The 72,089-nt window shown below is 44.7% G+C and overlaps 2 protein-coding genes across 2 annotated transcripts in view; both read right to left on the reverse strand.

The window, feature by feature from the left end:
- Positions 1 to 36,945: 36,945 nt before the first annotated feature.
- On the reverse strand, positions 36,946 to 58,085 carry LOC106577818 (N-acetylaspartate synthetase). The gene is made up of 3 exons (XM_014156174.2): positions 57,607 to 58,085; positions 56,132 to 56,296; positions 36,946 to 38,929 (listed from the first exon to the last, which is right to left on the reverse strand). The coding sequence occupies exons 1-3, from the start codon at positions 57,920 to 57,922 to the stop codon at positions 38,562 to 38,564; spliced, it is 849 nt and encodes a 282-aa protein (XP_014011649.1). The 5' UTR covers positions 57,923 to 58,085; the 3' UTR covers positions 36,946 to 38,561.
- Positions 58,086 to 68,703: 10,618 nt separating this feature from the next.
- LOC106577819 (neuropeptide-like protein C4orf48 homolog) overlaps positions 68,704 to 72,089 on the reverse strand; it is a 5,562-nt gene continuing 2,176 nt past the window's right edge. The window contains exons 2-4 of the mRNA XM_014156178.2: positions 71,684 to 71,824; positions 71,266 to 71,354; positions 68,704 to 69,804 (exon numbers count right to left, since the gene is read on the reverse strand). Of these exons, the coding sequence (XP_014011653.1) occupies positions 69,733 to 69,804; positions 71,266 to 71,354; positions 71,684 to 71,810 (288 nt within the window). The 5' untranslated portion in view covers positions 71,811 to 71,824 and the 3' untranslated portion in view covers positions 68,704 to 69,732. The remainder of the gene's footprint in view (positions 69,805 to 71,265; positions 71,355 to 71,683; positions 71,825 to 72,089) is intronic.

Here is a 72,089-nt window from a genome sequence, read left to right on the forward strand (position 1 = left end):
GTATTATTTTTGTGTGGTGTGTGTTTGTGTCTAGGGGTATTATTTTTGTGTGGTGTGTGTTTGTGTCTAGGGGTATTATTTTTGTGTGGTGTGTGTTTGTGTCTAGGGGTATTATTTTTGGAGTAGTCATTTTTGCATAGCAAAGATCGCAGCTAGCACATTTGGTTTCTTGGAAGTTGTAAGAACGCACGTTTTTGGTTTCCAATTGGTTCTGGGAATGAAGCCATATGTTTCCTGACTGGTAAAACTGAACGTTTTTTTAAACATTCTGAGAACAGAAGTGAACATTTCGTCTGTTCAGGGAATGTACATTTTTAGGTTGCAGGGAGGTTCTGAGAACATTTTAAAATGGTTCACTTTATGTTTTCCTGGGAGGTTTTATTAACACTGAACAGAAATTATAGGTTATTTGAAGGTTTTTGAATAACTTCCTTAAAACTTTCACTGAATGTTTCAATAAGGCTTTAAATAACACTGCTAGCTTAGGTGTTTAGAACTCCAGGCACATGGAAATGTATTTGTTTAAGCATTAGTCATGCAAATATGTTTATTTTGTAATGTGACATGGCATCAGTGAGATTTGAACCTATGATGTCCTGTTCTATATCTGTGGAATTAGTCCACAGTGCCACCAGGATGGAGCTAGCATGCCATCGTTTTTAACTCATACAAAGCTGTTCATTTTAGTCTATTCAAACAGACCCCATTTCATAGAAAACAAGTACTCATTAAGATCAGGTGTGGCCAAAACACCTGAACACATTTAACAAGATGGAGGATAGAGAGTTTTGTTGACGCTGAGAACGGAATGTATGTTTTTAAATAACATTCTTAGAATGTTCTTTGCGTGTTACTAATGTTTTCTTGTGTTTTTTTTAATGGAGATTTCTCTTAATGTTCTGGGGAACGGAATTAATATGTTTTTAAAGAAAAATGTAAGAACGTTCTCTGCAGTTTTTTGAAATTCCCACAGAAGAATGTTGTTTCTTAATATTCTCTGAACGTTCTGAGAACATGACTTTATATAGAACCATGAGGAAACCTGTAGAAAACATTATGCATAAGTTCTGAAATTCCCACAGAGGAATGTTGTTTTTTAACGTTCTCTGAACGATCTGAGAACATTACTTTAAATAGAAACCTGTAGGAAACCTGTAGGAAACATTATGCTGAAGTACCGAAATTCCCACCTAAGAAACATATGCTTCTCAGAACGTTATGTGCTAGCTGGGATAAGGCAAGTCAAGAGTACCACAGACAGACAGACAGGTAGACATATTAGAAGAGCAGAAAGTAGATTTGAACTGATGAACAGTAGGTATTTCTATACTTGTAGGTCTATAGGCCCACCGTGGTCCAAAGGAATGCACTATATAGGAAATAGAGTGCCCGTGTCATGCAGTGCCTCCAGGCAGTAGTATAGGATAGGGAGACATTGAGAGGTTGTGATGGCTGGCAGTGCTCTGGCTATGTGTGTGTGCGTGTGTGTGTGTGTGTGTGTGTGTGTCTTTTCACAGATGAGTGCATTCATTGACAAAGGGACTTGATGATGGAGTATTCTTTGGTCTTTTTGACATGTGGCATTATGTCTCAGTGGAGTGACTAAAGCTTCCCATTAACCACACACGCACGCACACACACACACACACACACACACACACACACACACACACACACACACACACACACACACACACACACACACACACACACACACACACACACACACACACACACACACACACACACTCTGATATACACTCTCTATCGTCAGCAAACCCCCACCCCCTGTAATCACTGCTTGTGCCAGTAACACAGTATGTGAGGAACCTTTAAAATGATGTGCAGGCCTTTCCCTGTGTTGGTGTGCGTGTAGTAGAGAGGGAAGGATGCCTCATAGATAATTTTGATATGTTTCTAATAGCGTATGATATGATACTTTGTGTATCTGTCATCAAATTAAAATAAATGTGAGGAGAGGAGAGGAGAGGGGAGGGGAGAGAAAGTAGAATCTGAGGAAGGAGGAGAAGGACAGAGCGGGGAAAGGTGAAGGAGGTGGAAGAAATGTGGGGGAGAGAAGAGAGAAGAGAGAAGAGATGGATGTGGAGGAGAGAAGAGAGAGAGCAGAGGGTTGTGGAGGAGAGAAGAGAGAGAACAGAGGGATGTGGAGGAGGGAAGAGAGAGGAGAGAAGAGAGAAGAGAGGGATGTGGAGGAGAGAAGAGAGAGAACAGAGGGATGTGGAGGAGGGAAGAGAGAGGAGAGAAGAGAAGAGAGAGAACAGAGGGTTGTGGAGGAGAGAAGAAAGAGGAGAGAAGAGAGAAGAGAGGGATGTGGAGGAGAGAAGAGAGAGAACAGAGGGTTGTGGAGGAGAGAACAGAGAGAACAGAGGGTTGTGGAGGAGAGAAGAGAGAGAACAGAGGGATGTGGAGGAGAGAAGAGAGAGGAGAGAAGAGAGAGAACAGAGGGTTGTGGAGGAGAGAAGAGAGAGAACAGAGGGTTGTGGAGGAGAGAAGAGAGAGAACAGAGGGATGTGGAGGAGGGAAGAGAGAGGAGAGAAGAGAGAGAACAGAGGGTTGTGGAGGAGAGAAGAAAGAGGAGAGAAGAGAGAAGAGAGGGATGTGGAGGAGAGAAGAGAGAGAACAGAGGGTTGTGGAGGAGAGAACAGAGAGAACAGAGGGTTGTGGAGGAGAGAAGAGAGAGAACAGAGGGTTGTGGAGGAGAGAACAGAGAGAACAGAGGGTTGTGGAGGAGGGAAGAGAGAGAACAGAGGGTTGTGGAGGAGAGAAGAGAGAGGAGAGAAGAGAGAAGAGAGGGATGTGGAGGAGAGAAGAGAGAGAACAGAGGGTTGTGGAGGAGGGAAGAGAGAGAACAGAGGGTTGTGGAGGAGAGAGGAGAGAAGAGAGAAGAGAGGGATGTGGAGGAGAGAAGAGAGAGAACAGAGGGTTGTGGAGGAGGGAAGAGAGAGGAGAGAAGAGAGAGAACAGAGGGTTGTGGAGGAGAGAAGAGAGAGAACAGAGGGATGTGGAGGAGAGAAGAGAGAGGAGAGAAGAGAGAGAACAGAGGGTTGTGGAGGAGAGAAGAGAGAGGAGAGAAGAGAGAACAGAGGGATGTGGAGGAGGGAAGAGAGAGAGAGAGAGAGAACAGAGGGATGTGGAGGAGGGAAGAGAGAGAACAGAGGAGGAGGAGAGAAGAGAGAGAACAGAGGGTTGTGGAGGAGAGAAGAGAGAGAACAGAGGGATGTGGAGGAGGGAAGAGAGAGGAGAGAAGAGAGAAGAGAGGGATGTGGAGGAGGGAAGAGAGAGAACAGAGGGATGTGGAGGAGGGAAGAGAGAGAACAGAGGGTTGTGGAGGAGACAAGAGAGAGAACAGAGGGATGTGGAGGAGGGAAGAGAGAGGAGAGAAGAGAAGAGAGAGAACAGAGGGTTGTGGAGGAGACAAGGGAGAGAACAGAGGGTTGTGGAGGAGACAAGAGAGAGAAGAGAGGGTTGTGGAGGAGAGAAGAGAGAGGAGAGAGGGATGTGGAGGAGAGAAGAGAGAGGAGAGAGGGTTGTGGAGGAGAGAAGAGAGAGAACAGAGGGTTGTGGAGGAGAGAAGAGAGAGAACAGAGGGTTGTGGAGGAGAGAAGAGAGAGAACAGAGGGTTGTGGAGGAGAGAAGAAAGAGGAGAGAAGAGAGAAGAGAGGGATGTGGAGGAGAGAAGAGAAGAGAGAGAACAGAGGTTTGTGGAGGAGAGAAGAAAGAGGAGAGAAGAGAGAAGAGATGGATGTGGAGGAGAGAAGAGAGAGAGCAGAGGGTTGTGGAGGAGAGAAGAGAGAGAACAGAGGGATGTGGAGGAGACAAGAGAGAGGAGAGAAGAGAGAAGAGAGGGATGTGGAGGAGAGAAGAGAGAGGAGAGAAGAGAGAAGAGATGGATGTGGAGGAGAGAAGAGAGAGAGCAGAGGGTTGTGGAGGAGAGAAGAGAGAGAACAGAGGGTTGTGGAGGAGAGAAGAGAGAGAACAGAGGGTTGTGGAGGAGAGAAGAGAGAGGAGAGAAGAGAGAGAGCAGAGGGTTGTGGAGGAGAGAAGAGAGAGAACAGAGGGTTGTGGAGGAGAGAAGAGAGAGGAGAGAAGAGAGAAGAGAGGAGAGAGAGAAGAGAGAAGAGAGAGGAGAGAAGAGAGAAGAGATGGATGTGGAGGAGAGGCAGCAGTATGAGGCTGGAGGGTCACTGGGGTTTCACAAAAAGGTGAAAATGTAATTCCAAATGTGAAACGCCAGCTCAATGTGAAAACAGCTGTTTCACTTTGTGTTTTGCATGGGATTACCATGAGGGCCTTCCTCTGTGTCCCTGTCACTGTGTCAATGACTTCCATCAAGCCCTTGCCTATGCACACTCTTGAGCGTGCACACACACACACACACACACACACACACACACACACACACACACACACACACACACACACACACACACACACACACACACGCACACGCACACGCACACACACAACAGATACTGATACTCACTGACACAGAGACTCTCACACACAGACCAACTCTGTGTCTCTCCAAAACACACACACAGAGATAACAAACATTCACACTCTCTATCCCTGCATGTTCACTCTCTATCCCTGCATGTTCACTCTCTATCCCTGCATGTTCACTCTCTATCCCTGCATGTTCACTCTCTATCCCTGCATGTTCACTCTCTATCCCTGCGTGGTACACACACACACACACACACACACACACACACACACACACACACACACACACACACACACACACACACACACACACACACACACACACACACACACACACACACACACAGAAAGCTCATGTTCACACACACTCTCCCTGCATCTCCCCATGTGTGTGTGTGTGTGTTCACAGGGTCAGATCTTTTTTGCGTATTTGTGTTCATAGACTGTGTGTGTATGTGTTCTGTGGCGCTGTGTGTGCATTCTATAGGGTGTGTTAACACGCTGCTGGTAATGTAGGGTGTGTTAACGCGCTGCTGGTAATGTAGGGTGTGTTAACACGCTGCTGGTGATGTAGGGTGCGTTAACACACTGCTGGTGATGTAGGGTGTGTTAACACACTGCTGGTGATGTAGGGTGCGTTAACACACTGCTGGTGATGTAGGGTGCGTTAACACACTGCTGGTGATGTAGGGTGCGTTAACGCGCTGCTGGTGATGTAGGGTGCGTTAACACACTGCTGGTGATGTAGGGTGTGTTAACGCGCTGCTGGTGATGTAGGGTGCGTTAACGCTCTGCCGGTGATGTAGGGTGTGTTAACACACTGCTGGTGATGTAGGGTGTGTTAACACACTGCTGGTGATGTAGGGTGTGTTAACACACTGCTGGTGATGTAGGGTGTGTTAACACACTGCTGGTAATGTAGGGTGTGTTAACGCTCTGCCGGTGATGTAGGTTGCGTTAACGCGCTGTCGGTGATGTAGGGTGTGTCAACACACTGCTGGTGATGTAGGGTGTGTTAACACACTGCTGGTGATGTAGGGTGTGTTAACACACTGCTGGTGATGTAGGGTGTGTTAACACACTGCTGGTGATGTAGGGTGCGTTAACACACTGCTGGTGATGTAGGGTGTGTTAACACACTGCTGGTGATGTAGGGTGCGTTAACACACTGCTGGTGATGTAGGTGGGGCGTAAACACTGCTGGTGATGTAGGGTGTGTTAACACACTGCTGGTGATGTAGGGTGTGTTAACACACTGCTGGTGATGTAGGGTGTGTTAACACACTGCTGGTGATGTAGGGTGTGTTAACACACTGCTGGTGATGTAGGGTGTGTTAACACACTGCTGGTGATGTAGACGCCGGTGATGTAGGGTGTGTTAACACACTGCTGGTGATGTAGGGTGTGTTAACACACTGCTGGTGATGTAGGGTGTGTTAACACACTGCTGGTGATGTAGGGTGTGTTAACACACTGCTGGTGATGTAGGGTGTGTTAACACACTGCTGGTGATGTAGGGTGTGTTAACACACTGCTGGTGATGTAGGGTGTGTTAACACACTGCTGGTAATGTAGGGCGTGTTAACACACTGCTGGTGATGTAGGGTGTGTCAACACACTGCTGGTGATGTAGGGTGTGTTAACACACTGCTGGTGATGTAGGGTGTGTTAACACACTGCTGGTGATGTAGGGTGTGTTAACACACTGCTGGTGATGTAGGGTGTGTCAACACACTGCTGGTGATGTAGGGTGTGTTAACACACTGCTGGTGATGAGTAATGCTGTGCCAGACAGAGGGAGCACCAGCGAGGGGTGCAGCAGTGACAAGCGCTAAGCCCCAAATCTGTGCTAGTCTGGGGCCCCTGGGTGGACGTGTCATGCCCCCTGTGCCCTCTTCACACACACAAACGCATGCACGCACGCACGCACACACACACACACACACACTGTGAACACATAGAGCCACAGGCCCCTAGCCTGGAATCTCCATTGGACCAGAGTTAGGGTGGAATGGCCTGGTAGTGACCTCTGCACTAACATCATGGATATGGCTAGCAGTCAGGGTAGCAGAGTTAGGGTGGAATGGCCTGGTAGTGACCTCTGCACTAACATCATGGATATGGCTAGCAGTCAGGGTAGCAGAGTTAGGGTGGAATGGCCCGGTAGTGACCTCTGCACTAACATCATGGATATGGCTAGCAGTCAGGGTAGCAGAGTTAGGGTGGAATGGCCCGGTAGTGACCTCTGCACTAACATCATGGATATGGCTAGCAGTCAGGGTAGCAGAGTTAGGGGTGGAATGGCCCGGTAGTGACCTCTGCACTAACATCATGGATATGGCTAGCAGTCAGGGTAGCAGAGTTAGGGTGGAATGGCCCGGTAGTGACCTCTGCACTAACATCATGGATATGGCTAGCAGTCAGGGTAGCAGAGTTAGGGTGGAATGGCCCGGTAGTGACCTCTGCACTAACATCATGGATATGGCTAGCAGTCAGGGTAGCAGAGTTAGGGTGGAATGGCCCGGTAGTGACCTCTGCACTAACATCATGGATATGGCTAGCAGTCAGGGTCAGTGGCATTACTTTTCCACTAAAACCACAAGAAAACATCAATAACATTCAAAGAACATCCTAAGAATGTTATTTAAAAACATACATTCCGTTCTCAGCGTAAACAAAACTCTCTATCCTCCATCTTGTTAAATGTGTTCAGGTGTTTTGGCCACACCTGATCTTAATGAGTACTTGTTTTCTATGAAATGGGGTCTGTTTGAATAGACTAAAATGAACAGCTTTGTATGAGTTAAAAACGATGGCATGCTAGCTCCATCCTGGTGGCACTGTGGACTAATTCCACAGATATAGAACAGGACATCATAGGTTCAAATCTCACTGATGCCATGTCACAATGAAAAATACATGTATGTGCATGATTAATGCCTCAGCAAATGAGTTTTCCCTGTGCTTGTCCAAACTAAGCTAGCAGTGTTATTAAGAGTCTTACTGAAACATGTTCTCAGAATGTTATTTATTTACCTTCATTAAATAGTGATGCGTGTGTGTGTGTGTGTGTGTGTGTGTGTGTGTGTGTGTGTGTGTGTGTGTGTGTGTGTGTGTGTGTGTGTGTGTGTGTGTGCGTGCGTGCGTGCGTGGTTGAGGAAAAAGATGTGCTTGCATTGGCAGGACTAAGACAAACTGCCATGGTCGATACCTGGAGGAGAGCTGGGGTTGGAGAAAGAAGGTGGGGGGTGGGTGATGGTTCAAACAGGACACTCGATATGTCCTCAGACTGTAGCACTGCAGCTTAGAGCCAACACACACACACACACACACACACACACACACACACACACACCACACACACACACACACACACACACACACACACAACACACACACACAACACACACACACACACACACAACACACAACACAACAACACACAAAAACGCAGGGGGACAAAAATAAATCTAATAAGTAATGCAATTAATTAAATTAAGCACGGGGACTAACAAAACCCCACAACAAAGCACAACACAGACACACACACACACACACACACACACACACACACACACACACACACACACACACACACACACACACACACACACACACACACACACACACACACACACACACACACACACACACACACCCTGGCCTCTGCACTTTAAGTCCACTTTCAATCACGCTGAATACATTTCCTCCAGTCAATAGGCCGGTCAAAGTCTTTCAACACTAAAAGCACCTGTTGCAGCTCTAAACACTGATATGGTTGGTTGAGTGTGACACATTTATTTCAAGAATGATTCAGGAATACTTGTTTCTGCATCATTGAGATTGTCCCTAAACACATTTTCAATGTTTTCCTGAACACATCCCTGTTTTATATAATGATGTTTTTTACTATAGGGACATTGGAATATTCAGTAACATTTTTTGATAATATTCAGTTAAAACATGCGTTGGAAGTTTAAACTTCTAGAAAGAGTATAGCAGATAAGATCTCTGTCATAGTGGCATAACAGCCATAGAGCCCCACAGTAGATGTGTCATAATACCCAGAAAACCTAGCGGTTAAACAGGGAAATGGTTAGAATAATTTTTCCACCATTCATTTTTCCCATAGGCGATTTTAGAAACACGTGTAAGCTTACCCTGGTGTGACGTTTTGATAGCCATGTATATCTCTCTCAGACAAGGTGACTTTTATCAACATATTTGGCTCTATTTACTCTCAGATTCTAAAATGCTAACTGGCATCAAAGTAGACATCATGCAAAACTATAAATCTCTAGCTGACACCTTTGCTAACAGGTATTGTGTCAATTTAAAACTTGCAGAAAACAGTTCACAGAATTGTCCATTTAAATAAATGTAGCCAACTTATTCATTACTACATTTAGCTAACATTAGATAGCTAATCCAGAGATTCTTACCTTTGCCTCGATTCAACAGTCTCTTCCAGACCATCCTGGCATTTGTAGTTCTTTATGATAGCCTCATTAGCAGCTAATTAGCATTTCATTTGGGGGGGGGAAATGTAGGTGAATACATTGATAAAAGTCACCTTGTACTAGAGAGATTTACACAGTTAATAATGCGTCACACCACGGTAAGCCTACACAAAACACAGCCCTTATTTTAAGTGTTTTTAAAATTCCCTATGGGAAAAATGAATGGTGGAAAATGATTGGAACAATTTCTTTGTTTGACCATTAGGTTTTATGGTATTATGACTCATAATGTGGTACTTTATTGACCCAACATGCATCGACAAGCACTCTGTCACCCATGGCAACCAATCACAGTTTTTACACCCTCTCCATGTCTGTCTCTAAATGAGCCAAGAGCACCGGAATGGTCGTCTTTAGTTGCCCCAGTCATAAACCCTGCCTATTTCTACAATTTATCTTCTTAAAATTGTATTTTAAACCTTAACCACACTGCTAACCTTATGCCTAACCCTAACCTACCAAAAAACACATTTTTGTTTTCATACATTTTTACGATAGAGACAATTTTGACTTTGTGCTTGTGCTATCTATTGGAAACCAAATGGAATGCTCGTGAGATGCCACACAGGTTGCCACAGAAACGTTGGAATTGAACATGCTCACTGGGAAGGACCGGAGTGATGTCATCAGGAACGGACAGGTTTAATTTCACTCATCGCCATGGCGACACACCCAGGAGTTATTAGCCTCACCTGTCAGGCTAGAGTATCTCTCTCTCTCTCTCTCTCTCGCTCTCTCTCGCTCTCTCTCTGTGTTCCTCTCTCCTCTCTCTTTCCCTCCCTTTTTCTCTCCCTCTCTCACTCCTTCTCTATCTCCCTCTCTCCCTCTTTCTCTCTCTTTCTCCCTCTATTTCTCTCTCTCTTTAACGCTCTCTCTGTCTTTCTCCTTCGCTCTCTCTTTCTCCCCACCTCTCTCGCTCCCTCTCTCTCTCTCTCTCGTTATCTCTCTCACAGCCCAACAGAGATTTAAGTTGATCAATTAACATTAATTAACTTTCAATCTGATATAGCTAGGGCCAAGAGACCACAGGTTATGTGTGTGTGTGTGTGTGTGTGTGTGTGTGTGTGTGTGTGTGTGTGTGTGTGTGTGTGTGTGTGTGTGTGTGTGTGTGTGTGTGTGTGTGTGTGTGTGTGTGTGTGTGTGTGTGTGTGTGTGTGTGTGTGTGTGTGTGTGTGTGTGTGTTTACGTAGCCATTTGTTTTGACTGGATAGATGGCTGTGCATGCCTCTCTCTCTCTCATCAGAACAGAATGTGGAGATTCATACTTTGATATTTAAATGAGTTGCGGGCCCCATTTCTGACTGGAATATCTGCTCTATTCTCCATGTACTACTTTAACCATCACACACACACACACACACACACACACACACACACACACACACACACACACACACACACACACACACACACACACACACACACACACACACCATCACGTATGCCATACCTACACTTCTAAAGACATGATGGGGGAGGAGGAGGAGGTGGAAGGGAGCTTCATATACACAACAACAACAGGGGAAATGAAAAGAGGGAAACAGAGAGAGAAGGAGAGGCGGTGGGGAGAGAGGACACAGTGAAAAGGGGGATTTACAGCTGCATCGTCATTTGACAAACACTGAGGTGTACTGAACAGTAAACACATACACACAATGATATGAAATGGGCTCTAAAGAATCTTGCAGACAGTAATTTGATAAATAAATAACTAACTACAAACACTGATAGTCTAACTAATATATACCAATATACATGTATAAACACACACATGGGATGGAGTTTGTGCCTGCCTGGAGACATCACCAGGTGGTAAATTAGTTAACACACCAATAAGAAAGTTCAAAACCTCTCTGCCAATAACAAATAGTTTTCAGACCACTCACAGACAGTCCTAACAATACTCTTGTTTGAGAAAAGGCTCTTAGCTAAGAAGCAATTTTTTTCTTCTTCTTTTTGACCATTTTAATTGAAAACAATCACAGTAAGGTACGTAACTGTTACTCCAAAATGATTTGATATTAACATAAAAAATGAAACGGTTTCATTAGACCTTCAACAGTCAACGATGATGAATTAACGAAATGTGACATCTCCTGACCACAGGAGGTTGGTGGCACCGTAATTGGGGAGGACGGCTCGTGGTAACGGCTAGAGTGGAATTAGTGGAAGGGCATCAAATACATCAAACAAATGGTTTTCATGTGGTTGGTGCCATTCCATTTGCTCTGCTCCGGCCGTTATAATGAGCCGTCCTCCCCTGCTGTGCTCCTGCTGTGCTCCTGCTGTGCTCCTGACATACCTTACGCACATGCCTGCCTGACATACACGGCTCCATACACCAACACAGTCAAACATAAACATTCACACCTGTGCACATTCCTATGCATGACCATCACACTAGCCATCCGTGGCTCTATGAATGAATGCTGACAACCAGTTAACCTTTTACATGCGTGTCATTGTACCTTAGAGCCACACGTCACATTCCTGTAGACCAGGTCACACGAGTGTTAGCCCCCGCTGCGTGGGGTGCAAGAACACAACACAACACACACGCTGCGAACACATGCATTAGAAGCACACAGACAAACACACACTGTGAACACACACATACACACACACTGTGAACACACACATACACACACGTTACCGGGACGGTTATAGGGACGGGGTAATTCTGTGTGTAATGTACAGTATGTCTGTGGATTACCTCACTTTGGTCCAGAGGGATTTGCCTGTAAAGCCTGATCTCTTTGTCTAACACTGGAATGCACTGGGACAGAGATGCCTGACCGGGCCACGTGTGTGTGGATGGGTGTGTGGGTGAGTGAGTGAGTGAGTGAGTAGTTGGGTGGGTTGGTGTTTGGTAAGTGTGAATGTCAGGGATGGGAAGTTTGAGTGTGGGTGTGTCAATGCGTGTGTGCAACTTATTCGTTTACAATGAGGGGACAGGGGACTGGAGTTAAATAAATGTCATCTGTTTTATTCCTACAATACCAAACACATCATCCTTCCTCATATCCTTCAACTGCAAATAAATAACATACCCCACCTACTGTACTTGGTCGTGTTATTGTCTAGGTTACATGGTGTCTATTATGGGCTGCCGGTGGCCTCTTCCTCACATCCACTCTGCAGACTGGGGCGTCCGCATGCAGGCCGAGAGACAGGCCATCAACTTTGCGGTCCAAGGTAGTGTGGAGGGGAGGGGTGTGTGTGTGTACATGTGAGCTTGAGAGTGAGTGTGTGTGTGTTAATAACCTCTCTCCTGTCTATCTCCTTTCTCTTGCTGCCATGATCCGTGTCTTCTCGCAAGTTTCATCCTCCAGCTCTCTCTCTGCCAGGTTAGACCAAGAATGCATCCCATATGGCACCATATTCACTATATAGGGCAGTACTTTTGACCAGGAACCATAGGGTTCTCATCAAAAGTAGTGTACTATGTGGGTAATAGTGTGTCATTTGGGGCGTAGCCCAACTTCTCCTCTCCTCTTCCTCCTCACTCAGCCGTCTCTTCCTCCTCCTATTCTCCCTAAAATAATGGGCAGTTTTCATTTCGGAATTGAATTTCAATGTATCTTCTGAGTTCAAATTGAATCTACCAACCCTGCTGCCAAGATTCTCTCTCCTTCCTTCCCTCTCTCTCTCTCTCTCTCCCTCCCTTCCTCCCTCTCTTCCTCTACCTCCCTCTCTCCATCTCTTTCCCTCACTCAAAGCACTCTCCCTCCCTCCCTCCCTCCCTCCCTCCCTCCTAATCATACCTCAAGGTCATCCAGCCATCCTGCATCATCCACATCATTCACGTACCTACTCTCCGTAGAGTTATCACAACAAAAACCACTAATCTCTCTTTTTACCCTTAGCGCTTTCTCTGACACAATCAACTCTGTCTTCCCTAACCTCTCTCTCTCTCTCTCTCTCTCTCTCTCTCTCTCTCTCTCTCTCTCTCTCTCTCTCTCTCTCTCTCTCTCTCTCTCTCCCCATTTATCATCTCTCTGTTTTTAATTTTCTCAATTGCTAGTCTTCTTCTCTTCCATTGTCTGTCTCTCTCTTTCTCTTACAAACACTTTTTCTTGTCGCCTTTCTTTATGTCTCTCTCTCACTAAATTAAATCAAAGTTTACTGGTTGGGTGCACAGTGTAGCAGATGTTGTAGCGGGTGCAGCGGTACTGTCTATCCTTCCACAGAGTGTACAAAACATTATGAACACCTGCTCTCTCCGTGACATCGACTGACCAGGTGAATCCAGGTGAAAGCTATGATCCCTTATTGATGTCACCTGTTACATCCACTTCAATCAGTGTAGATCAGGTATTCCCAAACCGGGGAGCAATGCCGTCAGGGGTACGCCAAATAAAAATGTGATTTTAAAAAGTAAAACATTTTAAAAAGTAGAACATCTCACATTTTCAAACAGTCCATTTATATTTTCCAACGGGGCTATACGCTTGGGTGAGGTTTTTTCCTTGCCTGAGTAGCCTCGTTTTTGTACTGTACTGATTGCGCAAAAGCCATGACAGGGAGACATAGTGGAGTGGTAATGCGCTTGCAAGCAGTTGTTCCCGACGCCACTTGGGTACACTGCAGCATCCACCGAGAGGCTCTTGCTGTCAAGGGAATGCCTGACTGCTTGAAAGACATTTTGGACACTACAGTGAAAATGGTTAACTTTGTTAAAGCAAGGCCCCTGAACTCTCGTGTATTTTCTGCACTATGCAATGATATGGGCAGAGACCATGCAACGCTTTTACAACATACAGAAGTGCGCTGGTTATCAAGGGGCAAAGTATTGACACATTTTTTTTTTATTGAGAGAAGAGCTTAAAGTTCTCTTTACTGACCATAATTTTCCCTTGTCTGACTGCTTGCATGATGACGAGTTTCTCACACAACTGGCCTATCTGGGTGATGTTTTTTCCTAGCCTGAATGATCTGAATCTAGGATTACAGGGACTCTCCGCAACTATATTCAATGTGCGGAACAAAAATTGAGGCTATGATTAAGAAGTTGGAGCTCTTCTCTGTCTGCATTAACAAGGACAAGTCTTTCCATCATTGTATGATTTTTTTGTTTGCAGATGAACTCAAGCTTACGGACAATGTCAAATGTTATATAGCGAAGCACCTGAGTGAGTTGGGTGCACAATTACGCAGGTACTTTCCCGAAACAGATGACATAAACAACTGGATTCATCATCCCTTTCATGCCCTGCCTCCAGTCCACTTACTGATATCTGAACAAGAGAGCCTCATTGAAATTGCAACAAGCGGTTCTGTGAAAATGGAATTTAATCAGAAGCCACTGCCAGATTTCTGGATTGGGCTGCACTCAGAGTATCCTGCCTTGAAAATCACGCTGTTAAGACACTGATTCCCTTTGCAACCACGTACCTATGTGAGAGTGGATTCTCAGCCCTCACTAGCATGAAAACTAAATGCAGGCACAGACTGTGTGTGGAAAATGATTTAAGACTGAGACTCTCTCCAATACAACCCAACATTGCAGAGTTATATGCATCCTTTCATGCACACCCTTCTCATTAACCTGTGGTGAGTTATTTAAAAAAATGTATGACAAATAAGGTTTTATATTGAAGATGGTTAAATAAAGAAATTATTGATTATTATTATGTTATTATTTGTGCCCTGGTCCTGTAAGAGCTCTTTGTCACTCCTATAAGCCGGGTTGTGACAAAAACTCACACTCATTCTTATGTTTAATAAATGTATCATATAGTGTGTGTGTGGCAGGCTTACAATGATGGCAAAAAACAACATTTGAGAGTGCGCTGACCCTGGTGCTAGAGGGGGTATGCAGCTGGAGGTTGAATGTTTGAAGGGGTATGGGACTATAAAAACTTTGGGAACCGCTGGTGTAGATGAAGGGGAGGAGACAGGTTAAAAAAAGATTTTTAAGCCTTGAGACAATTAAGACATGGATTGTGTATGTGTGCCATTCAGAGGGTGAATGGGCAAGACAAAACATTGAAGTCGGTGCCAGGCGTTTTAGTCGGTGCCAGGCGCATTGGTTTGAGTGTGTCAAGAACTGCAATGCTGGTGGGGTTTTCACCCTCAACAGTTTCCCATGTGTATGAAGGACATCCAGCCAACTTGACACAACTGTAGGATGCATTGGAATCAACATGGGTAAGCATCCCTGTGGAATGCTTTCGATACCTTGAAGAGTTCAAGCCCCCGACGAATTGAGGCTGTTCTGAGAGGGGGGGGGGGTTCTTTATTTTACTATTTTCTACATTGTAGAACAAAGAACAGCTCAAATAAGCAAAGAGAAATGACAGTTCATCATTACTTTAAGACATGAAGGTCAGTCAATCCGGAAAATGTCAAGAACTTTGAACGTTTCTTCAAGTGCAGTCGCAAAAACCATCAAACACTATGATGAAGCTGGCTCTCATGAGGATCACCACAGGAAAGGAAGACCCAGAGTTACCTCTGCTGCAGAGGATAAGTTCATTAGAGTTACCAGCCTCAGAATTTACAGCCCAAATAAATGTTACACAGAGTTCAAGTAACATACACATCTCAACATCCAAACTTTTGACTGGTACTGTATACACACTGTATAAAGGTTCTCTCCAGGCAGATAGCTCAGCTCCGTGATGACAGGTGAGACACACAACCCCCAATCCCTCTTCTCATCCCACACTCCCCTCCTCATCCGACAATCCCCTCCTCATCCCACAATCCCTCTCCTCATCCCAAAATCCCCCTCCTTATCCCACAATCCCTCTCCTCATCCCACAATCCCCCTCTCCCCTCCAGATCATGCACATTAGCTATATAATCATCAGGCTTTATCCTACTCCAACTCATCAGAGATATTCATATGTTATGTTATATGTTATGTTTTGAGTGTGTTTCTGTCTCTTTGTGACACAGTGTTGGTCAAGAACACTATGGAGACGCCTGCAACATATCGATTGTCTGGGAGTTCACCTCAAAGAAAGTGAATAGAGAACTAAATACTGAAGTAAAAAGTAAAAAGGTGTTTTTTTATTTGTATTTTCTTGTCTTTTTTGTCATTTGTATTTGTAGCAGTTGTGCTTATTTATTTAGCTGAAGACTGGTTAGCTTTGCCTAGCTTTGTTCAGCATTATGTGCTTTATTCATATGAAAGTAGCTAGTTTAGAGGCCTCATATTTGTTATATTGTCTTCAGTACCTAACATGAAGACTGTTTAGCGAAGCTTAGCTTAGTTCAGCATAGGCTATGTGTTTTATTGATAAGGTAGTAGCTCCAGTCACTAGCAGGAAGACTGGTTAGTTTAGTTCAGCATAGGCTGTGTGTTTTATTAGAAAGTAGTAGCTCCAGTCGGTAGCAGGAAGACTGGTTAGCTTAGCGTAGGCTTACAATGTGATTTATTAATATGGTAGCAGCTCCAGTTGCTAGCTGCTCGCTGTCCTGCTGTGTGAAAGCAGGAGGCCAGGTGAGTGGTGATGAGACCCTGAGAGAATGTAGGTCAGACTGGTACTACGCACACGCTTATGTCACACACACACACACACACACACACACACACACACACACACACACACACACACACACACACACACACACACACACACACACACACACACACACACACACTTCTTCTCCCACACCCCTGCCAATGCTGATGTTTCACACACACTTACCCCCACCCTGTGGGTTTTACTCAGGTCCCCATGAAGGTGGCGTTCTCAAGTGGCAAGTCCCGGGGCTCCATGTCTGAACTACACCTCCCCCAAACATCTCTGTCCCCCTCTTCCTAGGTCACTCTCTTCTCTACCTCACTTTCGCCCTTTCTCTATGGCTCTCAATCCCTCTTCTCTGCATCGTTGTACTGCATCCTCATCACTATGGAAACCAGGCATCTGCAGCTCCTCCAAGCTCCTAATTCTCTCTCACTCTTCCCTCTCTCTTTACCATCCGTATCCGGGGGCAACTGCAGGAGCCTCTGACTTGAACATATTAGTTTATCTTTTTTGTCACCCACTCTCCATTTTGTGGAATTGTAGTCCTCCTCTCTTCACATTCTTCTGTTCTCGACCCTTTAGTTTAGAACCTTGCCTTGGTTTATTTGTTTCGTTGCCATGGCAATGCCCCACTATGAGACATTTGTATAGCTATTTCTAAAGAAGTGCTTTTCACCAAACATACCTCATTTGTAATGGGTGCGTGCTGGTGGCATGGAAGTCAGGCGCAGGAGAACAAACTTGGTATAAATGGAGTCGTTTAATAAGTGCTCACAAAACTCCAAAAAAACAAAATAATAAAAGTGGGTAGAAAACCCGTCGCGCACCATAACATAACTTGCACATCACATACAAACAAAAAAATCACCGACAAGGACATGAGGGGAAACAGAGGGTTTAATAAAACAGCATGTAATTGATGAGATTGGAACCAGGTGTGATGTAAAACAAGACAAAACCAATGGAAAATGAAAAATGGATCAGCGATGGCTAGAAGGTCGGTGACGTCGAACGCCGAACACCGCCCGAACAAGGAGAGGGACTGCACTTTGGTCTGCTCCTTTCGACAGCCGTGACAATATTTCTCTAATACAGGTATTCCCAAACTGGGGTAAATTGTAACACCAGGGGTACGCGCAATGCCGTCGGGGGTACGCCAAATACAAATGTGATTCACTTTTTTTTCTCACATTTTCAAACAGTGCATTTATATTTTCCAACGGGGCTATATACATTTGGGTGAGGGCTTTTTCTCGCCTGAGTAGCCTTGTTTCACAGCCAAAAATAACAACACAATGTCAAATACAGGTAGCCTAGTCAAATAATTAACATCCAATCCTATAAACCGTTACTCTCTCACGGGAATTCCACTAACGGTCCGTTTATAGCCAAACGTAGCTGCTGCTCATTCCGTTTCACAGAACAAGTGGTTGTGTGAAAATGTAATTTAATCAGAAGCCACTGCCAGATTTCTGGATTGGGCTGCGCTCAGAGTATCCTGCCTTGACAAATCCTGCCTTGACAAAAGACACTGATGCCCTTTGCAACCACGTACCTATGTGAGAGTGGATTGTCGGCCCTCACTAGCATGAAAACTAAATACAGGCACAGACTGTGTGTGGAAAATGATTTAAGACTGAGACTCTTTCCAATACAACCCAACATTGAGTTATGTGCATCTTTTCATGCACACCCTTCTCATTAACCTGTGGTGAGTTATTTACCATTTTTGATGAACAAATAAGGTTTTATATATAATATGGTTAAATAAAGAGCAAAATTATTGACTGTTATTATATTATTATTTGTGCCCTGGTCCTATAAGAGCTCTTTGTCACTTCCCATGAGCCGGGTTGTGACAAAAACTCACACTCATTCTTATGTTTAATAAATGTATCGTATAGTGTGTGTGTGACAGGCTTACAATGATGGCAAAAAACTACATTTGAGAGTGCGCTGACCCTGGTGCTAGAGGGGTACGCAGCTGGAGGTTGAACGTTTGAATGGGTACGGGACTATAAAAAGTTTGGGAACCACTGCTCTAATAGATTGAAGCTGATCTTGTCAATATATTTCTGCAATAAAGTACAGCTATTCTTCTCTACGTATTTCTTTAATCAACTTATATTTCTTTAAACCTCTTAGATGTGTCCTACACCTTTGTGGTTCTGGTACCGGTTCCGACACCATAGATCGAAATGGCTTGAATTGAGCGATAGCCCTAGTTCCCACAGTCACAGTAGTATTTTTTCTGAGCCTGTATTTAAGGGATCCCGAGTGGCGCAGTGGTCTAAGGCACTACATCTCAAGAGGCATCACTCAAGAAGCATCACTAAAGTCCCTGGTTCAAATCCAGGCTGTACATCTGGCCATGACTGAGAGTCCGATAGGGCAGCGCACAATTGGCCCAGCGTTGTCTGGGTTAGGCCATCATTTTGAAGCAAAATCAAATCAGCTTTCATTGGTCAAAAAAATGCTTGTGCTTCTAGTTCCGACAGTGCAGTAATATCTAACAAGTAGTCTAACAATTCCCCAACAACTACCTAATACACACAAATCTAAAGGGGTGAATGAGAATATGTACATATAAATATATGGATGAGTGATGGCTGAGCGGCATAGGCAAGGTGCAATAGATGGTATAAAATACAGTATATGCATATTATATGAGTAATGTAAGATATGTAAACATTATTAAAGTGGCATTGTTTAAAGTGACTAGTGATCCATTTATTAAAGTGGCCAGTGATTTGGTCTCAATGTAGGCAGCAGCCTCTCTGAGTTAGTGATTGCTGTTTAGCAGTCTGATGGCCTTGAGATACAAGCTGTTTTTCAGTGTCTCGGTCCCAGCTTTGATACACCTGTACTGACCTCGCCTTCTGGATGGTAGCGGTGTGAATAGGCAGTGGCTCGGGTGGTTGTTGTCCTTGATGATCTTTATGGCGTAAATAAGAATTTGTTCTTAACTGACTTGCCTAGTTAAATCAAGGTAAAATAAAAAATGTAGGGTGTGTAATCTGAAACCACTTGTAGCTGGGATGCCCTTACTACCATTCCATCCGTCTGTCCATGAGCTCCTGGCTGAACCCTATATAGACCCCTTTCTTTGTTTACAAACATTGCCACACGAGGGCGATGCGCACAAGTTGGTGGCAGAACAAGGGGGAGTTCTTATAGAACGCCTGCAAATAAAGCCTCTATTTACATTACATTACATTTAAGTCATTTAGCAGACGCTCTTATCCAGAGCGACTTACAAATTGGTGCATTCACCTTATGATATCCAGTGGAACAACCACTTTACAATAGTGCATCTAAATCTTTTAAGGGGGGGGGTTAGAAGGATTACTTTATCCTATCCCAGGTATTCCTTAAAGAGGTGGGGTTTCAGGTGTCTCCGGAAGGTGGTGATTGACTCCGCTGTCCTGGCGTCGTGAGGGAGCTTGTTCCACCATTGGGGTGCCAGAGCAGCGAACAGTTTGGACTGGGCTGAGCGGGAACCGTGCTTCCTCAGAGGTAGGGGGGCCAGCAGGCCAGAGGTGGATGAACGCAGTGCCCTTGTTTGGGTGTAGTGCCTGATCAGAGCCTGAAGGTACGGAGGTGCCGTTCCCCTCACAGCTCCGTAGGCAAGCACCATGGTCTTGTAGCGGATGCGAGCTTCAACTGGAAGCCAGTGGAGAGAGCGGAGGAGCGGGGTGACGTGAGAGAACTTGGGAAGGTTGAACACCAGACGGGCTGCGGCGTTCTGGATGAGTTGTAGGGGTTTAATGGCACAGGCAGGGAGCCCAGCCAACAGCGAGTTGCAGTAATCCAGACGGGAGATGACAAGTGCCTGGATTAGGACCTGCGCCGCTTCCTGTGTGAGGCAGGGTCGTACTCTGCGAATGTTGTAGAGCATGAACCTACAGGATCGGGTCACCGCCTTGATGTTAGTGGAGAACGACAGGGTGTTGTCCAGGATCACGCCAAGGTTCTTAGCACTCTGGGAGGAGGACACAAGGGAGTTGTCAACCGTGATGGCAAGATCATGGAACGGGCAGTCCTTCCCGGGAGGAAGAGCAGCTCCGTCTTGCCGAGGTTCAGCTTGAGGTGGTGATCCGTCATCCACACTGATATGTCTGCCAGACATGCAGAGATGCGATTCGCCGCCTGGTTATCAGAAGGGGGAAAGGAGAAGATTAATTGTGTGTCGTCTGCATAGCAATGATAGGAGAGACCATGTGAGGATATGACAGAGCCAAGTGACTTGGTGTATAGCGAGAATAGGAGAGGGCCTAGAACAGAGCCCTGGGGGACACCAGTGGTGAGAGCGCGTGGTGCGGAGACAGATTCTTGCCACGCCACCTGGTAGGAGCGACCTGTCAGGTAGGACGCAATCCAAGCGTGGGCCGCGCCGGAGATGCCCAACTCGGAGAGGGTGGAGAGGAGGATCTGATGGTTCACAGTATCAAAGGCAGCAGATAGGTCTAGAAGGATGAGAGCAGAGGAGAAAGAGTTAGCTTTAGCAGTGCGGAGAGCCTCCGTGACACAGAGAAGAGCAGTCTCAGTTGAATGCCCAGTCTTGAAACCTGACTGATTAGGATCAAGAAGGTAATTCTGAGAGAGATAGCAGGAGAGCTGGCCAAGGACGGCACGTTCAAGAGTTTTGGAGAGAAAAGAAAGAAGGGATACTGGTCTGTAGTTGTTGACATGGGAGGGATTGAGTGTAGGTTTTTTCAGAAGGGGTGCAACTCTCGCTCTCTTGAAGACGGAAGGGACGTAGCCAGCAGTCAAGGATGAGTTGATGAGCTAGGTGAGGTAGGGGAGAAGGTCTCCGGAAATGGACTGGAGAAGAGAGGAGGGGATAGGGTCAAGTGGGCAGGTTGTTGGGCGGCCGGCCGTCACAAGACGCGAGATTTCATCTGGAGAGAGAGGGGAGAGAGGTCAAAGCACAGGGTAGGGCAGTGTGAACAAGACCAGCGGTGTCGTTTGACTTAGCAAACGAGGATCGGATATCGTCAACCTTCTTTTCAAAATGGTTGACGAAGTCATCCGCCGAGAGGGAGGAGGGGGGGGAGGGGGAGGAGGATTCAGGAGGGAGGAGAAGGTAGCAAAGAGCTTCCTAGGGTTAGAGGCAGATGCTTGGAATTTAGAGTGGTAGAAAGTGGCTTTAGCAGCAGAGACAGAAGAGGAGAATGTAGAGAGGAGGGAGTGAAAGGATGCCAGGTCCGCAGCGAGGCGAGTTTTCCTCCATTTCCGCTCGGCTGCCCGGAGCCCTGTTCTGTGAGCTCGCAGTGAGTCGTCGAGCCATGGAGCAGGCGGGGAGGACCGAGCCGGCCTGGAGGATAGGGGACAGAGAAAATCAAAGGATGCAGAAAGGGAGGAGAGGAGGGTTGAGGAGGCAGAATCAGGAGATAGGTTGGAGAAGGTTTGAGCAGAGGGAAGAGATGATAGGATGGAAGAGGAGAGAGTAGCGGGAGAGAGAGAGCGAAGGTTGGGACGGCGCAATACCATCCGAGTAGGGGCAGAGTGAGAAGTGTTGGATGAGAGCGAGAGGGAAAAGGATACAAGGTAGTGGTCGGAGATTTGGAGGGGAGTTGCAATGAGATTAGTGGAAGAACAGCATCTAGTAAAGATGAGGTCAAGCGTATTGCCTGCCTTGTGAGTAGGGGGGGAAGGTGAGAGGGTGAGGTCAAAAGAGGAGAGGAGTGGAAAGAAGGAGGCAGAGAGGAATGAGTCAAAGGTAGACGTGGGGAGGTTAAAGTCACCCAGAACTGTGAGAGGTGAGCCATCCTCAGGAAAGGAACTTATCAAGGCGTCAAGCTCATTGATGAACTCTCCAAGGGAACCTGGAGGGCGATAAATGATAAGGATGTTAAGCTTGAAAGGGCTGGTAACTGTGACAGCATGGAATTCAAATGAGGAGATAGACAGATGGGTCAGGGGAGAAAGAGAGAATGTCCACTTGGGAGAGATGAGGATTCCAGTGCCACCACCCCGCTGGCTCGATGCTCTAGGGGTATGCGAGAACACGTGGGCAGACGAGGAGAGAGCAGTAGGAGTAGCAGTGTTATCTGTGGTAATCCATGTTTCCGTCAGCGCCAGGAAGTCTAGGGACTGGAGGGTAGCATAGGCTGAGATGAACTCAGCCTTGTTGGCCGCAGACCGGCAGTTCCAGAGGCTGCCGGAGACCTGGAACTCCACGTGGGTCGTGCGCGCTGGGACCACCAGGTTAGAGTGGCAGCGGCCACGCGGTGTGAAGCGTTTGTATGGCCTGTGCAGAGGGGAGAGAACATACTTTTTTCGGAATTCCAATCACTGAGCAGCAGCAGCTGAAAAATGAGCTCCTACAAATATTGAAATTTACATGGTTTTTAGAGTGAAGTACATCGGAAAAAATCAAAAGAAAACTGCAAGACTGAATAGGAGAAAAAACAAGCAACAAACAAAGAAGATAGGCTTTTGAAAAAAGTTACTATTTTTCATAAAATTGTAGTTATCTTAGCTAGCTGAATTGTTTACCAGTTGCTAAGCAGTTGCTAGGGACTCGTTTGGAAGAAGCTAGCTAGCTAACGAAGAATAACAAAGAATATCTAGTTAACAGAAGAAAAGAAAGAGAAAATCAGGACAGAAGAAAAAGGATATCAAAGTGAAACAGTTCTCTAAAGACACAAGAGACAATAATACAAGAAACAACACTTCTGTAGCTTGTCAACTATGTGTCTGTCTATCCCTGTTCCATTTACATTTAAGTCATTTGTGCTCTTGTCAGAAGCGACTTACAAATTAGTGCATTCACCTTATGATATCAGTGGAACAACCACTTTACAATAGTGCATCCCTAAAATCTTTTAAGGGGGGGACTTTATCCTATCCCAGGTATTCCTTAAAGAGGGTGGGGTTTCAGGTGTCTCCGGAAGGTGGTGATTGACTCCGCTGTCACAGGCGTGAGGGAAGCTCCATGTTTCTGGGATAGGATAAAGTCCCCCCTTAAAGATTTAGATGCACTTATTGTAAAGTGGTTGTTCCACTGGATATCATAATTGGAATACTTAATTTTGTAAGTCGCTCTTGGAAAGCGTCGCTAAATAACCCAAATGTAAATGTAACAGGGATAGACAGACACATAGTTGACAAGCTACAGAAGTGTTGTTTCTTGTATTATTGTCTCTTGTGTCTTTAGAGAACTGTTTCACTTTGATATCCTTTTTCTTCTTTTACGTTTTTTACGTTGCTTATGAGTGCATTTCACACTACTTTAGGATTATAATTGGATTTTAAGGCTCGTATGAATAACCTGCTTAATATAATGTTTGTGTTATTATCTCAAATCAACTGCAGTATACTTAAAAACACTTCAACTTCAACCAGTAAAATGGCTCTTTGGTTAGCTTTTGCTACAGCCTATGTCAATGAGCGTTAGCATTCTAGCTCACAACTGCCACAAACAAATATAATCTTAGCAACTGTTCAAGCAACAATCAAAACATCATTATAAGCGTATTAGAACCAGGACCAGGAGAGAGGGGTTTCATCACGGTAGCACATTCAGAGATCAATTTATAGCCATTAATCTAAAATTATTTATAGATTTGAGTCAAAAAACACTTTCTGTTTGTTATAGACGGACAATATTAATATGAGAGGAAAGGCAAGTTCCTAACGAATTCAGGAAGCCAAGCTAGAGTTCTGTGAGAGGTTCACAGTGATGGGGGCAGATGTTTTGGCACCCCAATGGTGGAACAAGCTCCCTCACGACGCCAGGACAGCGGAGTCAATCACCACCTTCCGGAGACACCTGAAACCCCACCTCTTTAAGGAATACCTGGGATAGGATAAAGTAATCCTTCTAACCCCCCCCCCCCCCCTTAAACGATTTAGATGCACTATTGTAAAGTGGTTGTTCCACTGGATATTATAAGGTGAATGCACCAATTTGTAAGTCGCTCTGGATAAGAGCGTCTGCTAAATGACTTAAATGTAAATGTAAATGTAATGTTTTGATCAAGAGAGACTTTTAGAAAATATGCACATTTTGTCTCACACTAAACATACAAATATGTATTTTACAGTTATAAGGAAGGGGAAATCTTATAGTTAGTCGTTTTATTATTTGATTATACTATATTTAGAAAGCATAAAAGTCATTTCAAGCCTTATTCATACAGTTTTGTTGACTAGCAAAAATATTTGTATTGTGACCTTGAGCTTGTGTCCTCAAAAGTGACTAGACTTCAGGAATTTATTTTTAAAAATACCAGAAAGGGGAGATTTTTATCTTTCTTTGGGTATACAACATTACTAGTCATTGTTTATGGCCCTCTCATGATACATAATTACTTTTGGGGATTACGTAGATGACATTTTCGATGACATTTAGTTCCATATAACTGGTTTTAATACACCTCTTAACTTATTTCCCATTGGATTGACTCTAATTTCAAACTGAAGTTCTAATTCCACTCCCCTGAGCGTCAGTCAGTTCCAATTCAACGTCTATTCCACGTTGGTTCAACTTCATTTCATTGAAATGACGTGGAAACTAACATTGATTCAACCAGTGTGTTCCCAGTGGGTCACTTTGATGTCTCTCTGTCGCGCTCACACAGTGGCTCAGTTTCCTGGTCACTGGCAGAAATGGTGAGATCTTTCACCTAGAGCTGGGACGATAAACTGAAAATTATCAACACCGATCACTCATCGCAGGCATCTGTCTGATATTATTCTATTACGATAAGTAGCCCATAACAGAGAAGTGTGAAGAGTGAAATAAGTTGATAATATGGGTGATTGTTAATGGGACAGTTGATGGCTACAACCATCACACTAGTAGTAGTAGTTTAAAGGATCATTTAAAACCTGTGGTGCACATGAATGTTCTAAAGTTAAATCGATCTATTCAGGCAATTTATCACAATCTGTTTTTTGTCCATATCGCCTAGCTCTACTTTCACCCCCCTAACACACACACACACACACACACACACACACACACACACACACACACACACACACACACACACACACACACACACACACACACACACACACAGAGTCTTCTAACTAAAACCGCTGATAAAAGAGGTCTGAAAGGACTGTGCAGCCTGTGACATTTCAGATGGCAATGCCTGAAAGCCATTAACTGTCTGATATCTGATAAATGTCACAATATCCCCGAGTGCTAATTTTAAGTGCTAGGTGCTGTTTAGAACAACAAACTTGTTCTCAAACTTGTCCTGCAATGTCTTCAGCCAGCCATTCAGAATGCATGTCCATATTAGTGCAAGATTAAATAGAATAAGAATAAATGTCCAGTATTGCGCTGTAGGCCTATGGTACACTCCAAAGGGTTCTCCGGACGACTCCATAGGATAAATATTTTGGGTTCCAAGGAGAACCCTTTTGTGTTCCAGGGAGAACCATTTTTGGTTCCATGTAGAATTTTCTGTGGAAAGTGTAAAGTGGTCAATCAAAGGTGACCAAAACAATGCAATTGCCATGGAAACGTTTGGGGGATAAGGCTTTGAGGGAAAGGTCCCATTTCCTCATTGCCCCACAGCAAAATTAGCCAACATTTAGGCTATTGTTTATATATGTGTATTTCACACTATCTTGAGGAGTAAAATGCTTGTATGGATGTAAACCCCAACACATGATCATATCATCGTTACCAATCAACTGCATTACAGTTAAAAATGACTTTGACTACCACCACCGATTTCTATATGTTAGTTATGCTAACCAGCGTATATGTCAGGCGTGTGCGTACTTGTGGTGAAGTCAGGTGCAGGAGAGCAGAGAATTGTGAACAGGCGCACACTTTATTTCGGCAGGAGAAAGTTTACAGACGGACGCAGCTGCGTCAAAAACCTCCAGCCAACAAGGCAAAGTGTAAAGCGCGCAAAAACAGTCACAAAACATCAATGTTTAACAATTCAAACGTGCTTCGTGAAAATAACACGGAAATAATGACCGCCAGCCTGGCGCGTTATAAAACACGTAACACACAAACAATATCACACAAAGACATGAGGGGGAACAGAGGAATAAATACATGCAGTGTGGTTGGGAAATGTAAACCAGGTGTATAAAACCAAAAATACAAATGTATGAATGAAAAATGGAGCGGCGATGGCTAGAAAGCCGGTTACGTCGGCCGCCCGAACAAGGAGAGGAGCCGACTCCTGCGGAAGTCATGACAGTATAGAAATGGGAGTTAGCATTTAGCAGTCACTTCTGAGGGGCGGCTTGGTAGCCTGGCGGGCTGGATCGAATCCCCGAGCTGACAGGGTAAAAATCTGTTGTTCGTCCCCCGGGCGCTGAAGACGTGGATGTCGATTAAGGCAGCCCTCCGCACCTCTCTGATTCAGAGGGGTTGGGTTAAATGCGGAAGACACATTTCAGTTGAATGCATTCAGTTGTACAACTGACTAGGTATCCCCTTTCCCACTTCTTAACCTGAAAAGGGATGACTTCTACATGTTATGCAGCAAAAACAGCCAAAAATATTCAAATCAGACTTAAATACCAAATTGTGGGCCTGTTACAATACATAAATCATGACGGATTTGTTTGATCAGATTTGTTGAATGTGTTGAAATCTGGCTAATGGAACGTCTGCGTTCCATTGACTACTTTACCACATTTATGGTACCAAAAAGGTTGTACCTGAACCAAAAGGGTTCTACCTGGAAGCAAAAAAGGTTCTTCAAAGTGTTCTATGGAATCAGCCGGAAGACCCTTTTAGGTTCTAGATAGCATATTTTTTTCTAACAGTTTATATAGGTATGGTGTCTTTATGGCAATGGTCTTTGGACGGTATCGGTGAGGTTACAGCGATTTCATCTAAGTGGCCAGTGGTCTGGTCACTATTATAGCAGCTAAGTTCCCTCCTCCCCCCTCCTCCCTTCCCCTTTCATTGTTCCACAGCTCAAGAGAGCACAGACTCCCCCTTTTCAGGGGAGAGAGGAGGGAGGGGGAGGAGAGGAGAGGAGGGAACATGGCTGCAATTTTTGGAGGGCACTTTTCAGTACTCATTTCAGGGGTAGGGATGGAGGACAGTGGAGGAGAGCCTGAGTTTGTCAGTGACTCATTCTACTACACAGGTTGATAATGGCCAGTTCCACTCTGTGTGTATGGAAATACACTGTTCTACTGTATATGTGTCATATACTTACCGTTATGTTAACGTATGTGGTGTATGACTGACTGCTATTTGTGTTCATAATAATTAACTATATAGATGGTCATTTTACATGAAGTAAAATTGAGGGACTTGCATTACCTGTTTTAAAATGATTTTTGTGGTAGATGAAGAAGTTAAAGTTTTACTTAAACAAAGCTGTAAAATATAGTAAAAGTTAAATGTATTAAAATTAATTGGTCTGATTATTTTGATATACTACTATATCAACCTTATTACTTTGGATTGTGGGGCAGTTAGATCACACATTTCAGCAAAAATAACTACACTCAGACTACTACACTTTTATACACTCTCCTACTAGAATACCACACTATATGACAACTGTAATAATGCAGTACAGAAGACAGTGAGGCACTGTTGAAGTTTTAAGTAAATAACACACTTAACTTTTTACAACGTGTTTGGACTACAGGGGGATGTTCATGAAGTCTTCTCTAGGCTGGAGGGGGATCAGCGGATAGAGGGACCCACCCACTGGCCGGAAAGGGTGAACCCCTTCCCTCTGAGAACCTCTGCCCCCAAGGGACACACAAGTTAACTGAGCATAACATAGGGCCCCCAAAAAAATCTGTTTTATTTTTGCCTTTTTATTTCTTTTTCCCAAATTCTGTTTTCTCCATTTTGTTTTCCAGGTTTCTTTTTTCCCCTCATTTTTTTCTTCTGTTTTTGCACTCAAAATAAAAACATTTTAAATAGAAAAACAACAAAATTGGATAAGTCCACAACAATGCTTAAACCAAATCCGGAGACCACTTTTGAGGTCTGGGAAAAAAATAAAAATAAATTCATTTTTGGCTGGACAGATCTTCGTTGAAGTCGTACCCAAATGTCTACTATATGTAAATAGTTGATTAGTGAATGCCATGATGTAGTTTTGTTAGATACTTCTCCCTATTAGCTAAGATCATATTTTTTCAAAGCCATTTTAGCGGTCCGAACAGATTCACAAATCATGGGAAGTTGGTAGCTATGAAAAGTCTCCCTCCTAGGCAAGTGTTGCTAGGCAACCCCCCTGCAGTTGTTTGGGCAGTCCTTTTTTATTATTGTTTCATTCACCTCTCTTTTTGACATGCACTGTTGGAGCTCAGAGTTTAAGAATGTCACTGTACCCCGCAATTACATCTGTGACCCTGTGCATGTGGCTAATAAACAAATCTAATCTATCTAATCCTGCTCCCTCCGTGGCTAAAGCCAGTGTAAGAAACGGGCTAACAAACATTTGTGCTATGAAACTAAATAAATACTGCACTCTGACCCACAAAACTTCTTTGCAAGATTCATGTTATTAGACAAATCAAGGAAAGGGAACTTCAAAACGTGATGTAGTTTTATTAGAAATTGCAGCTGTTGAGTCTGCAAGCTTCGGACATTACTTTCTGCATCTTTAATGAAAGTAGTTGATGGGTTTCTAAAACAGCTCTACCTGTCACGCCTACTCCCCCTCTCTAGCGCTCGAGAGCGCCAGGCTGCCCTTCATTACGCACACCCATCACCATCATTACGCGCAGCTGCGCAATATTGGACTCACCTGGACTCCATTACTTTGTTGATTACCCCCTCTTTATCTGTCTGCTCCGCCGTTTGTTCCCTGTGTCAGCATTGATGTCGTTATTTTTCCCCTGTCCAGACGCTGTACCTGTTCTGTTTCATGTCCATTGTTTATTAAATTATCTCCCTGTACCTGCTTCTTGTCTCCAGCGTCGATCCTCACACTACCTCTTGATTAGTAGAAGCTATTCTTGTTCTGATTTCAGATTTGAAAAGCATAGAAAAGTAGAAGTAGAGGAATATTTCATACACGCTAACTCTTTGTCTAAGTGGCAAAGTGGTCAAAGTAGCTGATTTGTGTCAAAAGTGACAATGTTTACAGTTAATAGAATAGAATGTTGGGAGTCATGATGTCACAATGGCCCTTTAGAATGCTGAGGGGGAAGGAGGACAAAAAGCTTAATAGTTTAAAAAATATAAAATATATCAAAACGTTGTATACGAGCACACTATTCCAGACTGATCTACACGTTTTAAAGTTTGAATTACGTTTCTAGCTTAAACAGTGTAGGAGGAATAGCGTTACAAAGAAAAATAAGAAGTATGACGAAGATTTAGAATGGTACGTTTGCTTCCCAAGTCCCATTAATAAACACAATGGTATTTTAACAGGAGACCAAGGCCAAAGGGTCCTTCAAAAGTCTGCAGAGTTCTCCAGATAGCCTAACAGCATCCCCATGGTGACAAGGTAGATGGATGTCGAGTAAGAAACCTAAGGCTGGAACCATGCTGATGGCAGTTTAAGATAAATCTTTCGATTTTTAAAGCCTCTACATCAGGGCTGCCCAATTCTGGTCCTGGGGGGCCGAAACACTTCCATTTTTTGGTTTCTACCTGGTAGTTAATTGCACTCAACAGGTGTCCCAGGTCTGAATTAGTCCCTGATTGGGAGAGGATGAAAACCAGAAGTGTTTCGGCCCTCCAGGACCGGAATTGGGCAGCCCTGCTCCACATCAAGGTGAATCTAATATAATAGAGCTCTCTATTGCCTCTAGCCCGTGTACCAGTCTTTGTGCTAACATTCCTCTCCTTGTACTCCATGTCATATGCCCAAACAGGAGTAAGCACAAAACAGGTCTCGATTTCAGGCTATATTGCCTATAGTTCTCGTTGAATCTAATAGTGTCCACATTCCATGATATGACAAATGATATGATAAGATAAAACACGATCATTTAAATCAATCAATTGACCGGAGGAACATATAAAAGCTTTATGCATCGCTGTTTTAATCGATACAATATGTACATCCATTTTTCTTTCACAATGCAGGAGATCTTTATCTTTACAGCTTTACATTGATCAGTAAAAACAAAGAAAGTGTAAAGCAGTAGTAATAATACAGCAGTCCAAAGAAAGGAACATCGTCAGAAGGTGGAACAGAAAGGATAATAGACAGACCCCATCGTCCGTATTCACTAAGCGTCTCAGAGTAGGAGTCCTGATCTAGGATAATGTCCTCCCCCGGTCCATATAATGTTATTCATTACGATCTAAAAGGTCCAACTAATCCTATATCAACACGACTACTCCCAGACGCTTTTTGAATACGAGCCTAGAAAAGTAGAAGCAGGTGGTCCCTGCAGTCACACTGTATTCAGGTTAGGTCGGGGCCCGGTCCAGACTCAGCTGGCCATGCCTTAACTACATTCAAAACAGGAGAAAATCCTTTTCACCTGTTTTCTGTTTGGCTGACCTCTCGCTAAGGCCTTGAACCCATTGATCCCATCCCTCCACTTTACCCATGGGTTCCGCTAGCCCCTTCTCGTTTGCTCTTCAGTCTCAGACCCTCAACTGTCTGTGTAAACTCACCCTAACTCATCTCCTCTGTAATAACCCCCCCCCTCACTCTTTACCTCATTTGCCCAAGCCTCCCTTCTCCCCAGTGGCCTAATATATGCACCAAGGCATCATTATACAAGGTCCCCTCAACCCCCTTACCATAGCCTCAGCCTTGCCATACACTCACTCACTCACTCCCACCCTCCTCTCCCTACCCCTCTCCCTTTGGGCCAGGCCCAGCCAGCTGACCTGACCTGCCTGCCTCCTCACTCCCTCAGTGTGGCTGCATATCATTCCCCTGGAGTGCTTTGTGTGGGTTGGTATCCTAGCAACAGACGGCCATGACATCTAGGGATCCTAAAGTGGAGAGAATCCATTGCTGCTGCAACACTGCTAGGGGTAGCTAACACACTCGCTGCATCTGAAATGGCACCCTATTCCCTATTTAGTGCACTACTTTTGACCAGAGGCCTACGGGCCCCTGGCAAAAGTAGTGCTCTACATAGGGAATAAAGTGGGGGAAAATGTGGATGCAACCACTGACTGTGCTGTAGTGTTGGGTTCTCTCCAGCCACTAACAGGCTACTCCACTTCCAGCAGAGCAGGATAACAGTAGACTTTTCTCTCTGTGACTACTGACTTAGAACCACACTGCACCAACGGTCCTGGGAAAGATGGCAGTGGTCTCTGAAAGCGGTTCAAAATGAACCAACGGTCTCTGGCTTTGTGAGATTAGTGAGAGAATAGAGTTGAAGAGATCATCCATATAAATCCATCTCAGCTTTAGTCAGATTTTGTGTGATTCTGTAAACTTCGTAAAACATGTTATATTAAGGTATTTCCATAGTTTTTCTTTTACAAAAGGATCATATAATATCCTCTGTGGATACTATTTACAGTAAAATACACTTTACAACTTTATTAAATCATTGCTAATAAAATGAATCTCTTTCAAGGAAATCATACAAGCTTTTTTTCAAGTCGTGAACCTGTAAGGTTTTTGCCTGCGGTTAAAACCGTGATGTAGGCTAGTGGATTTTTTTATTTTCAGTAGTATTGACGAATCACTGAAGTTGCAATGCAGTAAATTGAGTTTCCATGATACTCCTGCCAACTAGAGAATCAGAAACAAGATCTCAGATGGGCTTAGACGAACAGAGACCACTTTCAGAAACCCTGCAATCTTTCTCTTGTCTGTTGGGAGGGACTGTCCTTTTCTCCTGCACAAACTGTCTGTACAAACTATGCAAGTGGTACACCAGTAGAATTCATCTTCAAGGGATGGGACACCTCTTATAAAGAAAAATACTAAAATAATCGTTGTACAATCACACCTCATATTCAGGCCTCTACATTTCAGTGGTGATGTGTTGCCATGCCAACAGTGATAACGTTACATTGCCCGACTCACCAGTATGGGATATAACATCAATGAAGCATTTTGAGTTAATAAAATCCTTTATGCGATTGTGTCTCGTTATCTCATTGTTTTTTTGTTTTTTTTTATTGCTTAATTAGATGGCACGTGGGCAGGATTTCCAAAATGATACTGATAAATACACGGTTTTGTTGACACTTGTTGAACACAAAGTAGCAGTTTGACGAAAGAATGCAGCAAGACTTTCACCTTTGGCAAATTTCAACTTTCAAAAGAACTGCCGCAGGTCATAGCTATACATTTCTTTATATGATGTCGTCTTGTATATATGCTTATGACACATACGGTATATGAGCAAAAGCGATATATATTGGGTAGGAGGAGAAAAAAATCCATACTGGTCAATAAAAAAAAAATAAAGACAAAAGACACAATTGTGCTACAAGTGCTTCTGCGTTCTTGGCACCTGTGGCCACAGTGGAGAATCCATCGTCCTGTTAGCCACAGCAGAGTGATAGGTTCACCAGAGGAGTAGAGAGAGAGGGAGAGTCCATTTTGTGGAGTTCTGTAGACCCCCCTCCCCGGGTAAACTGCCACAGTGGCGTGTTTCTCCCTCACCCCTCCCCTCCTCGTTTGGTGGAACATTCCAAAGACGGCCATCTTCTCAGACAGACAGTTCCAAAGTCCATTATTTTAGCATTGATGAAATCAACAAAAATGATAGATATACACTGTAAATCAAAACAACAGTAATAGATATAGCTATGTACACAGTCACTCTAAAACGTAAAATGTAGTTGTTTCTTAGCGATAGGGAGAACCATTTGCAGATTCTTCGCATTTTTGTCTCAATGACTTCTCTCTTAAAGAAAACAAAAAAGACAAAAAATAAAAACATTTTCTCCCACCAAAGACCCTTAGTAACGGTACCCATATACATTCATGCCTGCTATTAACTCCCAAGGCCTTTGAAATCTGCACTCACCAATGGAGGAACACCTATACTCACAGGAATACTACTCGTGCGGTTTTGATATCTATACTTCTGCAATTGTGCGTGTTCAACTTGACATCTGGAGGACAGGATGAGGGATTTTTGTCACATATCATTTTTTCCAGGTCAGACAGGCTACGAATTAAAGACTTTTATGAGACTGCATGGTTTCCTCACCTCAATCTACCGGCTACCTTCTGTAGATATCTTGCCGTCTATGTTCAGTAAGGTGATCGGACCATCGTTTTTGGATTGGAAAGCACTTTTAGTTCTGATGCAGCATGCATGAATTAAACCATCTATTGCAGATAAAAATACATTAACATTCTCCTGTTGTCCCAAGTCAAAACAAACAATATTTCCCCCCTTTTCTCAGAACCAAAAGGGGAAAAAATGAACATGATTTTTTGGGGGGATTGTACATCAGCAGATCTTCAGTGGAATGGAATAGTATTATTAAGTTACATAATCACACTCTAGTTGTGGTTGCATCCAGTATTTCTTCTACATTCTAATACTGTGTATGCTTTGCCGGTATCACGGGGTACTAAGACCAGACCAAACAGGGCATAGCATAGCATTCACCATATAAACAGAGTTGAAAATAACAGAGTACAGTAAAATGCATTATAGTGACATCAGTGTAGTCTGTCTGTTCCTCTCAAACAAATGAATCATTTGCTACCTTAAGCCATATAGTTTTCTGTGGTGGTTTCTGAACGTCAGCATGTAATTATTACAGTATATAAGGCCTTTGCGTAGGCTTGGTATAATATTCCGTTATTTATCCAGAACACAAATAGCAGCCTTGGCTATACATCTCCCACAATGCCTAGTGAGAGGGATATTGTTATTGAGACGGCGACAGCAGCGGTCATGGTTCACTTTGATAAGACTTCACATTCGTCCACTTATTACACTACGTAGTTTACACTTTGTAGTGTACATTTAGTAGTGTACACTCACTAGGTGCACTCTTATAGCCTCACCATTTAACATCTGCCTCTGGCTTCTACATTCTAGTGGATCCATGTCAAACTTCTTTACCCAGGTCTATTTGGAATTTTTCAGACGGAGGAGGGGAGGATGGATAAAAATGTTGATCATAAAGTGCATCCCAAATGGCACCCTTTTCTCTCTATTGCCCTATGGGCCCTGGTCCACAAAAGTGCAGTATGTAAGGAATCGTGTCATTTGGGAAGCACCCAAACTGTTGCAATTTGGAGAAAGAGAAAGACATTTTGAACTTTAATACTGACTTGTTCATTTTAAGTGCCCTCCACATCTCAATTCAGATGGTTGATCAAGGGAGAGGGGGTGTCAGAACAGCGAGAAGTTCTCTGAAAATACAGTAGACAGCCAGTCGTTTGACCCGACATCTGATATATCAACATGAGGTACTTCCCAAGCGCTATGGGGCTTGGTCAAAAATAGTGGTGCACTGTAAAGGGAATATGGTGCTTTTTGGAATGCATCCCATGATCTTACACACTCACTAATATTTTGACATTTGTCCAAAAGAAACAAGGACAAGACTATGCCACTTTCCACATCACGTCTGCATAGGCTTCTTGCCACATTATATCCCCACTCCCTTGATAAAAACACAGAGAATCAACTGATAATGTCAACGTAATAAAACATATAAACAATTATTTTTTCCACTGCTTGCCATGTGGTAGAATGTATCTAAGTCATCTTCAAGACACATTGCATGCAAAACAAAATAAAAAAATTCTCAAGCAAAGAAACACAATTTAGTTTAAATGTTCAGCGAAAAAAAAGAAGCTTATTTTCTGTATTTTTTTGGTTAATTTTGTTTTTCTATTATTTTTCCAGGGCAGGCACTGTACGTATATACGCACACACCGGGAACAGAGGCATGCCACACTGGCATTGCTTTTGCATTCTACGGTTGGCAGGCTTGATGTCATCGAGGCAGTGCTGTGGTGAGTGGATATAATGCACCTCTTCGCCCAACCCCACCCTACCTCCACAGACACTCAACACACACACCCATGCATCCTCCTCCATAGCTGCACCACACTGCTTTGATGACTTCACAATAGGGGGAGTTTTTTTTTTTGGGGGGGTTACAAGTTTAAATAGAATAAAAGCAGTGCAGCAAGACTGTGGCTCATGCAAAGATGGTGGGGTGTGGGTTAAAGGTTAGGAGGGAGTCTGGCCCAGGGTTGCAGTCAGATTTATGTATGGGGGGGGTCAGAAGTCAAGGCTAAGGGGAGTGGGGGGGGTCGAAGTCAAGGCTAGGGGGGGGGGGGTCAGAAGTCAAGGCTAGGGGGAGTGGGGGGGGGTCAGAAGTCAAGGCTAGGGGGAGTGGGGGGGTCAGAAGTCAAGGCTAGGGGGAGTGGGGGGGTCAGAAGTCAAGCCTAGGGGGAGTGGGGGAGGGTACAGAAGTCAAGGCTAGGGGGAGTGGGAGGGGTCAGAAGTCAAGGCTAGGGGGAGTGGGGAGGGGTCAGAAGTCAAGGCTAGGGGGAGTGGGGGGGGTCAGAAGTCAAGGCTAGGGGGAGTGGGGGGGGTCAGAAGTCAAGGCTAGAGGGAGTGGGGGGGTCAGAAGTCAAGGCTAGAGGGAGTGGGGAGGGTACAGAAGTCAAGGCTAGGGGGAGTGGGGGGGGTCAGAAGTCAAGGCTAGGGGGAGTGGGGGGGTCAGAAGTCAAGGCTAGGGGGAGTGGGGGAGGGTACAGAAGTCAAGGCTAGGGGGAGTGGGGGGGGTCAGAAGTCAAGGCTAAGGGGGAGTGGGGGGGGTCAGAAGTCAAGGCTAGGGGGAGTGGGGGGGTCAGAAGTCAAGGCTAGGGGGAGTGGGGGGGTCAGAAGTCAAGGCAGGGGGAGTGGGGGGGGGGGTCAGAAGTCAAGTCTAGGGGGAGTGGGGGGGTCAGAAGTCAAGGCTAGGGGGAGTGGGGGGGGTCAGAAGTCAAGTCTAGGGGGATCAGCGCAATATCTTTTTGGTCTATATGTTTTTTATGATTTTTTTTTCTTCACATTTAATTTCTTTATCTTTGTACAAGTATGACACAAGTTCTTGGGCTCATAGAAGTTGTATCTCTCCCTCTGCTGGTTCTGTCTGTGATAGGAGGATGGAGATGAGAGTGGTTATCGTTATGACGGGGAGAGAGGGGGTTGTCTTTTGGGTTTGTCAGCTACATACTGTATAGTATTCCAACTGTGTACACATTAACACATACACAGAAGGATATAAATATACCTGGAAATTGGATATAGTATTGTATTTAAATTCAAATGGATAAATTTGTGCTCAGATGCATTTTGTTAAGTCAACTACATGTACTTTAAGTCCGCAAATATTGCAAATAATGTATTAGGCCTACCCAAGTAGTTTTCCCCAATAACCTGGCTTGAATATATACTAGATTGCGATTACTTTGTAATTGTAGCTGTATCCATAAAACGTGCATACTACTATGTAGCAATGCTTCCATCAAATGTGTGTGATTATAAAAATCTTGAATTTCTCCTTAATCAAATTCCAAACTTATTAAAAATGTTAGAATTTATCTTCATCCAATTAGTAAACAATTGATAATTACACATATGAATCAATAACGCTAAAAGTTGAATTAGATTAAATCATTTAATCATTAGAAAAACCCATGATTAAATTAGTAATATGTTCAATATTGACACTTAAATATTCACCCTGCATGGGTATCCCTAGCCTGAACTACCCTCTTGTCTTCCCAACCAATTAGAGACAATCTCCATAGTTCCCATGCAGGTAGAATGGAATCATAGAATTAGGAACCATTGTCATTCTATAGAATCCATTCTGATACTGTGTTGAATGAGGGGAAAAGAACATGACCAAAGATGGAGGAGGAGATAGAGGGAGGAGGAGATAGTGGAAGGAGGAGATAGTGGAAGGGAGGATATCAGAAAGCAGGAGGAGGAGGGATAGGAAACTGCACTGTGTGGTCAAAAGTAGTACAATATATAGCGAATAGGAGATGCAGCCTGTGTGTGCTTGTTTCCTGCCACCCGACTGCACAGTACATGTCCTGCCACCCGATTGCACAGTACATGTCCTGCCATCAGAGCCATGGCATGTTCACCCAGCTACCATCTAGAAGGAGGAGACAGTACAGGTGCATCAAAGCTGGGATAAGGAGAGACTGAGGAACAGCTTCTATCTCCAGGCCATCAGACTGTTAAATAGTCACCAGTACCCTGCCCTGAACTTTAATCATTGTTACTAGCCGGCTACCAGCTGGTACTCTACCCTGCACCTTAGAGACTGCTGCCCTATACACATACCCCCTTCATATGTATATACTGTATTGTCGTCATCCTATATAACTACTGCTGTACACACCTTTTCGATTCATATACTGTCTATACACACCATCATATTCATAGATATATATATTCCAGACTCTGGCATTGCTCATCCTAATATTTCTTAATTACTTTATTTTTATTTTGGGGGATTTGTGTGTATTGTTTTGTATTGTTAGATATTACTGCACTGTTGCAACTAGAAACACAAGCATTTTGCTGCACCTGTGTTAACATCTGTCAAATATGTGTAAGCAACCAATAAAATGTGATTTGATTTGTTCCTCTTGTCTCTCCACAGGGCTGCTGGTATATGGGCTGTGCTGAAGTGGCTGGACAAATGCCAACCTACTTAGTCTTTTTGTCTAGGTCTTTTTGGGCACACACGTTGTTGTGACAATGGAGAGGGCTTAGGTGGGCTAACGGGAGACAGGGTGCGTTTGAGATAGAAACGCCACGTATTGAGCAGGAGGGGGTAGATGTTGGAGGGGCTGGTAGAGGTAATGAATACGGCGAGGAACAATCACATGGTATCAAAAGCAAAGGGAACACTCAGGTGATGATGTCATTTGTAAAGGCATGGGATGGTGATATATGTTAGGGATATTTATTTTTTTTACAACAGGACAGGGTAAAAAAAAATATAAATCTACTGGGGGGGGGGGGCACTAAATTCAAAATGTAAAAAATAAATAACAAACTAAAACCAATAAAAAGTTAGTGACTTAAGATGAATGAATAGAAACAGTAGTAGTAAGAAGAAGTAACTCTAATAATACAAAATAAATAAAGTTGTCAGAGGAGAAGGACTTGGTCGAGGCTCGTTGGGCGAGGGGCTCTGCCTCGAGGAGGTTGCTCTCTCCCTCTCTCTCTCCATCCCTCTCTCCCTCTCTCTCATCCCTCACTCCTCACGGAGCTGCAGACGGTAGCGCTGGTAACGGATCTGGAAGAAGAGCCTCTCTTGCGGCGAGCGGCTCATTCCGGGCAGCATGTAATCCTCGGTACCGCCGGTCCGCCGGAAGCCCAGCGACTCATACAGCTTGTGGGCGGCCATCTTGACGGCGGTGGTTCCCAGGACGACGGCGGCGTAGTTGTTATGCATGGCGAACTCTAGCACGCGGCGCCCCAGCAACTTGGCGATGCCCTTTCCGCGGAAGCGCGAGTCCACCGACATGCGGCGTAGTTCCACCGTGTTGTCGTCCTCCCGGCCCTGCGCCGCCACGATGCCGACCACCTGACCTTCCAGCACTGCCACCCAGAAACATGAGCCTGGAGGACCAGAGAGCCAAGTTAGAACACACACACACACACACAACACACACACACACAAACAACACAAATCTGACAGCATATGCTTTACATGTAACCCCCCCAAATACCATCTGACCTGATGTGAAGGGGCTGAAGTGTCAGCCGGACCTACAGTAGGACTTTCCATGGCTGTCTTTATCTGACCCCTGGTTGGCTCAGTGTGACTCAGTGAAGGACTGAAGCAATAAGAAGGGAAGAGTCTACAAGAAGGCTACCCAAAAGCCCCTACACTATTAGACATAAAGCCCCTACACTATTAGACATAAAGCCCCTACACGATTAGACATAAAGCCCCCTACACGAATAAAGCCCCCTACACGATTAGACATAAAGCCCCCTACACGATTAGACATAAAGCCCCCTACACGATTAGACATAAAGCCCCCTACACGATTAGACATAAAGCCCCCTACACTATTAGACATAAAGCCCCCTACACTATTAGACATAAAGCCCCCTACACTATTAGACATAAAGCCCCCTACACTATTAGACATAAAGCCCCCTACACTATTAGACATAAAGCCCCTACACTATTAGACATAAAGCCCCCTACACTATTAGACATAAAGCCCCCTACACTATTAGACATAAAGCCCCCTACACTATTAGACATAAAGCCCCCTACACTATTAGACATAAAGCCCCCTACACTATTAGACATAAAGCCCCCTACACTATTAGACATAAAGCCCCCTACACTATTAGACATAAAGCCCCCTACACTATTAGACATAAAGCCCCCTACACTATTAGACATAAAGCCCCTACACTATTTGCCCTAAAGCCCCTACACTATTTGCCCTAAAGCCCCCTACACTATTAGACATAAAGCCCCCTACACTATTTGCCCTAAAGCCCCCTACACTATTAGACATAAAGCCCCCTACACTATTAGACATAAAGCCCCCTACACTATTAGACATAAAGCCCCCTACACTATTAGACATAAAGCCCCCTACACTATTAGACATAAAGCCCCCTACACTATTTGCCCTAAAGCCCCATACACTATTTGCCCTAAAGCCCCCTACACCATTTGCCCTAAAGCCCCATACAAATCAAATGTATTTATTAAGCCCGTTTTACATCAGCAGATGTCACAAAGTGATTATAGAGAAACCCAGTCCTACAAACCCAAACAGCAAGCAATGCAGATGTAGAAGCACACCATTTTTCTTAACCCCAAGAGCTCATTTAAGGCCAGCTAACACCAGCATGTATTTATGTATTTATACATCACACTTCTCAGAGCCTCTGGCTGAGTGGATCAAGTCGTTTTTTGAATGACAGAAGGAGTGGGACGATTTTTGTTATGTTTTTTTATTAGCATGAGTGGATTAATTACTTTCCCTTATCCGTAATGGAATTGATTTTTTAAAAATGTTTTATTCACCCCTGTCCAGTTGGTGGCAACAATACAGCATTAGATGTGGTACGTCATAAAACCTTGAAGAAGAAGATCAAATGGACAGTGGACTCCCATCCCCCCAACTATGGCCAGAACAACCAATCATTAAAGCCACAATCTGCTATATTTCCTTCTGTTTAATCAATAGTCATTTCAATGGATTATGCCTACAAGGTGGCAGCCAGGGCTGTTGAAATGGCACATTGTGACTTTAACCCGGCCCTGCTGCTCATGTATATTGGGATATCACACTAATTACAGACTGGTGTTAATTTGTTCAGATTACAGAGCAATTAGAGGTTGCTATACAATGGCTTCTGTCAATGAACATAACCATGTCATTCAGATAAATAGTGAACATGAGGATTGGTTCACTCTTTGAAAAAAGGGTTCCAAAAGGGTTCTTTGGCTGTCCCCTCCAAAAAAAATGTTTTGCTTCCATGTAGAACCCCCTGTGGAATCTCAGGTCCTGCCCCCCCCCATGGGTGCATGTTTTGGTATTTGCACTAGCACTACACAGCTGATTCAAATAATCAAAGCTTGATGATGAGTTGGTTATTTGAATCAGCTGTGTAGGGGGGGGAAGGACTGAGTTTGGGAAACCCTCTGTTAAGACCGTTAAGTGATAGGATAGCTGCTTTGAGGATATTATCATAGCACTGTTTCATTTACATTTTCGCGCTCTTATCCAGGCGCTCTTATACAAAGCTACTGACAGACAGCGCATTCAGACAGCGCAAGGTGGGAAAAGCGATCACATATCACAGTCATAGAAAGTAGAATCCTTCTTTGAAGTAGCCACTATCAGCTGAACCAGTGACCAGGAAGAAACACACAGCTGCAGATGTGTGAAAGAAAGTGGGGTTGACTGGAGTGAGGCCCTGGCACACACGATGTAGAACTACATAAGAGTGTCTGTTCTGTTGGTCAGACGTGCCAAAGAAAGCATGTCCAAAATCCACTAACTGGATGGATCTACTAAAAGGAGGAGGGATGCTACACACGAGACACTGGTCACATAGTGGTGGCTGGCGTTTCCATTAGCGAAAACATTTATTTCAATGGACTGAATGAAGTGTATCAGAGAGAGGGAGGTAGACAGAGAGAGAGAGGGAGGTAGACAGAGAGAGAGAGAGAGAGAGAGAGAGAGAGAGAGAGAGAGAGAGAGAGAGAGAGAGAGAGAGAGAGAGAGGTAGACAGAGAGAGAGGGGGAGGTTGAGAGGTAGAGAGAATGAAAGGGAAAGCAGACGGAGGTTGGTGCTAACTGCTTAATAGCATTATTTGCTCTGAGATGCTCATCATTAAAAAGTACAATCGTACACTGAGCTGTCACTTAGTGTTTGAGCGATTAGACACTCAGGAAGATCCAGACTTACACACACACAGATAAGTACAGACACTCAAACACAGAGACGCGCAACAACAGAAATCTTCATCCACTATAAAATGTTGGTGAAAACGTAATAGTTTGGGCAAGGAGTTCTTCCAGACCATGTAACCTGATAATAAACAGCTCTAGGCCTTGGTCATAATTTAAGAGCAGTTGTATACTGCATTTACATTTTTGATGCTCCATGACTTTGTATTGTTAACATAACGTATTGTTTAGCAAGTCCAGGCCTCCCGTGTTTTTACCTGGGCAGAGAATCATGTTTGTCAGCATGTCAGGTATGAGTTGTGTCATTGGGAGGACAAAAATGCCCTGTCTGTCTGTCTGTCTGTCTGTCTGTCTGTCTGTCTGTGTTGTAATGTGAGAGTAGTACAGTACTGTGTCTGTGTTGTAGCTATACAGTATCTACAGTATCTAGGGATCAATACAGTACCATGTTGTAGCTATACAGTATCTACAGTATCTAGGGATCAATACAGTACCATGTTGTAGCTATACAGTATCTACAGTATCTAGGGATCAATACAGTACCATGTTGTAGCTATACAGTATCTAGGGATCAATACAGTACCATGTTGTAGCTATACAGTATCTAGGGATCAATACAGTACCATGTTGTAGCTATACAGTATCTACAGTATCTAGGGATCAATACAGTACCATGTTGTAGCTATACAGTATCTAGGGATCAATACAGTACCATGTTGTAGCTATACAGTATCTAGGGATCAATACAGTACCATGTTGTAGCTATACAGTATCTAGGGATCAATACAGTACCATGTTGTAGCTATACAGTATCTACAGTATCTAGGGATCAATACAGTACCATGTTGGAGATGTACAGAGAATGCTGAACAGGTTTTCTGTGGTTGTGGTTGTGTGTGTGTGTGTGTGTGTGTAGTGTGGATGACTGGCTTATTATATTCTCATCCTTAGTTCATCTGATTTGCAAACCCCTCCAAAATGTGTAATAGCCTATTTATATTAGATACAACAGTAAACAGTGCTGAAAATAGCATTTAGTCAGCTGTAGTATGACATGTCCTTGTAGTCCAGTACAGCACATGTATTTGTATCAAATCCCATCTGGTAGAGAATTCTTACTTTTCCGTGACTGACAATGACTGACTGACTGGAGAATATAAAACCTGTGTGTCTTTCTGCAGATGGTCACCGACACATACACACTTTCTCTCTCACACACACACACGTCACAGAGCAAGTGATGAAATTATGCTAATGCACTGCTTGGACGATGTTCTGAGGGATTTAAGGCCCCTGTGGGATTCAGTGGATTAATGATTGAATAAAACAACTGTCAGATGTATTACGGCCGGTCGCCGCGGTAACAAGTGTGCCTGTCCAGACACAGCATGACATGTGGGCATCCCGGAGAGGGTCGCTGACCACAGCTGGGGAGAGTATTAGAAGCTAGATCTGCAAGCAGAGTGACTAGTTGGCTGGGATATTTTCCCATTTGACCTTTGACCTTGGTCATCATTGTGTGTGCAGAGTTCAGAGTGAGTCAAACAATGACTTTTTGGATTCTAGGACTTGGTCCAACTTGGAGGCTCTCCAGTGTTGACTCTCCCTGTCTGTAGTCACAATGCGGGAGAATGTTAGCTGGCTTTGGAATAGCTGCTCCACTTTGGAAGGGTCAGATTCAAATTACGGTGTAAAATGTCAGTGTTTTTAGGGTTGGGGTCAATTCCATTTCAGTTCCAGTCAATTCAGGAAGTTTACTGAAACTCCAATTCTCTTTTGGTTTTTGGTTTACTTTCTGAATTGAAATGGAATTGACCCCAACCCTGGTCTTCAGTTGTCGCTAATTAGTGTTTTATCTCAGAAGAGAGAGATGAGAGTAGAGATGTTAGGTACTGAGAAGGGGGAGGTAGGGGGGAGAGGAGGAGGTAGGAGGGGGGCAAGGAGGGGAAGGTAGGAAGGGGGGGGGTACTAAGAGGAATGAGGAGGTAGGAGGGGGGGATACTAAGAGGCAGGGGGCGGTAGGAGGGGGATACGAAGAGGAAGGGGGCGGTAGGAGGGGGATAGCAAGATGAAGGGGGCGGTAGGAGGGGGATACGAAGAGGAAGGGGGCGGTAGGAGGGGGGATACGAAGAGGAAGGGGGCGGTAGGAGGGGGATACTAAGAGGAAGGGGCGGTAGGAGGGGGGATAGTAAGAGGAAGGGGCGGTAGAAGGGGGGATAGTAAGAGGAAGGGGGCGGTAGGAGGGGGATAGTAAGAGGAAGGGGGCGGTAGGAGGGGGAGACTAAGATGAAGGGGCGGTAGGAGGGGGATACTAAGAGGAAGGGGGCGGTAGAAGGGGGATAGTAAGATGAAGGGGGCGGTAGGAGGGGGGATACTAAGAGGCAGGGGGTGGTAGGAGGGGGATACTAAGAGGAAGGGGGAGGTAAAAGGGGGACACTAAGATACTAAGAGGAAGGGGCGGTAGGAGGGGGGATAGTAAGAGGAAGGGGGCGGTAGGAGGGGGGATAGTAAGATGAAGGGGGCGGTAGGAGGGGGGATACGAAGAGGAAGGGGCGGTAGGAGGGGGGATACGAAGAGGAAGGGGGCGGTAGGAGGGGGGATACTAAGAGGAAGGGGGCGGTAGAAGGGGGATAGTAAGATGAAGGGGGTGGTAGGAGGGGGATACTAAGAGGAAGGGGGCGGTAGAAGGGGGGATAGTAAGAGGAAGGGGCGGTAGGAGGGGGGATACGAAGAGGAAGGGGGCGGTAGGAGGGGGATACTAAGAGGAAGGGGCGGTAGGAGGGGGATAGTAAGAGGAAGGGGCGGTAGGAGGGGGATACTAAGAGGCAGGGGGTGGTAGGAGGGGGGATAGTAAGATGAAGGGGGCGGTAGGAGGGGGGATAGTAAGAGGAAGGGGCGGTAGAAGGGGGGATAGTAAGAGGAAGGGGCGGTAGAAGGGGGATACGAAGAGGAAGGGGGCGGTAGGAGGGGGGATACTAAGAGGAAGGGGGCGGTAGGAGGGGGATACTAAGATGAAGGGGCGGTAGGAGGGGGATACTAAGAGGAAGGGGGCGGTAGAAGGGGGATAGTAAGATGAAGGGGCGGTAGGAGGGGGATACTAAGAGGAAGGGGGTGGTAGGAGGGGGATACTAAGAGGAAGGGGAGGTAGAAGGGGGACACTAAGATACTAAGAGGAAGGGGCGGTATGAGGGGGGATACTAAGAGGAAGGGGCGGTAGGAGGGGGGATAGCAAGAGGAAGGGGGCGGTAGGAGGGGGGATACGAAGAGGAAGGGGGCGGTAGGAGGGGGGATACGAAGAGGAAGGGGGCGGTAGGAGGGGGGATACTAAGAGGAAGGGGCGGTAGAAGGGGGGATAGTAAGATGAAGGGGGCGGTAGGAGGGGGGATACTAAGAGGAAGGGGCGGTAGAAGGGGGGATAGTAAGAGGAAGGGGCGGTAGGAGGGGGATACGAAGAGGCAGGGGGCGGTAGGAGGGGGGATACTAAGAGGAAGGGGGCGGTAGGAGGGGGATAGTAAGAGGAAGGGGGGCGGTAGGAGGGGGATACTAAGAGGCAGGGGGTGGTAGGAGGGGGGATAGTAAGATGAAGGGGGCGGTAGGAGGGGGGATACTAAGAGGAAGGGGCGGTAGAAGGGGGATAGTAAGAGGAAGGGGCGGTAGAAGGGGGGATAGTAAGAGGAAGGGGCGGTAGGAGGGGGATACGAAGAGGAAGGGGGCGGTAGGAGGGGGGATACGAAGAGGCAGGGGGCGGTAGGAGGGGGGATACGAAGAGGAAGGGGCGGTAGGAGGGGGGATACTAAGAGGAAGGGGGCGGTAGGAGGGGGGATACTAAGAGGAAGGGGGCGGTAGAAGGGGGATAGTAAGAGGAAGGGGCGGTAGGAGGGGGATACGAAGAGGAAGGGGGCGGTAGGAGGGGGATACGAAGAGGAAGGGGCGGTAGGAGGGGGATACGAAGAGGAAGGGGGCGGTAGGAGGGGGGATACTAAGAGGAAGGGGCGGTAGGAGGGGGGATACTAAGAGGCAGGGGGTGGTAGGAGGGGGGAGACTAAGAGGAAGGGGCGGTAGAAGGGGGGATAGTAAGATGAAGGGGGCGGTAGGAGGGGGGATACTAAGAGGCAGGGGGTGGTAGGAGGGGGATACTAAGAGGAAGGGGGAGGTAAAAGGGGGACACTAAGATACTAAGAGGAAGGGGCGGTAGGAGGGGGATACTAAGAGGCAGGGGGTGGTAGGAGGGGGATAGTAAGATGAAGGGGGTGGTAGGAGGGGGATACTAAGAGGCAGGGGGTGGTAGGAGGGGGGATACTAAGAGGCAGGGGGGTGGTAGGAGGGGGGATAGTAAGATGAAGGGGGTGGTAGGAGGGGGAGACTAAGAGGAAGGGGGCGGTAGAAGGGGGATAGTAAGAGGAAGGGGTGGTAGAAGGGGGGATAGTAAGAGGAAGGTGGTAGGGGAGGGAGAAGTAGGAAAAGGGAGGTAGGATATGGGAGAAGAGGTAGGAGGGGAGAGGTTGGACGGGGGTAGGAGGGCGGGGGTGGGCACGCCTCTGAAGCCACCCCACCATCTGTCAGATCAGAGCCTGTGCCAACAGTCAGGGTTACAGAATTCCGTGAACTTTCCTGGTTTCGAGAAATCCTGTTTGGAGGATTGCTGCTTATTCCCGGTATTTTGCAAACCTATTTAGGACAGGATGGGACAACCAATAATAATAATTATTATTATTATTTAGATGGGGGTACTCAGAGGAAGTGGGAGGTAGGAGGGGCCGGAGAGGAGGGGGGGTACTAAGAGGAAGGGGGGAAGTAAGAGGGGAGATACTAAGAGAAAGGGGGGGAGATAGGAAGGGACAGGTAGGAAGGAAGAGGTACGGGGAAGCTGAAGCCCTCGCCACCATCTGTCAGAACAGAGAGTGTGCCAACAGACAGGACGGGACAACCAGGCACGCCAGCCCAGGCCGTGTGTCATGTGATGTGTGTAAGATACACACCACTTTAGTGTTGCTGTAACTACAGATCAAACATTTTATTAATAGATTAGTAATAGTTCAAATGTGAATAGAATATTAGATATTAATAGATTATACATATTCAAGATGATTCTGCTAAAGATGCACTCTCAAACCATTGTATAATTTCAGCCAGTAGTTTTGAAAGTGGTGCTCATGAGCCAAAAGTGGTCCCCGTTTTTTGTGTACTAAGCCATTATATTGTGTACTATGTCATCCAGTTTGTATAATATGTTACGTCCTGCAAATTATTATTATCATAATCGTTATATATTTTTGCATGATATGTTACAAATACAATTTGTTGTGCTTTAAGATCCTGGAGTGCATCTTTAAGATGTCCCGTGTATATATTAGCAATTAATGTCATGCATCCCAAATCGCACCCTATTCCTTATATAGTGCACTACTTTTGACCAGGGCCCACAGGGTTCCATTTGAGACACAGCCTTGGTCTCTGGTAAAAGCTCAGCAGGATCACACAGTATTAATTCCTAAACTGCTGGTTCCATGGTTCAAGAAGCGCCATCCCGTTTATTTGACTTCATTCCGATTCAATTTATTCGATTTAGAGAAGCTAAATACCACTTAGCTGTAATTATCTCTGTACGGGGTCACTAACTTCAGATAGGATGAAAGAAAGAGGCAACTGACATTTTCAAACTCTTCTTTACCCAGTGTGTAATACCTACGTTTCAAGCAGACCACCATAGACCATGTGGACAAGAACGCCAAGGTAACCTGTCTAAATAACTATCGCATGACTACACGTAGCACCCACATCTGTAGCCATGAAATGCTTTGAAAGGCTGGTCATGGCTCACATCAACCCACTCCAATTCGCATACCGCCCCAACAGATCCACAGATGATGCAATCTCTATTGCACTCCACACTACTCTATCCCACCTGGACAAGAGGAACACCTAAGTGAGAATGCTGTTCATTGACTACAGCTCAGCGTTCAACACCATAGTGCCCTCCAAGCTCATCACTAAGCTCAGATCTCTGGGACTGAACTCCCTCTGCAACTGGATCCTGGACTTCCTGAGGCACCACGTCCAGGTGGTGAGGGTAGGCATCTGCCACACTGATCCACAACACGGGGGCCCCTCAGGGGTGTGTGCTTAGTCCCCTCCTCTACTCCCTGTTCACCCACGACTGTGTGGCCGCGCACGACTCCAACACCATCCTTAAGTTTGCTGGCGACACGACGATGAGACAGCCTATAAGGAGGATGTCTGTGACCTGGTAGTGTGGTACCAGGACATCAACCCCCAACGTCATCAAGACAGAAGAGCTGATCGTGGACTACAGGAAATGAAGGGCTCGAGCACGCCCCCCCTCCACATCGACGGGGCTGTAGTGGAGCGGGTTGAGTTCCTCAGTGTCCACATCACTAAGAAACTATCGTGGTCCACACACCAACACAGTCATGAAGAAGGCTTAACAATGCCTCTTCCCCCTCAGGAGGCTGAAAAGATTTGGCACAGGCCCCTCAGATCCTCAAAAACATTTACAACTGCACCATTGAGAGCATCTTGACTGGCGGCATCACCGCTTGGTATGGCAACTGTTTGGCATCTGACCGCAAGGCGCTACAGAGGGTAGTGCGTACAGCCCATCTTTGCCATCCAGGAACTCCAAACCAGGAAATGTCAGATGTAGGGCCTAAAAATGGTCAAAGACTCCAGCTACCCAAGTCATAGACTGTTCTCTCTGCTATCGCACAGCAAGCGGTACTAACATGACCCTGAACAGCTTCTACTCCCAAGCCATAAGATCGCAAAATAATTAGTCAGGTTAGCTATTGGTTAACTATTTAACTATTTGCATTGACCCTTTTTTGCACTAACTCTTTTGACTCGTCACATACAGTACGTTGCTGCTACTGTTTATTATCTATCCTGTTGCCTAGTCACTTTATCCCTACCTATATGTACATATCTACCTCAACGACCTTGTACCTCTGCACATTGACTCGGACTGGTCTCCTGTGCATTTAGCCACATTCTCGTTACGCATTGTGTATTTATTCCTCATGTTATTATTTTTCTATGTTCTCTTTTTTCCTCTCTCTGCATTGTTGGGAAGGGCCCGTAAGCATATCACTCTTAGTCTACACATGTTGTTTACAAAGCATGTGACGAATACAATTTGATTTGATAGGCTAGGATCAGAGAAAGGAGGAGAGAAGACAGAGAGACAAGACAGAGAGGGGGGGTGTTGGAGGAGAAGAGAGAGTACCCATCGGCTCACCTGTGTGAGACAGGTGGTGGAGTCTAGCATTCTAGCTGGCAGGGGGTTGGAAAAACTGAAGCGAGAGCCTCAACTTCCTCCTTCTCCTCCCTATTCTCCTCCTCCTCCCTATTCTCCTCCTTCTCCATCCTCCCTATTCTCCTCCTCCTCCCTATTCTCCTCCTCCTCCCTATTCTCCTCCTCCTCCCTATTCTCCTCCTCCTCCCTATTCTCCTCCTCCTCCCTATTCTCCTCCTCTCCTCCCTATTTCTCCTCCTCCCTATTCTCCTCCTCCTCCTTTGAGAAACATTGGGTCTGAGAAGAAGGGATCAGCTGGTTAAGAGTCAGACATGGAGAACTAGGAGCTAGCTTGACTAGAGAGGGGGGGGGTCATAGGACCCTGGTAGATGGGGATGGGAGTAGACAGTAGGGTGTGAGGGTATCATAGCCCGGGTTTGAAGGAAGTGGAGAGGACTCTACCAGGGCAGTAAGGAGGAATGGAACGAGGAGAGAGCTATTACAAAAGCTTTAAACACTATTTCATTTGGAAAGATTTTTTCCTCAGGATTTTAATGTGACAGATTTTTTTATTCTAACTGGTATAGGAAAAGAATATGCTTCCTGCCGTGGGCGTGCATTGGTAGGAGAATATGGTGTGATGTTATGATATGACCCACCCTCCCTCCATAACCCTTTTTATTGTGCTTAACAAGATTATTGCCTATCCATTCAGATGAAACCTATGAAGGTAATACAGTTGATAGGCATTTAGTCTAGACAGTGCACAACCTTGCTGTGTGTGTGTGTGTGTAAGATTAAACAAAAGCTCATTAACAGCTTGTGTCCGCTTTAGTGTGTGTTCACACTTGATACAGATCATCCCTTTGTTAGGGTTAAGCGTGCCTGTGTGTGTGTGTGTGTGTGTGTGTGTGTGTGTGTGTGTGTAGCAGACATGAGTCGGTCATGGTTGCTCATGGTCACATGATGAGGTAGAAGCAAATTTCCTCTTGATCTAACAGTCAGGGTGTTGGTTTGTCCCGCAGTAGACCAGGGAATGAGTTTACTAGGGTATCTCTGGGTATAGGATGGGACCCCCCCCCCCCAGGTGGCTTGCTCCTTCTCCTGGGAACAAAGTGCATGCTGGGAATATGGATCTTCCGGACAGCTATACCACACACATCATTGTTTTGTCCCCATGTCACCCTAACAGATGAGACCAGGAGCACACACACACACATGCTTACACACGCACATCTATGCACAAACACTCATATGCACACTTCTCACACACTTCTCACAACAGATGGCAAATCATTATTTAAGCATGAATAGTTAACATGGCTACACACAAGCCCGCCCATCTCAGGAAGACCTACAAGCTCCAGCATATCTGCCATACACACTAACCTGTGCCCTGTCATTCATTACACACACTACCCCTGGTATGTTACACAACACACACACACACACACACACCCCGCCCTCTGTCTCCATTACAGCTCCATTAGCGCCTGAGACAGTGTAGGAGCATTAATCACAAAGGAGGCTGCAGCACTGGCCTTTTCCCATTAGTTTTACTGCCCTGGGTGGCTCATCACTCACACTGTGTGTGTGTGTGTGTGTGTGTGTGTGTGTGTGTGTGTGTGTGTGTGTGTGTGTGTGTGTGTGTGTGTGTGTGTGTGTACATGCACAACTCGGGTCCTCTCACTGCTACAGTTGGAGGTTTCGTAAAAAATCCCTTCCCCTCCTCTTCTGTAAATCACTAACCAAAACCCTCTGTTAACGTCTAAGATGTTGTGAGGCAGAGGAAGATGTGCTTTTTTCTGTGTCTCACCCTCTCACTCATAAAGATCAGACCACATGATTGGTTACCCAAGATCGGATCATATGATTGGTCACCTGGGAGTAAAGTGTTTTAGAAACAATAATGTTTTTAACATCTCATTTTGCCTCTTGTTGGGTCCATTGCTCTTTACCAGTAACGATTAAAAAACCATTTTTTTGAGAAGCGCTTTTGCAGTTCACATATTTTTGGGGTGTGTCATTGTACAATGAATAAGCCACTTACTGAAATTTGCTATGAAGTTAGTAGAGATTAAACTCAGTGACATCTAGTTAGATTGATACCCCTCTCGAATGGACAATCAAGAATGTACTAGAACTGGAATGAAACTTTTTCTCTCTCTCTTTCTATCTGTCTTACTCTCTCTCTCCAGGTGATGTCTAACCCAGCTCTCCACAGCTACTGTGACATCCTCAACAATAAAGAGAGGGAGCGGAAGGATGGAAGGAACGTTTATCTACTGTGTGTATAGCGAGCTACCTCAGCTGACGAGCTAGAGAGAGTTCCCAAGGGAGACCCTACGTGGAGCAAACCTTCCCCCATATCCCGATCAAATGCTTCCATTTTCTACCTTGCCTTCTTTCTCTCTCTCTGTCTCTTTGTCTGACACACTCTGTCTCTCTGACTGCCTCTGTCTCTCTGACTGCCTCTGTCTCTCTGACTGCCTCGCTGTCTCTCTGACTGCCTTCTGTCTCTCTGACTGCCTCTGTCACTGTCTCTCTGACTGCCTCGGTCTCTGTCTCTCTGACTGCCTCGGTCTCTGTCTCTCTGACTGTCTCTGTCACTGTCTCCATATCTCTCTCAGCAGAGCTATAATAAGCAGCAGGTACAGTGAGTGATAGTAGTGAAGTATCTGCACCCACTAACCCCCCAGAACAGAATGAGATCACTGTCATTAGCAGGGAAGTGAATAGGGGCTAACAGACAAGTAGACAGCGTCCCAAATGGCACTCTATTCCCTACATAGTAGCCAGTAGGGCTCTGGTCAAAAGTAGTGCACTATATAGGGACTAGTGTGTCATTTGGGATGTGGAAGTAGACTGCTCTGTCTAGGCAGGACCCGGTATGGGACAGGCTCTGACCCAGACTGAGATATGAGGACAACAACCCATCTGGTCGCTCTTATCACTGCCCTGGGGCCCAGGAATCAGGTGGCTGTAACTGTTGAGTCACCTTGGCCCATCTACCTATGTACTGTGTGGAGCAGACTAGATACCTTCACTGTAGAGAGCAAGGTTGAGTGAATCCCAAATGGCACCCTATTCCCTACATAGTGTACTACTTTTGACTAGAGCACAATGAGCCCTGGTCAAAGGTAATGCACTATATAGGGAATAGGGTGCCATTAGGAATTGGGCCCAAGCTTCATAATGTTGAAGTTAGGAACTTGGTAAAGGAGCTTGGTTTTGCCTTGTGCCGAATCACGCCCCTCGTCATGTCTTGTAGAACAACAGGGGCTGCGGGGGTACGTGCTACGCCACTGTTTATAACTAGCTAGAAGTTATCTAAGATGTGACAAATAAATGATCTCCAGCTCAGCACTCCAGCTATGTATCTGGTTTGCTAACTTGCTAACTAAGTGGCTAGACGGCAAGATCAAGCCAATCAATCCTCTCCTGGAACAAGAGCCTTGCTGTCTAATATTTGTTTTGTGCATGCAGAAAATTGTGAGTAGCCTTTTGAGATAGTTGTAGAACTTAATGAGCTGGAATATCTGTCATTGCAATTAGTTTATGTTCGCTTGCTCATGTTAGCATTTTGCTAGCGTCCACTATGTAAATTTTGAGTGTGTGCGCAGCCACGCACCTCCTCCAGGACTGCCGCGCAGAAGACATGCCAGGCCGCGCAGAGACACAAGAGACTGAACGTCACTGAGTTCCCCCCATTAGTTAGCACTATATACATCAACGTTTTTTCTGTGATCGAATCAACATTATATCAGCCCCTTTCCAATGCAACAAACCGAAACAAATCTAACTTTGCAAGATTGAGTCTGATTTTGTTGTAGGCAGAGCCAAAGTGTAACAGAGTATAATTCTGTTGGCCGGGGTAGCCCATAATAGGTCTTTCAATCACCTGTGAGTGAGCGCGCTTTTCAGATCAGTTCAGATCAGAGCTGTGCATGTGCACATTTGCTGATATTCTTTTCTAGTTAGCGAGTTATTAGCCCAGTTCTCGATAAGTATAGGTCAGCAACGGGGAGTTACTGCTTCCTACAAGATCACAAAACGTCGAGGCTACATTTCAAGTTGTCTTTAAAAAGCCAGTCAGGTAAAAAGCTTCTGTCTTAATTAAGGGGGCAGTGTTGTATTTTGAGACAGGCTTGAATATACAGATAAGCTAATAGGCAGAGGGGTAGCCTACATTGTCTAATTCTCTGTATGGTAATTATTATTATTTTTCTAACTTTAAGTCTCAAGCAATGTAGGCCTGCATTGAACACCATATATAGGATACTATAGGCTATATGATAGAAATCAAAAGCTATTTCCATGGGAAAATGTTATGGGATTTGCTCCATTGGTTTAGTTGGTAGGCCTACATTATGCTCAGATAGCCACAATAGCCTATTGACTACTGTCTAAAACTGTAAGGGTACAGCCTCAGTGTTCGCTATCAACGCACGCCGGAAGTTCTCACAATGTTCAGGTTTCCGCTCAAAATACCTACAATTTGCTCAGTGCCCCCAAAAATGTGAGGGAACATTGCTTGGGACCCCAACAAACATTTATGTTGGGATTTGAAAATGCAGCCCCTGTTTGCACTGACATTAATACCGTATACCCTGCTATGGTACAGGAACTTTATGAAGGTATGAAAATCTGGATACTGCCAGACCCTACTTGGTATAGACTGCAGAACAGGGGTGTGAAAGTGGATGGATTGATTGGTTGATTAATGAAACAGCGTTTATCGATTGGTTGATTAATGACACAGCCTTTATTGATTGGTTGATAGTACCACAGGGATGTCAGGGAAAACTCAAGCTTGTAGAATTAATGTCCTGCTCTTTGACGTTAAGAATCCCTAGTTAAACACCCACCCCCATGCCTCTATTGTTCCTGGTATGTCCCATGCACACACACGCTGAGCAGAGGGTTGAGATAACAGATGGCTTTTTGTGACAGCGGGACGAGTAAATGCATGCACACACATTATCGTGATGGGGGGATCGATACAGTTACATATCGGGATATTATTTCTGACGATATATTGTATCGTTTTGACAATATCGCAATATTATTTTTGCGATAGTTGGCTGTACCTGCACCAACAGTATTCTTACAAATGGTCTCCCTAAAAATAGGGAGACCATTTGTTTTCAACACTTTTTTTATTTCCATGACTGATCAAAACTGGTTTTATCATAGCTCTCTCTTGTCCTTCTGCAGCAGACAAATGGTGAGCAGTATGTTCGGATCATCGAATCACAATAAAATCTCAGTATCGAATCGCAATACATATAGAATCATGAGAATCCTGACAATTACAATACGTATCGTATCGGCACCTAAGTATTGCAATAATATCGTATCGGGAGGACCCTGGCAATTCCCAGCCCTAACACTTTTTCCACATTGATTTTAAAATAAGGCCGTGACCTAACAATCTACACACAATACCCCATAATGACAAAGCAAAAACAGGTTTTTAGAAATGTTTACAAATGTTTTAACAATGAAAAACTGAAATGTCACATTTACATAAGTATTGATCGTGTTCAAGTCTGGGCTCTGGCTGGCCCACTCAAGGACATTCAGAGACTTGTCCCGAAGCCACTCCTGCGTTGTCTTGGCTGTGTGTTTAGGGTCGTTGTCCTGTTGGAAGGTGAACCTTTGCCCCATTCTGAGGTCCTTAGCGCTCTGGAGCAGGTTTTCATCAAGGATCTTTTCGTACTTTGCTCAGTTCATCTTTGCCTCGATCCTGACGCTGAAAAACATCCCCACGGCATGATGCTGCCACCACCATGCTTCACTGTAGGGATGCTGCCAAGTTTCCTCCAGGAAGAGTCTTGGTGGTTCCAAACTTCTTCTATTTAAGAATGCAGGAAGGCCACTGTGTTCTTGGTGACCTTCAATGCTGCAGAAATGTTTTGATACCATACCCCAGATCTGTGCCTCGACACAATCCTGTCTCTGAGCCCTACGGACAATTCCTTTGACCTCATGGCTTGGTTTTTGCTCTGACATGCACTGTCAACCATGGGACCTTATATAGACAGGTGTGTGCCTTTCCAAATCATCTCCAATCAATTGAATGTAACACAGGTAATAAAAACAGGATGCACCTGACCTCAATTTGCATAGCAAAGGGTCTGAATACTTCTGTAAATAAGTTATTTCTGTTTTTTTATTTCTAAAAACCTGTTTTCGCTTTTTCATTATGGGGTATTGTGTGTAAATTGCTGAGGATTTAAAAAAAAAAATGTTTAGAATAAGGCTGTAACATAACAAAATATGGAAAAGTCAAGGGGTCTGAATACTTTCTGAAGGCACTGTATACACATACTGAAGATGAGATAGGGGCGTTGATCTGTCCCTGGCCAGTTGAGACGTGTGTGTGTGTGTGTGTGTGTGTGTGTGTGTGTGTGTGCGTGCACTGGATAACGGAGCCTAGCGAACACAATGTCAGCAAGAGGGGGAAAATCAATGAGAGGCTTATCAAACACCTGCCTTTTAGGAGATTCACAAATAACTGACAATTGACCCCAAGATGTAGGGTAGAGGTGGCTAAAAGTGTGTGTGCGGTGTGTGTGTCAGCATGTGAGAGAGACAGAGAGAGAAAGCGATTTGATTATAGCCTAAAGTTTTGGAACGGAACAAGGAGGAAGTGTGTCATAGCTCACTTCTTAGAATCGAAGTGTTTTGGATCATAGGAGATTTATGGATTGTCCTAATTAGGGACTGATGTAGTTGAGGAAATGACTCCAACGAGGCTTGGCCGACACAGAGGCTTGGCCGACTGCTGCAGAAAGTCTATCAGCAGCTTCCTCCTCGCAATCAATAGGCCCAGTAGTGTGGCTTGCCCTGAACCCTCCCTCAGTAACAAAGTGGAGCGAGTCGCCCTGCATACTTAATAAGCAGGCAGACTGCCTCGGTTTTTGAACGCATAATATGCGTCCCAAATGGCACCCAATTCCCTACATAGTGCACTACTTTTGGCCAGGGCCCATGGGTCTGCGGATTAACATTTTATATACTGACAAAGACAACAGATTAGGCCTATTTCATTGTCACATTCTATTCAGTATATAGTTTGTGTGTTGTGTCCAATTGCGCCCTATCCCCTCTTACCTGTAGGTTTCATGTAATACTCCTCGATGTCCGCCATGTCAGTGTGGAGCGCGCAGGCCAGATAGCTGTGGATGACTTTGTGGCTGTAGAAGTAGCGCGCGCCCATGAGAAGGAACGGCGCGCAGCAGGTCAGCGCGAGGGATTTGGTCACAACAAAGCACATCACTATGGAGATAAGGAAGAAAAATAAACGATACCTGTCAGAAAAAAGAATCAAATGTTGGATTTTGGCGGAAGTCACACACATAACCAAACAGTGACATTCCAAAAAGAACTATATGTGGCTTCTTCAAAATAAGACCAGTCCCTAATATCACACATGTAATACGGAGTAAGTAATTGAAAAACATCACATGACATCCTATGTTGAATATGTATTTATTTTACTGGGTGCAAATTTAGGTTTATACACATAGCCTAGATATCCTACACATCCAATAGCCTTTTAATATCATCTCAGACTCTGGTCCATTTACTGCAGTAGGTGCTTTTTGGAGTAGCCTATTTCTCTGATTAAGGCAGCACGGTGGCGCCAGAGTGGAACCCACCACAGACAGGCTGTGCAGCAGCATTGCATGTTATTATGTTTTCGTCTAGCCTGGCATGATGCAACACTATTTTACTCCATTGCACCACGATGTGGCGTGCTTACTGTCAACAGTGTGCCCTTACTTTGTAGCGGCATGGTTCCAAATAATAGCGTCATATCCACATGATAGCCCACACCAATTTTCAGACAACATTTCGACAGTGAAGTATAGATGTTTTGTTGGTTTTTATGGTTTAATCTGTATGGTACTTACCACGGTACAGATAAAGGAATGAGGTGTACATACGTACGTGATGAACATTTTGAAATTAACATCTGCACTCGAATTATAAACAATGCCAGCATGCGCACGCGGCTGGTCGTGCTGCCAGTTGTGTGCACGTACAGTAAAATGTGTGTATGATGGGAACTGGTGAGAGGGGGTGCGATTGGTGCACGCACGCGCACACTGTGGGCCAATCCTCAAGTTCAATTCATTCATTCATGCGTCCAACCCAACCGGCATCGTAGCGCCCTACACGCACATCCAACAGGGCACCGACTACATACTACATGCACCATGCGTTTTAGCCATGCCTTTGTGTTGCGGTTTGATGCGGTGCTGTAAGGCACTTGAGCTACATGCCGGAATCGAGGAAAAGAGGGCATCGAATTATCCATTAACACACACATTGATGCTTCAACAGATTATAGCTTTCCTTCAACTGCAATTCAACTCACAATTAAAAATAAAAACATTTTGCATTGATTGGTTTTCATGTGTTAGTAGGGTTGGGTTATTCATTAAGAATGTATTTTACAACAATCATTTTCAAATACATAGCATACATGGGTAAAATGAAAAGCGTTTTTCAATGAGTAATGGCAGCTTTAAACGAATTTCACTCCAGTAAATCGTCAGTATAGGGGGAATCGTGTCACTTACGTGTCAGAAGAGCATATACGAATTGGGTTTGACTTTGCTGTAATATGCCTCTGAATGCAGTGTTGGGTATCCTCTCCATTATCCCCTCATAAAAGATGCGGCGCACTTCCACATGGTCCGTGCGCTCAAACTCGCGGATCAAAACCGTATCTTTCCTCACATCATTTTCCTCGAGAGGATTCGGTGCCGGTGTGGAAGAAGTCCACATTTGCGAGGAGGAAAGGATAATAGAATCTTTTTTTGTCCCTTGTATGGCATCGTGTTCATCCGCAACAATTTTTGTCTCGCAAACCATTTTTGGAGACGAACAATGCATGCAACTGGCCTCAAAAATAACTCGAACCTTGGTAAGAATAGAAATGGGATACGACGCGTTTATAAATATGCAAAGAAAAAAGACGGCGGGTGTTTCTGTTGCAACCCTGAGCGTTTCTGCACGACCAAGGGTTGCCGGTCAGCACTTAGCCTATTTATAATGCGCCCTAGCGGATGCATTCAGATTCAGGGGCTGGCCCGCACAGCGCGTACATTGGCTCAGGCGCTTCTCTATTCGATTCTGATAGGCGGATAGAGACAAGAGTGAGGCACCCGGTTTAATTATTTTTTTAAACCTCAACATTGCTCCTGGTGTGCCGGCGAAATTCCACACATGTGTGTTTGAGGGGGACAGGGAGGGTGGACTTGCGTAAGGGTATTTCGGAACATGTAGACTAATGGGGCCCTTTGAAGCTCACCCCAAACAACCCGGCCTGCACCGGTGTACCTGCTGCGGGAGCTGCGCCAGAACCCTCTCTTCAGTGATGACTGAAATTACACTTGCCAGAATGGATAAGACGCGTTCATAGGAGGACGCATGAGATCTCATGCGTCAAAATATAAAGGACACTTGGTGATGGTGGGACTGTGTAGCCTATGGCTGGTTAGGTGGCTGCGGCGCGGCGCTTCGCTCCTCCCGGCGTTGTGCCTCTTTCGATCTCCGGTCTCATGACTGACAGTTCTGCTGCACTGCAGTGATTCCACCCCGGTTTTATTCTCGCCTCACTCGTCCTTCCCCCGACACTTTCCTTACGACGGCGTTTCGGTGTATCATCATTGAACATTCCTTAGCCTAAGTCGTAGGACTGGCTGTGTAGGCTATATGGCACAGTATGAGGTAATTTAAATTCCCCGTCATTCATTTATTCACACAGGCTACAATTGACTGTTTACATTAATTCAGTGTTCTATTTAAACGTGGCCATATGCCTCACTGGATATATCAATCATATCAATACACATTTATGTGGTGATGTTTTGTTGACACTAAAGGGGCGACACCGCCCATAATAAACCAATGCCGTTACAATGGTCCCGCTACTACTACACCCAATTCAATTCCGTGACGTGACGTCTCTTCTGTCCTCGATTATGCCTATGGTTTATTACGCCTGTAAGCAATATTATAGTGGAGAAAGTTTCACTTAGCGGATGCCTTCATAGGCCAAACGCTCTACCAAATCATTACACATTTGCATTGGCTTCGTTCCATAGCGCGCAGCCTAAATGGAAACACGAATTTAAAGCATTATCTTAATTGTCTGACGTTTTCATGAATTTTTAGACTAGCATTATTAACCTAACGAAGAAAATGCATTTATATAGCTCTAAATGAGTTAGGTATGAGATGTTACTAGCCTATCGCATTGAACAGAACTAGACTAGAATATATATATATATATATATATATATATATATATAAAAATCATTGGTTTAGACTGGAATCATCAGCACCTCTCCCGCCCTACTGTTGATAACACACCCACCCCACTCCATTCCCCAAGAACACATCAATCCCATGCAGTCTATAGGTCTGTCCAAACACCTACACATTCCCAAATGTGTGTGGTCGTCGACGCGTCGAGCCGCAGACCTCAAAACATGCGCACGGGGCAGAGTAGCCCTTGCATTAGACTATAGGTTGTAATAGCCTAGACATCGCAGGTTTCTCGCGCGCAAGACGCACTCATTTCACACAGCAATACAGCAGCAGCACCTGCGGGTGGACTGAACCGAAGCTCCCTCTGCCGGCAGACGGATCAGAAGGTGTCCTGAGCATGCGCGGATTGATCTTACACCAGCATCGACTGCATGGAATCGACAGACTACATGCGTTACGTTTTTCCCTGAACGGTTGTTTATTAGTGTCCTATACATATAACCATACATGTGTTGTTATATTTCAGGTGATATACAATAGCAGAGGGAGATTCAAGGGGACCTCGGTCACAGTCAGTGTGATTTTATAGAGGCTGCAGTGGACAACACTTTACCCCTCAGCAAACCATAGAAATAGAATGAAGGAGGATTGGAGTTATGTAAGGCAAACACACAAGGGTTAGGGAACCAATAAGAAAGTCTGCTCCTGAGCACCATGACTCTTAATAACTAGTTAAAGAGATGGAGGTCTTTACTGGGACAGAACGACTGGCTGTAGCCCACTTGCTCTGATTATCTTCAACCTGACCTTGTGTGTGTGTGTGTGTGTGTGTGGGGGGGGGGTGTAAAAGCATTTGAAGAGGCGTGTTGCTCTGCATTTGTATTCATACGAGTGTGGGGCGTGTGTATGTGTGTGAAGTGAGTGAGAGAGTGCGGGCGTGTGTATGAGTGTTTTTGAAGTGAGTGAGAGAGTGTGGGGCGTGTGTAGTGTGTGTGTGTGAAGAGAGCGAGAGAGTGTGGGGCGTGTGTATGTGTGTGTGTGTGTGTGTGTGTGTGTGAAGAGAGTGAGAGAGTGTGGGGCGTGTGTATGTGTGTGTGAAGAGAGCGAGAGAGTGTGGGGCGTGTGTATGTGTGTGTGTGTGCAGTGCCAATGTTTCCTAGTTTTAGGCTACACACTGTCTATTTATAACCAGGCTGGTTGCAGGATAGTTCTGGTCCTTGTCCCCGGTTTCCACTGTTCTGTTACCACACTGTACCCTCCCCGTCTGACACACACACTCCCTCTCGTCCCAGTCTGACCCAGTCAGAGTCTGTAGCATACACACTGTTACACACACACACACTTACAACCCAGTGCCCCCGCCTTTCCTGCCTGCCATCAGTGCCCACTTCCCCTGTCCCCCTGTGAACCATTCTGCCTGCCAGAGACACCCACCGCTCTGAGGACGTGTGTGTGTGTGTGTGTGTGTGTGTGTTTGCTACAGGCTCTAAAAGGGATGAGAGGGAGTGAGAGATAAAGCTTGATAAAGAACAGGGGAGATGGGGACAGAAGGGCTGAAAGGGGGCGAGAGGGACATAGTGAGGGGAAAGATAAGGGTAAGATAAGACTGGTAGAGTGAAGGAGAGACGGAGAGATGGTGCAAGAGGGGAGGAGGAGAAAACACTGCTCTGACCTCTGACCCAAGAAAGACAGAAGCAAATGAGAGAGGAGGAGAGATAGAGAGCGAGAGAGAGAAAGAGAGAGAGGGTGGAGGTATACTTGAAAAGCGAAGACCCAGCTCTTTAGAATGAGATTCAGTGCTGGGGCCGGCAGGGGCTGTGTTTGAAATTGCACCCTATTCCCTACATAGTGCACTACTTCTATATAAGAAATAGGGTACGATTTGGGATTCATCCCTGTGTTTACCAGGTGTCAGCAGATACCCACAGACTGCATGCAAACACACAGAACCCTGGGAAGAGAGAGAAAGAGAGAGAGCAAGATATAGAGATATACTGTATATAGAGGGGGAGAGATATAATGAGGGAGGGAGGGATATATATATATATATAGAGAGAGGGAGGGAAAGACAGAGATAGAGATAGATGGAGTCAGTGATAGAGAGAGGGCATGGAGAGACAGAAAGAGAGGTGAGTGAGAGAGAGAGGGAGAGAGAGAAACATGGGGGGAGAGAGAGAGGGAGAGAAACACGGGGAGAGAGAGAAATTGTGAGGGGAGAGAAAAAGAGAGAGAGGGGAGAGAGAGAGAGCACTATAAACGTTTGTGCAGTGTACTGCTGCTCTCCTCACACCTCTGAGGCAGCCTTTAAAGGCACAATCCTCAACCCCTACTTCCAGACAAATGGCAGCCCGCCCGCCACTTTTTCACTATAAAGCTGAGAGATGGGGCTGGAGAACAGCGGTCAATATTGCAGACTGTGCCTTTAAGTGGGACCCACCATGCTGATTTTATCTCCACAACCCCCAACTACCCTGAATAACTTATTCTCATCTTCTTTCAGAATCCAAAGCATGTGATTTTCTCACACCTTATATCTCTATTTCTCTCTCTCTCTCCACCCTCCACCCTTGTGTATCTTCATCCAGTGAATATTTCATCAGGGTTGGCCAGGGCTTTATTCATAGATCTGCCTCTAATGAGTAATTCATAGAAGCCCTGCAAAAATATATATGCATATTTAATGCATTACCATGCATATCTTTTATTAATGGTGGCAGCCCTGGTAGGCAGCAGCACTGCAGCCTCCTACTTACTTGCTGGAGGTATGTCCACTGAGCGGCCATTTTGGCTCCATTTGCAGGGCATGGTGGGTACCGGCCACACCATCTCTATGGGTCTTAGGTGCCCAGATGGCAGACTGGCCTATTCAGGAATATTCAGCCTGCACGGGAGATCTAGGACAGAAACACAGGGCAGTGGTGATTGGCTGTCATTGTCCCTCCCGGTGTCACCGCTAACCAAGTCCTATTGGAATTTGTTTTAACACTAGCTGTGGCACCGTTTCAGACGTTGTGTGTGTGTGTGTGTGTGTGTGTGTGTGTGTGTGTGTGTGTGTGTGTGTGTGTGTGTGTGTGTGCGCGCGGAGAGAGTAAAGACAGAGGAATTCCTCTCATCGCCTGTCCTTGATAGACATTTTTGTTCCTAGACATTGTTTCCCGTTCCAGAGGACAACAGTTGGGAGGAGGATCATTCTCCTGCTAAAATAGTGCATTCCAGAGTTGTAGAGTAGAGAGCAGGGGCTGGAGTGTTAATGTAGTGATTAAAGGGGCAATCTGCTGTTGGTACATCCATTTTTTTACTTTTAATATAATATGATATACTGTATACCCATTGATTCTTGAAAAATATAACTTATAAATGCTTCATGGGGTTAGTTCAACTGTCGTACATCATCATAACCCAAAATATAAGCTTGTTTTAGTCGGTTATTTGTAAACAACGTAGCGATTGAAGGAGAATAGGTGTGCCATAAAGGCCTGAACCTCTTTGCAGAGAGGCTCTTTGCACTCACAATTCACAGGAGACTGGTGAGGATAGGACATCTCATAGTCATGGCTGGAATGGGGTGAATGGAATGGTATCAAACACATGTATGTTCCCACAACATCGCCTGAAACAAATAACAGTCATTCACCATCCACAACAAATACTGTATTGATTTGCTTAGTTATAATGTCCTGGTTTGGTTTGCAAAATGCTCATCCATGGACTGTGGGTGGTTGGGACTGTGGGTGGTGTAGACTATTTTAGGTATTGATGGATTGTGGGTGGTATTGGAGCAAAGTTTTTATAGTGGACACTCATGTAAGTGTAAGGTTGGCAAACTTTTGCAAGGTTAAATCCTTGGTATATATATATATATGTCTTCAACTCAACTGTATGCCAGGGAACTACAACACTTCAAATGGTAGTAAGGATTTAGTGGGGTTTCACAGGAACAGATGAAAGGGGGATTTTGATGAAAGACAAGAGAATCTTGAGAGGAGGCTGCCTTCGCCGCCAGGATCTATTTGAGTGATTCAGCAGAAAATCAGCTTGATTCTCAGCCCGTCTGAGAGGATGTGATTCCCCCCATTAAGTCATCATAAGATTACGGAGTGTCTGCTTTTCTCGCCTTCCCTGACACAAACACGCCATATGCCATAATGTAAGCCAAACCCCACTAAATTCTTACCACCAATGATTGGCTTCCTCTATGGCTCTCCAGAGATGTCCTAAGACCTCCTAAAAATTATTGAATATCCTATTACTGCTGCAACACAAGTACCATGAGCCATTGATACCTCTCTACCAGTCCAAGGTGTCTGTCTGTCATTTCCTATAAGCCCTACTAAAAAATCCCAATCCCCTAATACCCCTCTATAAAACACTTCCAGGAAACCAAACACTTAAGGTGACAAAAGAGTTCAAAGTTCAATGTGCTTGGAGAGAGAGAGGGAGAGGGAGGGAGAGAGAGAGAGAGAGGGAGAGAGAAAACAGAAGGGTGAATGTGGCCTGACTGGGTGTGTTCAGATTAGTCAGAGTTGCGACATGAGGATGGCTTCTTAGGCCCGGGTGGATGGAGGTGATGGTGCCCTATTCCCTACATAGTGCACTACTTTTGATACGGTACCATTCGAGACGTAGGTAGCCCAGGGTTGCAATGCCAGGTGAATGCAGCTGAGTATAGAACTGACAGTTTGACAGTTTGATTGTTGTTCAAACTGTTGCTAGATCTATTTAATTCATAAACATGCTTGCGCTGCAGAGACAACCCTTGATTTTAAGCCTATAGGGAAGATGCTGCATCAATGCGACATAGCAGTACCAAATGCCCTGCCCTGCGCTGAGTTTGGGCTCCTCCATGTGGATGGAAGGGGTATGGCAGGCAGTCTCTACATTTATTTGTATTTATTTTATTTAACTAGGCAAGTCAGTTAAGAACACATTTTTATTTACAATGACGGCCTACCCCGGCCATACACTAACCCGGACGACGCTGGGCCAATTGTGTGACGCCCTATGGGACTCCCAATCACGGCCAGTTGTGATACAGCCTGGAATCGAACCAGGGTCTGTGCTGTAATCCACATTATAAATAAAGGAAGGAGCGTGTGAGAGTATGCAGTCAGGGCACTTCTCTGTAATTGGTGCGAGACTCGGGCTACTTCTAGCCTGGTCTTCATTCTCTTTGTGCTGTCTTGCCAAGTCTTGCCTAGATGGCAAGACAGCACAAACAGATCTGGGACCAGGCTGGCTACTGCTGCATTCTGGAAACATAACTGACAGAAGCAGCTCCAGACCAGATCAATCAATATGTCCACAAAGAGAGAATTGTGAAAGCAGCAGCTACTCTTCCTGGGGTTCATGACATAATACAAACATTAATAGACAAGAACAGCTCATGGAAAGAACTTCATCAATTAAAAAATGGCACATGTAGCCTACATATCAATACATACACAAACTATCTAGGTCAGATAGTACTGTATGCTTTCTTGAATTTGTTTTGGATTAGGGGACTGTGAAAAGACCGCTGGTGGCATGTCTGGTGGGAGAAGTGTGTGTGCCAGAGCTGTGTGTAAATTGGCTACGCAAACAATTTGGAATTTTCAACAAATTCATGTTTCTTATAAAAAGAAGAATTGATGCAGTCAGTCTCTCCTCGACTGCTGCTGTGTGATCTGAGACAGTCATTGTTTTTGATCTGCGTTTGATAGATAATGCCTGGGGTCTCATTCCAAGCTGAGCAGTCTGTTCAAACACCCTATGAGGAGAGGCATGGCTACAGGGTTTTGAATAAAATGCTGTCTCTTAATTCTATGTAATAATAATGTTAATCATGATCACTTAATAACCATGATTGTCTTTTTAGAATCTAGTCAGGGGTGCAACCCCCCCCCCCAAACATTCTGAAATTGTATTTTTGTCCCCCCCCCCAGTTTTATCATTGGAATGTGACACAAAACGAGGCAACAGTGTGCTTTTGGACTGAGTGGCTGGGTAGGCTGTTTAGAGTGTTTAGCCAACGGGATTTTTTTTTTAAACTTCTAAAACCAAGGTTGCGCCCCTGAATCTAGTTATGTTTAAAAATATCAGTAGACCAAGGACATAGCATGAGACAGACAGAAATTACAATCTCACAGTCACTGTCCCACACCATACATAAAACACACACCACACACCAAGAGAGTGTGGCCTTGTTTAGCCTGATAGTAGTTGATAAAATGTGACGAACAGCACCTATTCTCTGCAGGGGAGAAATCTGCCCAAACCACACAGGATACGTCCCAAACGGCACCCTATTTCCTATATAGTGCCCTACTTTAGAACAGAGCCTATGGTCAAACGTAGTGCACTACATAGGGAGTAGGGTGCCATTTAGGACGCACATAATTTCGTCTCTGCCACTAGAGCTGATGGACAGGCCTGTGCAGTATCTATAACAAGCAAAACTCCCTACACACACACACACACACACTGGCACACATTACACACACAAATGGGTTGATTATCAAATGTTCTTTCGCTGCTGGGGTTGTCTGTCAGACAATGAAATACGGAGCCTCTAATGTATGACTGGGAACTGTGGCCCAATCCCAAATCGATCCCTAAGCCCTATGCACTTGTGGAGATCTGAGAGAATTTGACAGGTGTAAGCAATATGGTAATAGCTCCCAAAAGACGTCCAAAAGGCTTCGGAGGTCCATGCAAAAGGTCCATGCTTACAGAGGTGTAGCCTACAGCCTTGCCTGAAATGGAATTTTATGAATGGCCATCTATGTGGTAAACCATTTGTAAAACACCAAAAAACGACGTCCAAAAGATGTCGGCTCGTGCTTACTGGGGTGTAGCCTACCATGTCCCCTGCAATGGAACTTTATGAATGCCCATCCATGTGATAGGCCCACCGTTTGTAAAACAGGCCATTGCGTTGGCTTTATTAGTCCTGATTCCTGTGACTAATCAATTTGGCTATTTCATCTCTGAATATCAGTTATCTAACTTTATCTGGATTTATCACAAGCCTATTTGTAATGCGTTTACACAGTGGGAAATGTAGAAGTATTTTATTTTTCACTATGATCAGCTGGTCAAATTTATGGATACAAACTTCAAACCACTGATCATGACAATGGGGTGAAACTCCTGCAGAACAGTTGTGATTGTCCATTCCATATTGTCCATTTTACTTTCACCTGTCCTGTTATTAGGATATGTTGTTAACATGACAGCTCATTTTTATTTGATTGAGTGCCATTTAGGTTACCCTATTTGATCGGAGAAACCTGCTTTACATTTACATTTTTGTCATTTAGCAGACACTCTTATCCAGAGCGACTTACAGTAGTGAGTGCATACATTTCATACATTTTTTATTTTATATATTGATTTATTTTTTCCCGTACTGGTCCCCCGTGGGAACCGAACCCACAACCCTGGCGTTGCAAACACCATGCTCTACCAACTGAGCCACACGGGACCTGCATGATGTAAAAGGATCCTACATTTTAATCTCCAGCCTGTAGGATACAGAAAAGGCCACATACTCTTTCTAGCATATCCTCTATCTGCTACATGATTTATGTTAGATACATTTTTTTACTGAAAGTTGGTGGAGCGCTGCAGAGATGCATCACTCCAATAGCACCCTGGAGAGGCGCTGGGAATGGACAAGCTAAATATTTTGCACCCCTGCCTTTGACAAAGTGGGCAATACTTATCAAAGGGCGGCATCAGCGCTCACCTAAAAAGCCCATATGTCACTTGTTGAGAGAAATTGTCATTGTTTTTGGGCAGAATTATGTGAGGTGTTATGTGTTGGAGGTGTGTCTTGGTCAGTTTAGCTCAGAAAATGCTGCCCTTGTCAATCTGCCTACCTAATGAGCGGTGTTGGAGCCAAATTCCCATTTTCTTTATTTGTGTTAAATATATTGTTTTGCTCCATTTATACAACTATAAATATTGCGTTATGAATTATGGAGTATGGTTGGAGTTTTTGGTTTTCTATTATGATTAACATGGGTATTTAAAAGCATTATGGAGCATTTCCTGGGCACACCCCTTTTCCCCCCCATGTTCCCCTTCCCTTTACCTATTTGTTATTTTTGCAGTATTGTAGACCTATACAAGGCCTCAGGTATGGAGGTACCTTAGTTTTTTTTAGCGCTACGATATTAAGAAAGCTGCTACTAGTCTATACCTTTTGTTTGGAGTTAAAACTGATCGCTTCGACTTTGTTCGTTGATAGAATATAGCCAATGAAATTACCTTTAGTTTGGAAAATAAATGTATGTTTTTACACTATCGGAGCTTTGGATTCCCTGTTCTGTGGTTGCTTTGGAAATGCGTCTGACTACGTCATCACATACCTGTGGCCTCAAGGTAAGTTTGGAATTGGATTACAAATTGCCTTCATACCATGTTTCATGAGCTGAAATAAAAGATTCCACAAATGTTCCATACACACAAAAGGCTTATTTCTCTCCAATTTTGTGCACAAATTTGTTTACATCCCTGTTAGTGAGTATTTCTCTTTTGCCTAGATAATCCATCCACCTGACAGGTGTGGCATATTGAGAATTAAACAGCATGATCATTACACAGGTGCACCTTGTGCTGAAGACAATAAAAGGCCACTCTAAAATGTGCAGTTTCATCACACAACACAATGCCACAGATGTCTCAAGTTTTGAGGGAGCATGCCATTGTCATGCTGACTACAGGAATGTTCATCAGAGTTGTTGCCAGAGAACTGAATGTCCTTTTCTCTACCATAAGCCGCTTCCAACAATGTTTTAACGAATTTGGCAGTGCGTCCAACCGGCCTCACAACCGCAGACCACGTGTATGGTGTCGTGTGGGCGAGCGCTTTGCTGATGTCAACATTGTGAACAGAGTGCCCCATGGTGGGGTTATGGTATGAGCAGGCATAAGCTGCGGACAATAAACACAATTGCATTTTTCAATGGTAATTTCAATGCACAGATATACTGTGACGAGATCCTGAGGCCCATTGTCGTGCCATTCATCCACCGCCATAATCTCATATTTCAGCATGATAATGCACAGCCTCATGTTGCAAGGATCTGTACACAATTCCTGGAAGCTGAAAATGTTCTTCAATGGCCTGTATACTCACCAGACATGTCACCCATTGAGTATGTTTGGGATACTCTGGATCGACGTGCACACGTATGTTCCAGTTCCCGCCAATATCCAGCAACTTCGCACAACTATTAAAGCGGAGTGGGACAAAATTCTACAGGTTGCAATCAACAGCCTGATCAACTCTATGCGAAAGAGATGTGTTGTGCTGCATGTTCAAATGGTGGTCACACCTGATACTGACTGGTTTTCTGATCCACGCCCCTACCTTTTTTTTTAAAGGTATCTGTGACCAACAAATGCATATCTGTATTCCCAGTCATGTGAAATCCATAGATTAGGGCCTAATGAATTTATTTCAATTGACTGATTTCCTTATTTGCACTGTAAGTGAGTAAAATCTTTGAGATTGTTGCATGTTGCATTTATATTTTTGTTCAGTATACTTGGGATTGGGCTTTAGTCATTTCCACAACCACTGTAAGGATATCAGAAAGGCATACATACTGATAAAATATAGAATAATGACTAATACCAAATAGAACATACAAGACATTACTAAAAGCAGCTAGTTAAATAAAAAATATATATAACTGTGTGTTAATGTGGGTTTTCAGTGAATGGACGCAAATCACAAAGCTCATCTGCAGGAAAATTCTCAGCAATAAAAATTTGATCAAATTACATTTGTTATAACTGATTGAGATGGGTGTAGGTCTATACCTTATATTCATGCAGCAAGGGTGTATGGTACCACATAGAGACCTAAAAAGAACACTTATTCTAAAGCCTGGTGTTCCCATGACTATAAAAACACTTTCCAAGACACTTTCTTAAAATGATATGGGTGTTATTATGAATTACCAGCTCCTTTGAATTCAAGACCACTGCCAGGTATATATGTGAATCATCTTGAAGATCACTGATATTTTGAAACACATTTTATAAAGACGTCTGTTCATTGAATGTACATACAGAACTACCTAAAATGATCTAGATTTGTGTTTCAAAACCTCACATATGACCAAGAGGGACATGAGGTGTAGTTTGCGTTGCCCTACATGACATAGTAACGCTCGCTGGTTTTCCGAACTCATCAAATAAAATCTTATATTCAAATTACAATTAAACCACTGCAATATCAATACTGATATGCTAGCAAAGAAAATAAAGTGCATTTTGTACAAATGATTTAACTTCTATTATTTTTTTACAATATTCCATAGAAGAAGGCTCAGAGACATCTGTCTAGTCCAGGCATTGTTTGTAGTAGTTTAAAGAAGGTGTCCGGTAATTGTGGGTGTGGAGTCGGTTGCCATGGTGAGGTCACATCACTACTTAACTCAGTGCAGGGTATTAGTGGGCATGCATTCACACAGGGCTCGCCTCTCTGCCCTCAACACCAGGGTCTCAGTCTAGGAAGAAACAGTGGCAATGCCATGTTAGGGAGCACCAGTCTGAGTAAACCTTTTAAACAAGACTAATACATTACTTTGTCCATTAACTTATAGAGAACGGAAATGTGTCTTTACGTTCACAATCCAACCCCCCGAGACACACACCCGCGGGGTCGGAAGCAATGGGTCAGCCGCAGTGCAGCGCCTCTGGAGCAATTGTAGGGGGTTAAGTGCCTTGCTCAAGGGCACAACGACAGGCAATTTATAGAAGAACTGTACAGAGGAACTTTTGACCAAGACGGACAACGACAGCAAGACTTATAAATCTCACCGGAGAAAGCATCCGAGCAAGCGAAACAGTATGTTTAACCCATGTACATATCTGATGGTGTCTGGCCAAAAAGAGTATGACATGTCATATTATTTTTGGCCAGACACCATCAGATACGTGTACTACAGATACTAAGACAGAGGGGCGCTGTTTGACGCTTTCTCTGATGAAAGATTCGGCCTCTTGCAAATTGAAGGAAACTTATGAAACACGGATAGACAAGAATGAGAAATCATTTTAAATGTTTTTATTTTATGTTGACTGGGTTCTGTTGGCATCCATGTTTCCACGCCCTTTTGTAGGCTGAATGTCATTACACTCATGGTGTTTGTAAAATATATCCCTTTCCGTTCAAATGGCAGGTGCACAATCCACTCTTTCGGATGCTGGACTTATTTCAGAGAAGACGAACGGACGCAGGTAACCTACTTAACCTTTTATTTAAAAAAAATGTCCTGTTAAAAAATAGAGACCCCATGAATATCACGGTATAATTCACAATCACATTAAGTGAATTTACTGCTGTACGGGTAAAAAAAAATACTGAGCTTGACTGCAAACACTAACAAGACATTTGGAATTAATTTATGATTTACTTGAACAGGGAAATATCTCAAACCTAAGCTGAAGCATTTAATGCGTTGAACCATCATAATTATATAGATAAAAATCCCCCTTCCATCGATTTAAGGTTCAAAATGACTAGGTGAAAAATCTGCCGATGTGCCCCTGAGCAAGGCACTTAACCCTAGTTCCTCCTGTAAGTCACTCTGGATAAGAGCATCTGCTAAAAGACTCAAATGTAAATGTATATGTTATGGTCCCCTAAACTGGGTCTGTGCCCCACCTTGGCCACTCCATTGAAAATGTACTAGACACGCCACTGATCAGCGGTTGATGTGGAATGAAATAGGTACTGGTACTGATTTTGGGTGCTGGAAGTCTTCGTTTAGGTGGTGGTACTCATAATATATTAAAGCCTATTCTATAGCAGGTGCTAGTTGTCAATCTATAGAAACATTAGAGGTGGACAGCTCCAGCCCACTTCAAGCACTGAGTATATGCAATAGTCCTTACACTGTACTTACAAGAATAATTACAATGTAACATAAGGTGTAACTGAAATAGAGAGGGATAGGAACTGTTACCTGGGCATCGAGGTTGAAAGCAGTCTTCTTGAGGTCTTGCAGTGCCCTCTGCATGAATTCAAATGCATGACAGTCCACACAGGGACGACCTGCAAGACAATGAGACAAAACACAATAATAGTGTTCAGTATGATTCATTATATTTAGGCTACTGCATTTGTGAAAACAAAATCAATATCTGAAGACTTTTATAATTACAAGTAATACCTTATATTCTGATACACTTCATCAATCAATGGCTGTTCTCAACTGGTAAACTATCGATTAGGCAATCAGATTTGATTTTATGAAGGTCTAATTAATGAGACTTTTTTTCTATCTATGCACAATAGTCATCCGCACAACAGTAACAAACGCTCATTGTGTGTAATCGCAAAAAGAACAAATACAATAAAACCTATTAAATAAAACCACTTACTTTCGGCAGGTATTACCGTCCCTGTCTCCTGCTCGCCAAAACCTGGACTAAAAGACAGCAGTTGCACGGCTAAGAGCAGCATCACCGCTTTCAAATAGCCGCTCGATGCCATACTGCGGTGCAGCATATCAAGAGGAAGACCTGGAGAACGGAGAGAGCGAATTTCAGCATATGAAACTTTAGGATAGGCAGCTATCATATTACGAAGCATTGGTAGGCTAGATGAAAACGATTGTAGGCTATGTTTGCTCAGCGAAAGAGTCACTAGGGGCCCCTGAGTGGCGCAGCGGTATAAGGAACTGCATCTCAGTGCTATAGGCGTCACTACAAGCACACTGGTTTGAATCCAGTCTGTATCACAACCGGCCGTGATTGGGAGTCCCATAGGGCGGCGCACAATTGGCCA

The sequence above is a fragment of the Salmo salar genome, chromosome ssa18, assembly GCF_905237065.1.
Source record: "Salmo salar chromosome ssa18, Ssal_v3.1, whole genome shotgun sequence".
Classification (NCBI taxonomy): domain Eukaryota; kingdom Metazoa; phylum Chordata; class Actinopteri; order Salmoniformes; family Salmonidae; genus Salmo; species Salmo salar.

Excerpts from the sequence above, each read along its gene's own strand:
- LOC106577818 (XM_014156174.2), bottom strand. The coding sequence starts at position 57,922 with ATGCATTGTTCGTCTCCAAAAATGGTTTGCGAGACAAAAATTGTTGCG. Across the intron at positions 56,297-57,606 it reads CGTATATGCTCTTCTGACAC|TGATGTGCTTTGTTGTGACC; the intron begins GTAAGTGACACG and ends TTATCTCCATAG. Across the intron at positions 38,930-56,131 it reads GTATTACATGAAACCTACAG|GCTCATGTTTCTGGGTGGCA; the intron begins GTAAGAGGGGAT and ends CTGGTCCTCCAG.